At 38.0% G+C, this 72,089-nt stretch overlaps 1 long non-coding RNA gene across 1 annotated transcript; it reads left to right on the plus strand.

Annotated features, from left to right (window-relative positions):
• The first annotated feature begins 33,788 nt into the window (after window positions 1-33,788).
• LOC104665130 lies at window positions 33,789-48,433 on the plus strand. The gene is made up of 5 exons (XR_748373.1): window positions 33,789-33,811; window positions 37,599-37,637; window positions 39,443-39,632; window positions 40,121-40,257; window positions 47,636-48,433. It is a non-coding gene; the product is annotated as an uncharacterized LOC104665130 (long non-coding RNA).
• Window positions 48,434-72,089: the final 23,656 nt, after the last annotated feature.

The raw sequence follows: 72,089 nt of genomic DNA on the forward strand, positions 1-72,089 counted from the left end.
TTATCATGTGGTGTGCAGGGCCCTGTATATATGTGCAAACACTGTGGGAGTCCTCAGCTTTGTGACATATACAAGCTCTACAAGGAGCAAATGAGGGCCCCTGGAAGTGTGTGGAGAAGAAAGGAAAGGCTAAGATGTGGAAGATGGAGAGGGGAAGATGACGGACAGTTCTTCATTCATTCAATTTGAATATATTAAGTACCAGGTTCTGTTCTAGATCTGAAGAGACAAATAAAACAGTCTGGATCCCAAAAGAGATTATAGAATATTAAACTTTGGAGAGTTGTTGAAGGATTAAAAACAAAATCTCCCAATATGTTATAGCTGTTAAGTGCAAAAAAGATTGCCATGGAAACTTTAGTTCATTTTGCTAGTTCAGACAAACTTATCCTAATGAATATGCATGAAAATAGTTCATGAAGCTCACAGAAATTTACATTCTTTATTATTCCATCTATTGTCAACCATTTATTGAGAACCTACTACTGCCAGAAATTATGTTAGCTATTGCTGGGCAGTGGATATCAAGGATCTTTTGCTGTATTGTCAGAATCTCTAAGTGCATTAGAAGCAGCTCCATAAGGATGTGGAGAACTACGTGAGCTGAGTAGATGACTTTGCTATGCAGAAAAGTAGTGTTTTCTCAAAAGTGAAAGATAATGAATTTCCTTTACTGAGACCCTATAAGTCATGCCAGGGAAGTCTCAAGGATAATGGAAGGAAATGTAGCAGAAAGACCACTGACCTTAATTGGGTTGGGTTTTAGTTGTAGTTCTGTCATGATTAAAATCCATTTAAGAACTAGTTCTTCTCATCAGGAAATTAGGTTTGATAACCTCTACTATCTCTTCCAAATTTGAAAGTTATAGTTTTGCAGTATGTTAGGGTTCTTAATTCCCAAATTTAAAAAAAAAAAGCTTTCATTCACTAGTGCAGGTAATGGAATAGCCACATGACACTTTAAATTTTTTTTTTTATTTTTCTATTTTTCCATAGGTTATTGAGGTGCGGGTGGTGTTTGGTTACATGAGTAAGCTCTTTATTGGTGATTTGTGAGATTTTGGTGCACCTACCACCTGAGCAGTGTACACTGCACCATATTTGTAGTATTTTATCCCTCGCCCTCCTCCCACAATTCCCCCCAAATTCCCAAAGTCCATTATATCATTTTAATGCCTTTGCATCCTCATATCTTAGCTCCCACATATCAATGAGAATATATGTTGTTTGGGTTTTCATTCCTGAGTTACTTCACTTAGAATAATCGTCTCCAATCTTATCCAGGTCACTGCAAATGCTATTAATTCATTCATTTTATTACTGAGAAACTGCAATATGTATATATAAATCTCACAGTTTCTTTATCCAGTCATTGATTGATGGGCATTTGGGTTGGTTCCACAATTTTGCGATTGCAAATTGTGCTGCTATAAACATGCGTGTCCAAGTATCCTTTTCATATGACTTCTTTTCTTCTGGGTAGATACCCAGTAGTGGGATTGCTGGATCAAATGGTAGTTCTACTTTTAGTTCTTCAAGGAATCTCTACACTGTTTTCCATAGTGGCTGTACTAGTTTACATTCCCACCAGCAGTGTAGAAGTGTTCCTGATCACCACATCCATGGCAACAGCTAGTTTTTGATTTTTTGATGACAGCCATTCTTGTAGGAGTAAAGTGGTATCACATTGAGGTTTTGATTTGCATTTCCCTGATCATTAGTGACATTGAGCATTTTTTCATATGTTTGTTGGCCATTTGTATATCTTCTTTTGAGAACTGTCTATTCATGTTCTTAGCCCACTTTTTGATGGGATTGTTTGCCTTTTTCTTACTGATTTGTTTGAGTTCATTATAGATTCTGAATATTAGTCCTTTGTCAGATGTATAGATTGTGAAGATTTTCTCCCATTCTGTGGGTTGTCTGTTTACTCTGCTGATGGTACCTTTTGCCATGCAAAAGCTCTTTAGTTTAACTAAGTCCCAGCCATTTATCTTTGTTTTTATTGCATTTGCTGTTGGGTTCTTGGTCATGAAATCCTTTCCTAAGCCAATGTCTAGAAGGGTTATCCCAATGCTATCTTCTAGATTTTTATAGTTTTAGGTCTTAGATTTAAGTGCTTAATCCATCTTGAGTTGATTTTTGTATAAGGTGAGAGGTGTGGATCCAGTTTCATTCTCCTACATGAATGGAGATAAGTGGCTAGCCAATTATCCCAGCACCATTTGTTGAAAAGGGTGGGGTGTCCTTTTCCCACTTTATGTTTTTGTTTGCTTTGTCAAAGATCAGTTGGCTGTAAGTATTTGGGTTTATTTCTGGGTTCTCTATTCTGTTTCATTGGTCTACATGCCTATTTTTATATCAGTACCATGCTGTTTTGGTGACTATGGCCTTATAATATAGTTTGAAATCAGGTAGTATGATGCCTCCAGATTTGTTCTTTTTGCTTAGTCTTGCTTTGGCTATGCGGGCTCTTTTTTGGTTCCATATAATTTTTAGAAATTTTTTTGCTAATTCTGTGGAGAATGATGATGGTATTTTGGTGGGATTGCATTGAATCTGCAGATTGCTTTTGGCAGTATGGCCATTTTCGCAATATTGATTCTACCCATCCATGAGCATGGGATGTGTTTCCATTTGTTTGTGTCGTCTATGATTTCTTTCAGCAGTGTTTTGTGGTTTGCCTGTAGAGGTCTTTCGCCTCCTTGGGTAGGTATATTCCTTTTGTTTTTTTGCAGCTAATGTAAAAAGGGTTGAGTTCTTTGATTCTTCTCTTACTCACTGTTGGTATATAAAAGAGCTACTGACTTGTGTACATTCATCTTGTATCTGGAAACTTTGCTGAATTCTCTTATCAGTTCTAGGAGCTTTCTGGAGGAGTCTTTAGGGTTTTCGAGGTAACCGAATTTCGAGGTAACAAATTTTGATTTGCATTTACCTGATCATTAGTGACATTGAGCATTTTTTCATATGATGTGTCATATCATCAGCAAACAGTGACAGTTTCACTTCCTGTTTACTGATCTAGATGCTCTTTATTTCTTTCTTTTCTCTGATTGCTCTGGCTAGGACTTCCAGTACTACGTTGAAGAGGAGTGGTGAGAGTGGGCATCCTTGTCTTGTTCTAGTTCTCAGAGTGAATGCTTTCAACTTTTCCCCATTCAGTATTATGTTGGCTCTGGGTTTGTCATAGATGTCTTTTGTTACATTGAGCTATGATGCTTGTATGCCGATTTTGCTGAGAGTTTTAATCATAAGGGGTTGCTGGATTTTGCTGAATGCTTTTTCTTCACCTATTGAGATGATCACATAATTTCTGTTTTTAATTCTGTTTATGTAGTGTATCACATTTATTGACTTACGTATGTTAAACCATCCCTACATCTCTGGTATAAAACCCACTTGATCATGGTGGATTATCTTTTTGATATGTTGTTGGATTCAGTTAGCCAGTATTCTGTTGAGCATTTTAGCGTCTATGTTCATCAGGGATATCAGTCTGTAGTTTTCTTTTTTGGTTATGTCCTTTCCTGGTTTTAGTATTAGGGTGATGCTGGCTTCATAGAATGAATTAGGGAGGATTCCCTCTTCCTCTATCTTGTGGAATAGTGTAAAAAGGATTGGTACAAATTCTTCTTTGAATGTCTGGTAGATTTCTGCTGTGAATCCATCTAGTCCCGGACTTTTTTTGTTGCTGATAATTTTTAAATTACCATTTCAATCTCGCTGCTTGTTATTGGTCTATCTGGGGTATCTAATTCTTCCTGATTTAAGCTAGGAGGGTGGTATGCTGGCTGCCTATACTGTAGCCCCCATCTCAGTCCGGACTCTCCACCTACTCCCCACACCTCATTTCCTAATATGTCTAGGTTCCATAGAGGAAACATCTCTTTCTCTTAGCTCATGTTCATGCTTAGAGAAGAAATAGAATGTGGAATAGTGGGGAAAGTTCTAGAAGGACTCTATCCTTCTTACTTTCTCTGTGGTTTTGAAAAAGTCAGTTTACTTCCATGAACCTCAGTTTCTTCATCTGTATTGGGAGGGGATTTGACAAGATGAGGGTTCAGTAGATTAAAAAGTCAAAGTCAGCCTGGTGCCTGCTTTAGTAACCCCGCAAGGTAAGAATGACTCTCACATTTTTAAATAGTTGAAAAAAATAAAAAGATTAATATTTCATGACATAGGAAAACTGTATAAAATTCAAATTTCAGTGTCCCTTAATAAAGTATTACGAAGACACAACCATACTTATTTATATATCATCCATGGTTGTTTTGTTTTAATTTTATTAAAATTAAAATTATCTGGATTTTAATTTTATTTTAAATAAATTGCATAAATCTTTAATAAATAAATTTTTAAATAAATTTTTAATAATATAAAATTATTATTTTAAATAACTACCAACTAAAACACTACAAATGTTTTAATGTTTGCATATCATTTCTGCAGGTAGGCATATTCAACCTTGAGCAGTGGAAGATACCAAGTGATACAGTTTGGATGACCCAGAAGGGCACTCTCCATTTTGTATCCCCCCTTAGCCCTCCACTACTCGTCATGATCAAGAAGTTGGCATTTGGAGTTACGGAATTGTCTCCAGTAGCCCCTATCAGAAAGAGATTCTCTTGCTGGAGAAAGTAAATACCCTACCAATGGTGTATCTTGAGGCATTGCTCACTGAATCTCCATCTGCTCCCCAACATCTCAGCCCTGGCCCCTGAGCAGGGTGATGTGAGCAGTTCTAGTCAATTAAAAGTTCAACTGCAAATCTCCAGTTCTTTCTCCCCCTGCCTTTGCTAGGTCTGCAGACACTTGCTGGAGGAAAGTGTTGTAAGATGATGGAGCCCCAGGTCATCTGCACACTTTCAGTGATTCCCTCCACCCCTCATCCAGTACAGGTACAGAATATGTGTTGGAAACACATACACCGTGAACAAGATATAAATCCTCCAGATTTGAAGATTATTTGCCACAAATGCCTAGTCTATCTTGACAAATACAGTGTGCATAAACATTGCTTGGAGAGTTTGTTCAAATGCATTTCTCAGTTTCCACATTAGCTAAATCAGACTTTCAGGTGCAAGGGAAAAGGCATCACATTAAAAAAAAAAAAATCACTCAGTAAATTTGATGCACACCAGTGATTAAAAACCACAGTGGATAGCCATTTGCATTCCTTGATCATATTGACATATTACCACGGTCTTTGAAATCTTTTCACACATAGCACTCAGAAAATGATTTTCGTTATATGACTTACCAGGTCCAGTTGACCAAGCCATGTGTGCCTAGAAGCTGAATGGGATGGAGATGTAGGAAAGAGTGGCTTTCATGTCCCAGGCCCTGCCTGTCCCTAAAGCTGAGAGATGACCATTTCAGATCACCCTTCATGTTTGTAATGCTGTGCAGAGGCACGTGTGTTGAAAAGCTCTGATGTCAGCCTGGCGGTCTAGCTAGAGAAGGATGCAGAGGACGTGAGACATGGGAAAATGCAACGAGTATCACCCAGGGAGGGCTCTGGGAGACAGCAGTCTGGAGGCCAAAGTGGTGGATTCTGCCACGTGAGAGAACTGCATCAAGTCCTAGAGAGTTGGATGAGGAGTTAGATGAAAACAAAGTAGGCTGGGCAGAGTCTAGGGGTTAGTAAGAACAATTCTAAAGGGTTTGTGAAACTTATAATCCTGCTTAATTCTGGCCCCAGCTACAGGCTCATTATAAATGAGAATTCAATGCCAGAGAGCTGAAAGGCTTCTTTACCCAACCTGCAAACACCTATTCTGTGCCAGGAACCGTGTTTAGAAACAAAGCAAGATGTATATGCAGGGCAGGGACATATTCCCAGGTGCCTCCCCCGGTTGTGTGGGGTTTTCTGCAAGCCTTATCTTGGCCCAAGGGCCAGCTTTTGATCAAGGGCTACTTCCTTCTTCCCCATATCACATCACATTATCTGCTTTTCCAAGCCTTAGTTGGGCAAATTCACCTAAAGCAGTAGGACCTAGAGGACAGCCCCATGAGTCAGCTCCTCCCCTGCAGTTCACACAGATTCCAGGAGGGCTTTTTATCTGTCTCCCAGAAACCGCTGAACACAAAGCACCTGAGTGTATGAAAAATATTATGTTTGGGTACATCTGTGCCCTTCTAGGCAAGGCACAGATTTGGAATACTTTATGCTAGGAGATGTTCTGGTCTAAGAAATGATATGTTAGTGCATCGGTAATAAAACACAGCATCTGTCTGCACTGAAGAGCTCTTGTAAACCTTAATTATTATCATTAAACACAAGTGTAAGTGCTCTGGAATTTCATACCAGGGCAGGGCTCTGTGAAGTAGCACTTGAGTTTCCCCAAAGGGCTGGCTGAGAGCAGGGAGCAGGCCCACAGAGATTTGGACATAACCACAACCACTCCTTTGAGTGGAATTATTTGGAATTATTTTAGTGGCAACTGGTTGGGTGTTGAAACGATGTGAATGCTGTGGTTGGAGGCATTGGTATTCTCCTGGCTACTTTGTTGCAGCTAGATGACTGGCTGACCCACGTTACCATAGTTATCTTTCCAAAACCAGTGAAGGGAATTCCCAAAATGTTCCTACCCTACTGAGCATCCTCACAGGCATAGAATAAAACCTTTTGAAACAGATTCCTCAACTTGCTGTGCAAATGCTTCACTCATGCAATGAACCAAAGCTGGGGCAACTTACATTGCATATAGCATCTTTCTGCTTCAAGTTCATATTTGTGTCAAATTCAGTGCTACTATGGGGCTCCTGCAGTATAGCTAAGTCTGTCTTAGGTGCTGTGGGCGTTTCAGAAAAATTATAAGGGAGTCCCATTGTGGAGGAGCTTATAATCTGAGAATAAAGCAAGTATCGTCTGAAGCAGCAAACTCATGTCAGACGATTTTGGGTTCAAATAGTATGTATTTATCCACTTTCTGGCTTCTGAACTTGGGCCCCAGATTTTATCTTCTGCGTCTACATTTCATCCTCTGCAAGTTAAAGATAATGATAACTACCCTGAGAGGCATTTATGAGAATTAAGTCGGATAATCCTTATCAGGCACTGAGTGCAGAAACTGATCTATCGTGAGGGCTCAGTAAATGAGAGCAATGATGGTGACAATGATGATGAGACAATAGTAAGCAATAGAATGGAGTACCTAATTGAAAGCAAAATCATAAAATATGTACCATGCATCTGATAGGAGTTTGGAAAAGGGAGAACCTCTTGGGGTTAAAATACTAAAAAAGATTTTATGATAAAAAGGGGCCTGTGTTGAGCCTGGAAGGATACATAGAATTCCAATGGGGGAGGTTAAAAGAGTTGACATTCCAATTGGGCAAAATAACTACAGTTGGTGAAAACATTCAAAGTTGGCAGCAAGACCTGCTGTGATACTCCATTCAATGGATCTCATTTCAATGTATTACTTCATTGTGTGATTAATGAAATCCAAGGAGCTCCACAGGAGAGGCATCCACTGAAGACGCATCCAGGCTTAGTCTCCTAATGACCACTCCTAATTGTTTGGCTTCTATTATATTTCTAGAGGCAACACCCTCCAATATTGCTAGTAGTATGCTTTAAAATGGAAGATTATGGATGGAATTAAATTTGCTAATCCACTGACCTTAAAATAGAAGGATTATACTGGATTACTTAGGTGGGCCCAAGAGCATTACAAGTGTTTTTCAGTGTGGAAGAGGGAGACAGAATAGGGAGAACAAGAGCAATGACAACCTGAGGAGACTGGCTGACTTTGAAGGTGGAGGAAAGGGGTCATGAGCCATAGGATGATCTCTAGAAGCTTGATAAGGCAAGGAAACTGATTCTCCCCCATAGCCTCCAGAAATTACTGACGACATCTTGATTTTAGCCTAGTGAGACTCCTGTTGGACAGCTGACCTTCAGAACTGTAAAATAATATGTCTGGGTTGGTTTAACCCACCAAATTTTGGTAATTTGTTATAGCAGTGATAGAAAACTTACACAACAGCAGAAGCTTTTGATGCAGATAGTCCAGATATTTATTATATGTTTATATCTCAGCTTTCAGGTTAAAATTTTCAAGAACTCTTTCTCATACAAAGAAGTTTTTTTGTCTCAAATCATACTAGTCTTGTTTAGTGTATAAAATAAGCATCAGATGGCAATGGCATACTATCTTTTATTTGCTTTGAAGAAAATAAATCTCATCCTAGGATTCAACATTGAGGGTGGAAGAAAGAGGGAAGGAAGAGGGAAGGAAGAAAGAAACAAAAGTAAAGACCAGTTGTTTGTGAAAATGCCCCTCAATTTGGATCTTTCTGATGTTTTACAAGGAGTCCTAATTGTATCACATTATGAGGTGTACAATATCAGATTGTTCCATTACTGGTGATGTTGGCTATGGTGGCGTCCTTCAAGCTTTAATATGATAAAGTTACTATCTTTAACTCTTTGTAATTGATAAGTAATTTATGAGACAGTAAAGATTTTCCTTTCTATTCATCCACTGATGATTCTTGCCTGAATCAGTTATTACTATATTGGTTGCAAAGTGGGGTTTTTTTTTAACTGTATCATTCTTTCTTCCTACATTATTAGTTGGCATTTTATGTAACACAGAGCTTTTCCATCTCTCCTACTTATTTACTCATTTATTTATTTTTATTTTTGACTAATCTATTCTTATTTTATACCAGTTACACCATATTGCTATGATTATTTGTTGGCCAGTGGGATAGAAAATCTATTGTAAATCTCAGTCACCCAGTTTTGATATTGTGCGTATCAAGCACTTAAAGGGAGAATGGCCTACTTGTATTTGTTGCTATAGGGAAAATATTAAAATATCAAAGTAGCCAAGCATTTTCTTCTAAACACCTTTTATTATTTTCCCCCCAAATAAGGTAACTTTCAAAAGCAATTGCACAAGCAAAATATGCATCACAGTAGCCCCAGTCTCTGACCAGGTCTCAAATTTCTATAGGTACTTCTTCCTATTACCACCTCATCCTCCAGCTCTTATTCTTTAGAAAAGAGGTTCTAATATAAAATCCTTTAAACCCCTGGATGAAGTTGGGCAGGAAAAAAGTACGTATTTATTTTTGTTGAACTCTAAGAACAAAATTAGCATTACTTCCATATATGAAGGTAGGCACCATGTCACATGGTTACTAGCAGTACATGTAACTTTCTCACCAAGAGAAATCACATATTTTTTTCATATCTCATTACAGTTATTGCAGATCTTTCAATACATTTCGCATTCACCCCTACTTCAAATGCAAGCAGTTATTATACCCGCCACAGATCTCGTTACTTAACACATTAATAGAAAAGGGCATATATCACTGTACTACATTTAAAAAAAAATCTTGATGACTAAATTCCAATACAATTGGTTTCCTTAGGAATTCTATGTATATTATTTTATGCATTTATAAACATCATTCGGAGAAGAGTTCCAAAGCTTCTTCAGACTACAGAGGGATTCATGACACAAAAGGTTATGGAACACTCACATTAAGGCCTGTCACTAGCCTCTTTTATTCAAGGCTGTTATATCAGAAATGGGAATTCTTTCTCCTTGCCTTATGTTTTAGTAATACATAGTAAAGGATTTGGTGGCTTAAATCCACATTCACAAAGACTGACTACCAAGAGAAATTAAAAACAAAAAGTTTTCTATGATCAGGTTGCAGTGTCTACTATTAGTTGTTCATTATTTATTGTACATTTTAAGTCAAAACATGCTCATATTCTGTACCCTAAGCACGACTAGTCTAATGCGTGGTTCTTTTTTGTCAAGTGGAAAAAAATTATAGCCACGTTGTGTCAGGAAAGTCACAGCACATGGTTTAAAACCTAGTTTGTTTTCTCATTTAAGATTATATTCTTACATATAAAGTTTTAAGAAGCCCCCTTTACTCATTGTAAGTGATTTAGAATATGGGCTTTGGGTTTGACAGATAAAGATTTGAATTGTGATCTCACTACCTGCTCGTTCTGGAGAGCTGGAAAATTATTTTTTAATCTCTATTAACTTTAAGTTTTCTCATTTTTAAAATAATGATAATATGTCACAATATTGTTGGGTAAATTAAAGGAGAATATATATGTAAAACAACGAGCACACTACTTGACCCATATTTGATGACTATTTAGTGTATTCACGCAAAATTTGCATTCACTCTATGTAGACAAGCAACAAATTAGTCAAACGTCTCTGGAAGGGGCCTAACACTTTAAAGAATAATGACTAAATAGTATTGTGATATTATCCACCCAGTGTTCACATTTTTTTTTTTTTAATTCCTCCTGTGGGATTCAAGCCCTACTCACAGACTGAAATGTGAACATTTTGCTTCTGTTTCTGATGTGTTTCATCACTTTGAGTGATGAAGATTATTTATCCAGTCAATAGGAATAAAGTTGTCGATGTGTTTCTGCCTTACTACCTCACCACTCCTGTCACTTTGATAGACTGCTGAAAACTTCTTCTGAAATTATTTACTTGGTTTTAGGCAGATGAATAGATGCTGGCAGCATACTCATTTCCATTTCAAGTTCAGAGAAATTTTTGTTTCTACTTTGATCCTTTTTTGATTTCATAGATTCAGACAGCTTCTATGCCAACCTTTTCACTGTACAGATGAAGGGGATAGGATCATGTTAAGCACAGCTTAATTAACTTTACATTTGGTGTCAGACATTATACTCAATTTAGTAAGACATAAAACCTGGTGGTCTGCTTTAAAAAAAGAAAAGCTCCTTTTAGATCTACCTTCCATGAAATAAGTACAAAGGAGTAATTTAAAGAGGCATCCCCAAGTAGCTGATGCCCATTAGTTTGATAGAAACAGTACCATCTGCCAGTAACGGGCATCAAAAGTCTTAATATTGGAGAAACCCAGAACAGTCTAGAACAGCTACAACTGCTCCAACTAAAAATAATAATAAAGGTCCAGGGGTAGTGGCTCACACCTGTAATCCCAACACTTTGGGAGGCTGAGGCAGGTGGATTGCTTGAGGCTTTGCCTGGCCAACATGGCAAAGCCTCATCTCTACTAAAAATACAAAAATTAGCTGCGTGTAGTGGCGTATGCCTATAATCCCAGCTACTTGGGAGGCTGAGGCAGGAGAATTGCTTGAACCTGGGAGGCAGAGGTTGCAGCGAGCTGAGATCACACCACTACACTCCAGCCTGAGCAACAGAGTAAGACTCCATCTCAAAATAAATAAATAAACAAATAATAATAATAACGAAGAACAGAATGTTCATCTGATCAATGAATGAAGAAAAAAACTAAAGAAAGAAGAAAAGAAGAAAATAACTAAATAAATAAACCAAATAAAGAAGAAAAGAAGAAAATAATGAAATAAACAAGAAAAAACGAAATGTTCCTCCTACTTCACATTTTCTCCAAAGTAATTTTCCAATTGGTGTCAAGCCCTGCAGACAGTGTAGTATTAAATTTCTGCTCCAGGAAAATAACAGATGCTATCATCTTCTGATAAGTCCACAGTGACAAAACTAAACATACTGAGATTCTGGTTTTTTATAGGTTGGAGTAAAAAGTTGGAGCAGAAAGTAGAAAGTTTCTCACTAAAGTTTGAGAACCACTTTTACGATATGCAGGATGATGTGACAAGGGGCAATGAACCCTTCCTAGTGGATGAGGTAGGCTTTACGGACCAGTGTTTACTATTTAAAGTATATTTAAAATAGTGACTGATATTTCTTAATGAAAAGTGACAGTAATCCCTGTAATAAATACTGACATAGATAAATGAAAGAGGTTGTGGAATTATTTTAAGGGAGACAAATGCTTAAGACAAGGAGATGCGCAAGTCGAACCTTCAAGGTCCTTTTTGTTTTGAACACCTATGATTTAGTAAATAAATACCAGAGAAAAAGTGCAGCAGTTGTTATCAGCATTTTACTTAGGCTTTCTCCTGTCATCTGACACACTTTGTAAAAGCCAGAAAAAATACTATCTTGTAGTCATAGTAGCAAGAATAAACAAGTTTCTTGGGTGGTCATGTCATAGTCTTCATAAAGGTGTTGTATCACCACTGCACCATCTCTCAGCCACGTTTCCAAATTATTTCTATATGATTTATGGATGTCATGCGTGCATGCAATCCGAAGCAATGTGAGCTTTTTGCTATTGAAGTGTTTTCTTGGCAGAAGAGAGAAAGCCTCTGATAATGGCTTTCTAGACAGCTATTCAGTGCCTGAATGAGCAGAAAAAAAATCAGGTTGAAGAGGTAAGACCAATGACTTCAAGTGGGGAAATTGAAAGGAGTTCAGCAGAGGGAGAAGGAGCTAAATCTAGGCAGCTGTGAAAGTCTGTAGGCTGCATATGATTCTTAGTAGACACGACCAGTGATTTTGAAGACTATGGGAGAGTGACCTATTACAAGTGACCCTAGTAAATGATTTCTCATTTCTTTAATTCCCAATCTCTCCCAAAACTGAGTTCTGACTCTTAAAAACTAAGAAAATTCCTAATCATAGACAACACAAAAGGAGATACATTGAAGATAAAATATAGCTTTATGGCAAGTGCTGATAACAATAAATAGAAAAAGGCAAATAGAGAATGTCATGCTTTAGAGAAATTAGTTCCCCACTAAGCTCCTTTATTGATGTTTTCTATAAGTCTTCCTCACCATAATGACATCATGCTAATAACAGGAGTCTTCATTTTACTCCATGCTGTAGAGCCCATGCTTGGAGGCAGACTGCTTGACTTTAATCCCAGCAATTCCAGTGTGAACTTGAATAAGTTGTTTAACTTCTCAAAACTTCAGTTTTCTGACATGTGAAATCAGAAACCTAAGGTACTATATATTTCACAAGCTAACCCCTTTGGACATGCTTAGCAGTGTCGTGTAATTTATAAACACGCTGTATATATTTACTGTCGTTATAAGGGCTGCTTCAGTGGTGATTATGCCATGCAAATGAACAGTAAAAATCAATAACTGTCACTAATCTTTTAGCATCTATTATGTTTCAGACAGTGAGCTAAGAATTTTACATGTATTGTTGTTACCCTCCCCAGAACTAAAGGCAGGATGGAGAAAAAGCTGTGCTGAGGTTCCATGTTCTGGGGAAAGTTAATGTCCAGCAATTCGTTAGTAAGATGGACACAATTAGTATCTAGTCAAACGAGGAAAACGTACCCATTTGAGAATGATGCAGCATCCTACAAAAGGAAAGCTACTGGAGATGAGATGTGACTCTTCCCACCAGGAACCTAGAATGGAACAGGAATATCAAAAAAAGGTACAGTTTTATTTGGAGTTTCAACAAACTACAGCACTTTTTCTCAATATAAAAGATCATGTTAAGGCATTTCAGATGAGAGGAAAGCCAATTCAGCAAACTGGACTTTGTCAGCATACCTTGGATTTCTAAAGAATTGCTAGACCAAACGTTAAAACTGTCAGTGATGATCAGTTTTCAAACATCTGGGTGGTCATAGAGGACAAGAAAACAGTGACATGGAACTCAACTTAATTTCATTTTTCCCTGCTGGAGTCATCACGGCAATATTGAAGCTCTCAGTCAAATGCTGCCTGTATAGTTAGCATGCTAGGTTGTGGGTCTTTCAGAAGCCCATTAGAATAGTGTTGACAATTTTTTTCTGTTGTTGTTATGATTAAAAGGGGGAAAAATAAGAAACATATTGTTTGACAAGATTTGGCCAGACAACCCATTAATTAGAGATTGTACTGGGGGGTAACACACTCCTTTATTAATGCAAATGTCACTGGTGATGTGTCGGTTTTCACATCTTATTGGTATTTCAATTAGATAAGATTTTAATATAATAGTAAGAACAGACAGAACTAGTTAAAAGGGAATGTTGACTGGGAAAGTTGAAATCTTCAGGTAAAGCAGAACTGGGTTGAAGTCATCTGTGGGTTGTGAGGAGTTACAATATTATAGGTTTCAGAAATTGTAAAGAAAGAACATTATGGATGAAGAAAGTTTCCAAAAAAAAAAAAAAAAAGAGAGAGAGAGAGAGAGAAAGAATGAAAAAACAAAAAAATAGAAGAAGCTGAAAAGAGCCAAAGATAAATTTGCCAACTTTCAAATTCCACGTGACTGTAATGCCAGTAAACAGAAAATTCCCTTGCAAAACTATCTTGCTACTTAGGGCAAGCAAATTTCTGATGACTTTTCTGTATTTTATGTGTAATAAAGTGATTCGAGATTAAACTATAGCCTATGCAGTGTCTGACCACTTCTTCATCCACACCGGCCTTACCCAGGGAGCAGGGCTGCAGGAAATTTAGCTGGCTTAATGCAGTGATTAACAATCAGGATTCTCAAGCGTGGTCCAGGGATTCATACAGACAATTGTGAGGTGTTCCTAGTTGTGAGTTGTCATTGGTTCTATATTTAATAAATTAAACATAGTTAATAAATAAATTTATTATGGTTGTAAAAGATTCAAATAATACAAACATATGTATGTATGGAATATGCATATGTAATCTCCCACCCTAATCTTATTCCCTTTTCTTAACATAAGCATATGCTCACTGCTTCATGTTTTTCTTTTTGATACTTGAGATTTATGTCTACCCCCCAAAAACCAATAATAAAGAAAAATTCTCGTGTTGTCTTCTAATACTTTTATAGTTTTATTTGTAAAAGTAGTTTTTGTTTCCTACGTAATATAAAACATTTATATATGGCATGAAGTGAATTTTTTTTTTTTTTAACAATAGATCGCTCATTGCCCCAACATGATTTACAGGTGGTTCTTTCCTCTACTGGGGAGGAATGCTTCTTTGCTCATATAAGTCATAACCATGCTTGGGCCTGTCATTGGACTCCATTCCATTGATCTGATTATCTATTTGTGTGTCATTATCACTCTCATAATTTCTACAATTTTATCTATATTTTGTCCTCTGTAGGGAAAGTTCTCTTCTGTGTTCCTTTGGGGAAAGAACAGTCAGCTAGTCTTGCACCTATCTATCAGATAAACTCAAGAACAACCTTCTCAGGTTTCAGTATTTTAAATCTTCATGGAATTTTTGTGAATTTTTAAGATTAATCCTGGAAAAACGAACATTTGTGTGATTGCTTATTCTCGTGTAGTAATATGTTTTTTTCCTAATGTATTCAAATCTACTTTCATGCTAAGTACTGTGGTTCTTATTATATGTCTATCTACTTTTTGTAAAATCCTCTTTAAGTTATTTTGAAATTGTATAGCTATTGTAATGAAAATACTTTTATTGAATTTTTTCATGTAAGCATCATGATCAAGGAATTATCTTACTAATAATTTACTAGTTTTCTATAACATATGTTGTAAAACAAGAAGAAAAACAAAAACAAAGATCAAACTTAATAGAATAAAAAGCAACAATCACCTGCTCTCATTGGGTACTCAGTTATCCTAGTGCTCGTTACCACAAGTTTCAATAATATGCTTTTGGCTCTGGTTTTGGTTTATCAGTTTTGGATACTATCCATTATCTCCTGCTTTAACAATGATATAATCCTGCCACCTATTTCATGTTGGTATCTAAGAAACTCTGTTCGTCCAACAGTGAATGCCAGCTGATTGCAGACCTTGCCTCTGGTCATTGTGGATGGCCTTGCTGATCCTGTTGGGATATTCTGAGGACTCATCTTCAGGCCGTGGTAGCGTCATTTCTTACTGGGATCACTGGCTATCTATAGCACTGCTCTATTTTCTGTGCTCATGGTCACCATTTCAATACAGGAAAAAATTCTACTGCTTCTGTGAGGACTCACACAGATGCTGACCCTTTTCTAGTGCCCCTGAAAAACCCTCCTGCTCTTTATACTGGTTGATTTTCAATTCTGATCACTCCCCAAAGCAGTTTGCCAGTCGTCTCCTGTGTGCGTTTTGGGCGATGATGCCCTCTAGTCCTGTGTCTCTGTCATTCCAATTCTATTTAACTTCTATACTTCAGGAACTTCTCAAGGCTTCCAGTTTGCTAGGAAGATTCCCTTTTCAACAGTTCGTTTCCTTTTAAAAATATAGATAACATTTCTCATTTCAAGGCATCCGAGGAGGAGGGGTCATAGATACATGTACACCCAGATAGCTCTCTTAATCCAATCTTAAAGTAACTAAAGTTATTTTAATATGTATTTTCTTTAACACAGAACAACATGAGAGCCTTCTGGAAGCTACTAAATAGGGTAAGATGGAGGAGAGTTCTGGTGATTGTAACCTTGACTCAGCTGAACACCTTTTTTTCCATCTCCAATCACACAGGTTTCAATGATCTTGCTTTATAGTCACCAATTGTTTAATTTAAACTTTTAACTGACCATTGCTGAAAGACAGGAAGCACAAGGAACATTGACCTTGGAATATGAATGTTAAGGGCAAACATAGAAGCGATAACAATTCTGCAAATTTGCCTCAGTGATCTTTGCCTTATCTATAGGTTGTATTCCTTTAGTAAAAAATCTTTTGCATAATGATAAGATGGTTTTACAACTTCCAAAAAATAACCACTTTTTGAGGCAAAATACAGTATTATATCCAATCTGGTTTTCATTTATTGGCAATAAAGAGTAGCTACATCAAAGTGGGAGAGGGGTAAAGAAATGTTTGCATTCTCTCACACGTGATATTTTAGAAAATATAAGACATCAATATAAGCCTCCAAAATTAAAAAACATCAGAATTTATATTAAGGAGTTTAGCATAATTTTGATTGCTAAAACATGTTAACATTTAACCTACATTTTAATATAAACTGTCACTGAACCAACATACTTGGTCATTAAAAGTTTGTCTGAAATTTACCTTTTATGAAATAATTTCAAAATAATTAAATTATGTGTCTTTATAGGATCAATGTGGAAAGTTGCAATTTTCTTTTATATAATATGAATGTTACTGAAAAGGAAATTGAAGTAAAATTCAATTTTTACTTCAAATAATATTTTTTAGTTTAAAAATTAAAATAATTTTTAGTTTTATACCTGAAGTAAAAGATTTTTATGAAACAATGTTTTATTCATGCAAAATGATGAAAAGACCAAAAAGTGCCGAGTATTCAGAACATTGCATGTTACTGTGAATGTGAGTCTTTAGTCAAAAGATGTTGCAAAATGATTGTTTAAAATAACTCTAAGAAACACTTACAGCACTGGATGAGAGTAATTAAGCTGTATTAGACACTGTCGTTTGGAGAGAGCCTCTTTGAAATCCTTTTGCTTAGTTTTCTAACATTTACATAAATGTCACTAGTAAGTACCTTTGAAGATCAGATAAGTTCCTAAATATTTAGCTATGATTAATTTCAGTAATTATCAGTGATTCAACATTAACCTGGAGAAAATATAAAATTGTATGTTCATTTATTATTTTTATGAAAATGATATCTATAGAATTTGGAAATACAAAAATAAATGGTGGTGTCTGACCACCAGCTTTATGATTCTGAATGAGTTTATTAATTTAGTAAAAATAAATCTAATATCATTATGTAGTAATGGTTAGGATAAGTGTCTCCTTTTTTGACTATTGCATCCTAGTAAAAATCAAGTAGATATAGCTGTGTTGGTGCAAATTCCATAATGATAGTATGGAAGACAGAAATAATGTCCTGACTAACATACAAATCATGTAGAAAATAGAATTACAGGTGAGGCAGCTTCTTTCAAAATGGGTCTATTGTGAGAGCGGTTAGAGTTTAATAGTTGGTCTTATGGAGAGGAGTTGCAAATATTTTTCCCAGCCCCACAGTACAGATGGCAATCACATGTGCTAAACATTTCACTAAGCCTAACCAGGGTGTTTTGTCCCAAGCACGTTAGCTATCTTTCCATTTTATGAATTTCAAGGAAACATATCAAAATTTAAATGAATGAGAGTCATGCATTTTATTACAGAGAGAATCTTAACCAATTCCTATACATAAGACAAAAAATTCTTAAAAGATATGTTCTTACTGTAACTATTAATAGTTAGAACAATGATGTATAATAAACCTCCCACACTGCTCTCATACACCAGTCTGTTGAGATGTCATAATTAAGAACCATCACCTTAGGATACCACAAAAGTATGCGGTAAAGATTTTTAATTTGTTTGATACATTAGTTTGCTGGGTCTGTTGTAACAAAGTATCACAAACGGGGTGACTTAAACAACAGAAATTAATTGTCTCACAGTCCTGGAGATGAGAAGTCCAAAATCAAGTTGCTGGTGGGATTGGTTACTTTCGAGGGTTCTGAGGGAAGAATCTGGTCCAGAACTCTCTCTTTGACTTACAGACAGCCATCTTCTCTTTGTCTGTGTTTCTTCATTGTCCCTCTGTATGTCTGTCTCTGTGTTCAAACGTCCCCTTTTTATAAATACAGTAGTCATGTTGGATTACAGTCCATTCTAAAGACCTCATTTTAAATTGATTACCTCTGTAAAGACCATATCTGCAAATAAGGCTACATTCTGAGGTACTGAGGTTTAGGATTCCAACATATCTATTTTTTCATTTTTGCCAGAGACGGGGTCTTGCTAGATGCCCAGGCTGGAGCACAGTGGCTATTCACAGACCCCATCACAGCACACTGCAGCCTTGAACTTCCGGGCTCAGCCTCCTGAGTAGCCGGAACTACAGCACATGTCTAGCCCAACATATCTAATTTTTGAAGGGCAGGACACAATTCAACTCATCCCACTTGATTTGAAACTAAAAAATGCTTGGAATATTAAAATTAATCTCTGAGAAGGTGAGTACACAGCTGCTTAAGTCCAGACTACCAGTAAAGGCCAAGTGAGTAAGGGAATGCAAACATTTCCATGATGAACAATTCTCATAGTGAGAAATTAAAATATGAAAGACCAAGAAATAAACATGGGAATTGGGAGCAAGAAAACTGGTTTGTGGACAGATGTTGAGGTAAAGCGTTACATGATTTAGGTGATAAATGTAAGGAAATCTTTAAATTACTGATGCTCTTCTTGCTTCAGGCCAGGACCTGTGAGTATTCCTGAGGGAATATAAGGATGTTCCTCCTCCAGGTGCCCTAAGAGCTGAAAATTCTAGATGTATTCCTATTCACTTATTTCTATCTGCATTTCAAAATTATTGATAATAAAAAATAGTTGGTTTTTCATTTACACATTTTTCTCATGTATTTTCTCTTTACCCAATAAAAATTAGATGAAGAGAAAATATTTTGATTAAGAATGATATGAAGTATTTCCAAGAAGAAGCAGGTACATTGAGAAGGTTATAATTTCTAAATATAAACATCCTTTTTAGAAATGATTCTAACACTGTTTTCGAAGATTGCAGAGCACACACACACACACATTCACACAGTTTTTGTTAAATGAGTCTATAGAGGCTGTAGCCTAGGGCTTGGCTTGATGTCCAGGACCAGCTGCACAATCTGTGATGCCCAGTCCAAGTGAAAATGCAGGGCACCTGGTTCATGAATTATTAAGAATGGAAAGAGTGAGACAACAGAACATCAAAGCAAGTGTGGGCCCTCCCAAGCATGGGGTCCTGGATGGCTATGAGTCGTGAGACCATGAAGTTGACCCTGAGAGGTATACAGCTCTTCTGTAAGCTCTTACATCTCAGAGAACAATATTCACTCTGCCAGACTTTTCTCATTATATAAGAAGAAGAATATATTAAAATACAAGAGTTAGACTAACAAATCATTTGAAGACTTAATAAAATGTGAAGCCTAAAGGAAAGGCAAGATGTTACCTCATTTTGCATGCATATAAAAATTTTTACTCTCTTATTATTTGCTTATTGTTGACTCTTTCCTCTTCTCCTTTGTGTCCTCATCTCCCCCTTCCCCACGTCTAATCACAATACGGAGTGGAAGCGTGACCTCATGTGCTTGTGTACTTAGGAAAGCATTGGTTATGTTTTCTGTTTTATTTTTAAAGGAGTTAAATCAAGAAAAATAATAAACTTTGTATAGCACTTTACAGAAATGGATTTGCATGCATTACTCATCTTTGCTTTAGTCACCATCAAGAATTTAGATGAAAACGATGTTTAGTGAATAATAATTGTGCCTTTAGAAAGGTTAAATGGGACCTTCTCCTGGGTTAGAGGTAGAAGGCCAGATGGTCTGGGGGAGTTTTTGTTTAACTCTCTACTTGTCATTAAAGACATGATGTTGTGTCAAATTAAGGCACGATGATTTGACCTCATGAATTCCTGAGAACATGTTCATTTGGGGAGAAACCTCTTGGGTCTCATTCAGCCCTTGAGTCACCATGCATCTGTTTGCCCTGGGATCTCCCCTAAGTTGCTGCTCTTATTGGCAGCTGTTCCTTGGGCTTTGGAAAGAACTCTGTCCTTTCTGTGATGGTGCATCACTTTCCCAGGACTTGTGCCTATTCAGCAGACACAGGGAAGTCCCTGGAAGAAGAGATGAAGAGCCAGGCTCACAAGTCTTCCTCAGCCCCCACCAAGGGTCATGGGGAAAAAAAGGACTGATGTGCTTTATGGTCAGTAAATTTTAATAAGACCATTTAATAGGAGATATTTCTGTTTGTATAATATAAGATTAGTAGCATTTATGACTTCAGAAAAGCAGGCTAATCTAGTTTCTTATATTTCATGTGGAATGATATGAAAGATAATTTCTCTCAAATGTTTACTCTGTAGGATTGCATTTCTAGAAAGATCGTGTCTTGGGGAGGAAAACAGAGGAGACTGCTCCCCTTATAAAAAGGATGTTTGGATCCCTTTACTTTCTCCCTCAAACCACTGATAATTGACAAGTGACTGACAGGCATTATTTTGAAGAGCAGAAATGTGTGACTTCTTTGACCTGTTGCTTGCTGTAGGTGGCATCATTTTCTAGCAATGTTCTCTGGGCTTTATTTAATTTTGTCATTGAACATATAAAATTAATATTATTTGTTCTACATGGATCAAATTATAGAATGTATATGAAAATAACAAACCCTAATCTCTATTATAAGATCATTGTATTTTGATGCATATACCTAAATATTGTCAACAACATATAATACCCATCTCAATGCAAAGAGAAATATTAAAATATTTTCTATTCTATGCTGACTTTGGCCCAGAACTTCTAGCACTTATTCCTCCACCAGGCTGCCTTTAACAGCTGAAGATTCTAGAAGCATCACTGATCACACATTTGTAACAGCCATTCCTGTTATCTTCAGAATGTGAAACAGAGTTACACCTGGCAAGACTCAAAGTCCTGACTAAACAACTTCCACCTCCCAAATTCACTCTAGAGCACAATATTTTATCATAAAAACAAATCAACTTTTAGGCCAGGTGCAGTGTCTCACGCCTGTAATTCCAGCCCTTTGAGAGGCTGAGGGGGGCCAATGACTTGAGCCCAGGAGTTCACGATCAGCCCCGGCAACATGGTAAAACCTTGCCTCTACAACAAAACAAAACAAAATCAAAAATTAGCCCGGCATGGTGGCATGCGCCTGTAGTCCCAGCTGCTCCAGAGGTTGAGGTAGGAGAATTGCTAGAAAGCTGGAGATCAAGGCTGCAGCAAGCCAGGATCACACCACCGCACTTCAGCCTGGGAAACAGAGTGAGACCCTGTCAAAAAAAAAAAAATCTACTTTTAAGATGATTTTTCCTAAGCTGCAAAACAATGTGGCTACGTCACACAAATAGCAAAGCCTATTGTAAAAATAATCATTAATCCACAAGTCTAAAGTTATATAGAAATTAAACCCTAACATGTTCTGGACATTGACTTAAAAGTATCTTCACAGAGATGGTTTAAATTTTACGAATTGCAAATGTAATATTGGCTTAGCTCCCAGGATTTAGATTTGTCACTCATGTCTGCAGAACACATGCTCTGAGAAATAAAAGAAGGTTGGGTAACTTGAGTTCAGTTAAATTAAACTTCCTTTGAAATTTTCAAAAAGGGCAATTATCTGAAGTAACGATGTTGAAATATTTGCACCCTAGTGCTTTATGACAATTTCTAAAGTATGTTTCTTTACAATGCTATTTAAAAGTTCTTTATTGTTAACACTGAGTGTTGCAACTCTTTACATTTCCTCTAATTCAATCTGTCATATTTAGACATGTGGCAATATTTAAGATTTCAACTCCCTGGTAACAAGCTTATGAGCATTATTGCAAAAAATAAAATCCACAAAAGCCTGAGAAAAGACACATACATGATGTATTCAGGCAATATAAAAATGCAATTACCCTTTGAAAACTGGTGAGTGATTGAAAACATACTTGTGATGATACGAGATGCTAAGTAAAACACGGCTCATGCTTGGAGTTTTCTGAATCTTTGGAAGCAGATCAGGATTGTTGGAATATAAGGCAGCTGTCATCTGTCTGCCTGCCTTGGTCAGTGGCTTCTCTTAAGATCTCACAGCAAAGCAAGAAGGACTTATTTTCAACCTCTCACTTCATGGATTCTTCTTTTACCAAAACAGAACCAGAAAACCGGAGAGTGACATATCTGTCGAGAATAGCTAACAGGTCACATACATGTGCTTTTTAGGATGATCACTAGCTGCTAGCTATGTCAACTTAAAATAAATGGTTAACGTGCATATGGGCATATGCAGTAAAAGTAGAAGGAACAACATGAACAGAATAGTCTTTGGTGGGTAAATTGCCTTGCTGGCTATTTTTAAAAATGGAAAAAAATGGTACTCGTTGTCAGCTTTTTACACACATGTTTTGAAGTTTAACACCATCGGAGGATGAGAGATCCCCTTTGTTGGTGGAACACCCATTGGATTTAGCTCCTTGAGAACTTCAGAATTCAAAGCCTGGTTTGCCACCAACACGGCCTGACAGTATCAGAGGCAGTCACAATATGTGGCACAGATAGTGGCTGTTTTCTCAAAATGTGACTCGGTGAGCCTTGCTTTCAGTTGAAATATTCTCAACCCTCTGATATGTGCTTTGAGTTTTTTGTAATCAAAATTATTTTTAAAAGCCTCTTTGTCTCTATTTTGGGGCATTGATGAGATATCCACCCCAAATTAATTTGATTGGAGTCATAGGTATATCATCACATGACTACAAATAAGTAATTAGACTAATTAGGAACTTTTGGCCGGGTGCTGTGGCTCATGCCTGCAATCCTAGCACTTTGGGAGGCTGAGTTGGGTGGATCACAAGGTCAGGAGTTCAAGACCAGCCTGACCAACATGGTGAAACCCTGCCTCTACTAAAAATACAAAATCAGCCAGGTGTGTTGGTGTGTGCCTGTAATCCCAGCTACTCAGGAGGCTGAGGCAGGAGAATCGCTTGAACCTAGGAGGCGGAGATTGCAGTGAGCCAAGATTGCACCACTGCACTCCAGCCTGGGTGACAAAGAAAAAAAGAAAAGAAAAAGAAAAATGTTCTCCAAGATTCAGGGCTAAAATAGAAATTTGGTTTAACATTCAATGACTTAAACAATTGCATCACACTCTACTTAGGGAAAGACAGTAAACAGCTACCTAGTTTATTGAGTGTTTGGTCAACACTGGGTTTACATGTATCATTGCACTTAATTCTTCCAACATCCCTGATGGGAAATTATTATCATACCTATTTTATAGATGAGAAATGGAGGATCTGAATGATTATGTAACTCTCCTAAGTTAATTTTTATAAGTGATAGATCCAAAATTTTGATTCATGACTGGCTGATGTCAAAGAACAGGGGTCACCAAAAATGGTGTCTGTCTGTATCAGAATCCCCTAAACAAGAAGATTTCTGGGTTACTTCCATTCTAATTCAGTTGATCTTGGGTTAGAGAGGGGATGAAAGAGTAAGGAATTTGTATCTCCTCAAAGCTCAACAAGATACTCTACTACTTATTTAGGCTTGGAAACCACTGACCTATATGTGGAAAAGAGAAGCTATGCCTATTCCAGCACACTATTTAGATGAGTAGTACCCTGTCAAGCCAGCAAGAGGACTACCTTTCCAATAGATATGACCATTATGAAGATGTAAAATTATGAAACCCTGAGATGATTTAACATGCTTACTTTATAATGAATTTCTTTTCTTCTGGTTCTAGTTCACCATGCCTATGAAAATGTATCTGCCCAGGTAGCTCATCTACTGGGAAAGAATATATTGACCTGCTAATTTAGATACTTCAGCCCTTTTGTTGAGGATTAACACAGTGCTCTCTGTGAGTGGTGGTTATTGCGAATCCCCAGCTTCCAGACAATGTTTCTGGACTTCAAGTTTGAAGGCTGGACCCTGGACCTTAAGGCATCCAAACAAGCAAATGTCATCCTGAATGAGTGTTTAGCAGCAGCCTTCTCTGGGTGATGTACACACCCTGCTCTCAGAAGGCATAGCCAGGCTTCCCCTCCTCCCTGCAGCTGCTTGGTGTTAGAATTTGGTGGGGAGAAGGATCATTCACCTAGTGCCAACAAATGAAAATGAAATAAATTTTTTACAGATTGGTAGATGATCAATAAATTGGGTAGTCTTCCCTCAAATATAGTAAATTACAATTTATTAACTTTCTGCTTACTAAAATCCAATTTCATTTTAGCCTGAGATATTCCCAGAGGATTCTGACAGAAGTCTTGAATGCAGAGACATAGGTTTAGAGACAAGTTCTAAGTTGTTTGTGACGGTCGGTCAATCATACAAAGTATATGTGCTTTGCTAGTTAAACTCTGAGATGATATTATTTTCTATACTGGGCAGGGATTTTCTCGCCCAAGGCCTCCTACACTTAAAAAAAAGGGTGGGTTATATTAATGATTTGAGAATATTTGCCCTAACACTAAGACAAAAAGTTTTACCAAAGTTAAGTTTGTAGGAATTTTTACAACATTAAATTTTAGTTGAACAACAAACTAGGAAGATAATATTAGAAACTGTACTTTATAATAGTATTTATTAGGGTGATAATGTGAACTGTGTTATCGCTTATCTTCCGTAAAATCACATAGGTATGCTTTGGTGTTGGTGATAATAAGATAATCTCAAAACCAGGTTAAACATTCTCAAGTATAGAAATCCATGAAATCCTTACAGCAAGGCAAATGTTTGAAGAGTAAAATAGAAACCATTCGCATATTATTTTCAACTGATGGCTTCCACTGCAGGGAGTTGGGATGAGCAGGAGATTCGCAGGAAGCTATTTCCCTTCCTGAAACACCTGCTCAGGAACTTACCTGGGACCAGAACATGGAACAAGGCCAGGTGTTGGGCCCAGCGCCCTCTTGCCTGTGATTCTTCCTTGCATTCTTCCTTTTTAGCAACACCTTTGATTTTGGAGCTGGTGAGGATGAAGGAGCAGGGCTGCAGGAGTGAGAAGTTGAAACTTAACAACTTTCATCAGGAGCTGGACTGAATGCCAATCACCAAATCACCTCCGATGTTCCTATTTGAATGAAGACTTTTTTGGATGGGAAGTATTTTTACTCTGAGCCTACCTTCTGCCTATTTTTTAAAAGTAAATCTATGTAGTTTATAGACTTTTGAAGTCTATATACAGGAAAAGCATGGTGGCTCAGGCTTGTAATCCCAGCACTTTGGGAAGCCGAAGCAGGCAGATCATTTGAGGTCAGGAGTTTGAGACCAACATGGCCAACATAGTGAGACCCCATGTCTACTAAAAATAAAAAATTAGCAGAGCATGCTGGTGCATGCCTGTAATCCCAGCTACTCGGGAGGCTGGGGCAGGAGAATCACTTGAACCCCTGGAGGTGAGGTTGCAGTGAGTGGGGATCACGCCACTGAACTCTGCCCTGGGTGACAGAGCAAGACTCTGTCTCGAATAGGGCAGGGAAGAGGAGGGGAGGGGAGGGGAGGGAAGGGAAGGGAAGGGAAGGGAAGGGAAGGGAAGGGAAGGGAAGGGAAGGGAAGGGAAGGGAAGGGAAGGGAAGGGAAGGGAAGGGGAGTGAAGGGAAGGGAAGGGAAGGGAAGGGAAGGGAAGGGAAGGGAAATGTTGGAAGAGTAAAATAGAAACCAATTACATATTATTTTAAATTGATTTGCCTTTATTTAACAATAAAATGTCGTATCTAGACTCACATTGTATGGTTCATGTCCCTCAGCACTATAGGTTCTGCATATTATTAGACTAAGCTTTTTAAATTTAATTTGCTGATGAACTGTATTCTTTTAACATCCCCAAATCCAGGAAGCACAGTATTTTTTTAAAATGGTTGGTAAACTATGACTAAGGGAGCCAAATCCCTGCTGTGGCCTATTTTTGCAAATAAAGTTTTATTAGAACATAGCTACACCCATTTATACAGTATTGCTTCTGGTGACTTTTTTTTTTTTTTTTTTTTTTTTGCCCTCATGAAGCTTACAATTTATTTTTTATTTTTATTATTTATTTATTTTTATTTCAATAGCTTTTGGAGTACAGTGGTTTTTTGTTGTTATCTGGATGACTTATATAGTGATGAATTTTGAGATTCTGGTGCACCCATCACCTGAGTAGCATATATTGTACCTAATGCATAGTTTTTTATCCTTAGCTTCCCTCCCACCTTCCCCCTCTAAGTATCTAAAGTCCATTATATCACTCTGTGTGCCTCTACATACTCACAGCTTAACTCCCAGTTATAAGTGAGAATATACAACTTTTGGTTTTCTACTCCTGTGTTATTTCACTTAGAAAAATGGCCTCCAACTCGATCCAAGTTGCTGCAAAAGACATTATTTCATTGGTTTCAGTGGCTGAGTAGTATTCCATGGTGTATATGTAGGTTATCGTGACTTTTATGCTACAATGGCAGAGTTGTGAGGATTTGGCAGAGACCATATGACCCACAAAGCTAGTTTCTATTTGGCTCTTTTCAGAAAACATTTGGTGACTCCTAATATAAAGCAATGCTCCAGAAACTGAAGTACAAAAAGATTTCTTTTCCATTAAATTTTCCACATTCTTTCTTATCCCCTTTAACATAAGCTGAAAATAGTACAGCAAGAAACTATTGAGGGCTCTGAAACCCAAGGGGTTCAAAAAAACAAAACCGCCAAACAGCATTTTATTATTTATTTATTTGTATTTGTATTTTTTGAGACGGAGTCTCACTCTGTTGCCCAGGCTGGAGTGGATCTTGGCTCACTGCAAGCTCTGCCTCCTGGATTCAAGTGATTCTCCTGCCTCAGCCTCCTGGATAGCTGGGACTACAGGTGCCTGCCACCATGCCCGGCTTTTCTTTTTGTTTGTTTTTTGTAATTTTAGTAGAAACGGGGTTTCACCATGTTAGCCAGGATGGTCTCAATCTCCTGACCTCATGATCTGCCGGCCTTGGCCTCTCAAAGTGCTGGGATTACAGGTGTGAGTCACCATGCCTGGCCACCAACCAAATGCCATATTAATGAAAGGAATAATTTTAAGAATGTGATGAACAACCTGGTTTTACAATTTATCTATTTTATGATAATTTACAATGCTGACGGATTTAAAAGTGCTTCATACTAGCTTTAAAAAACACATTTTGAGCTCTCAGCTTTAAACATCTGGTGTCTATTATTTCTAAGAAAGTGTTAAGGAAATTCTAAAAAGAAAACATTTAGGGAATAAAGAAGAAACTGGTTAGAAATTATTCCACTGGTTTTGAAGAAATAAGGTTGTAACTCTTATTCCAACGCAGAGTAAGAATTAAAACACAGTTCCAGAAAGGAGAAATTAGGATGTACATATTTACGGAGCAATAAAATATATCTAGACTCACATTGTGTGACTGACTGACCATTTCTCTTTGTACAGGAGTTCAGTGGTGGAATGAATCTTCATTTTCAGAAGAATTTTTAAAAAAGAGCAGTTTTTGTTTTGTTTTGTTTTGTTTTACTTAATTAATTTGAACCCTTTTATTCCTAATTTTGACTTCAGGTGACACCACTGAAGTAACAAGAGAAAAGATTATTTTAATCATGGGCAGAGTTTCAGCCATTCAGTAAAGACACAGTGAGCATCAGCAATGAAGGAAGCCCTAAACCAGGCACTTGAGTTAACACTAGACTGTGAAAAGCAGAAATGAACCCATCCCATCTGAACAGCATATGGCCAGGTACCTGCCGTGACATCCAGAGGGAAAGCCTGTAAACACACTTTCCCACTTAGGCACTAAGTCATCTACCACCCTGAAAGATTTTTCAGGGGATTTGTGAGTTAATGTTTACCAACTGCTTTAATATTCTGGGATTAAAAATGGAACACCAGAACGAAGAGGCTGTGCTGGAATTTGGAGGCCATTCAAAAATCCAGCCCAGCAAGTCTAATGGTTTGTTTTCAACATTTATTTAACGTTCTTCTGCTATCAAGAAACCTGAGAGCCCTCTGAGGAAGTTTATACTGAAGGAAATGGAGAAAGTGTACATTGTTTTTGAGTTGTTTTGTTAAAGCTCCTAGATGGCAAGAGTGTGTGTTTGATAATTAGGAACGTTTGCCCAGCTTGTTGAGAGGTTATGGGCTTAAATCTTTGAACCAACCAAGATTGGGTATCCTGCCGTGCCACCTTAGAAAAGCAAATGTTGTTAGAGCCCTTGAAATGATTTTAAATTCTGTCCTTGAAATAGCTATAAATGAACTTGGCCTCTGTTCAACGTAGGCCAGTGAAGAGAACACGCCGGGGGAAATGTTTTTGTCCACCCTGGAATGGCCAGCTGTCGCTGCGTGCCAGCAAACGGAGGGCACAGAATGGCCGGATCTGTGGGAATAAGCAAACAGTTCTGTTTTCTCCACAGAAACTCATTTCCCTGGGCTTCATATGGACAATTGTGAACTATATTTACAAAGGGGTTTGTATGCAAAAGAAGCATCCACTAGTGTAGTGGCAAATATTTATCCTAGCCGATCTGGGAGTTACCTCACCCAGCTTGCTTTTTATAGAACCAGGTGATAATACATTTCAAAGAGCTGATTTGAGAGGCAAGTGTTTACTAGCATAAAAATGTTCTTTAATTAGTATTTATCTCAGAGCCAGGGTGACATAAGTTGCTACTTATGCTGATACAAGAACAGATAGAGATATTCTTGTATGGAGGGAGAAAGGGGTAGTAGACATGCCTTTTGGATTTGGGGTATATGTTTATATTAGCTTGATTTGACCCTAAATTAGTTTGGATCCAGTCTGGTCTTTGGTTAACCTGTATTTAAAATATCCTTCATGGTATCTAAAGACACTGTGCCAGCTTTGGTCTTGGACACTAAGAATATCAAGTTGTACACTGCATAGGCAATTGAATATACCATCTCAGTGCTTCATAAAAGTTACTTTTCATCCCAATGCTGATGAGTGGGAACTTTATACATCTCCCAGGAGCTGATTATCTTAATAACTGCCAAAAATAAGTCATTTTTTACACAAAAATTTCAATGGAGAAATATCATTTATATCCCTCTGAGCAGTAATAATAAACTATTTTATTAAAAATCTTGTTTCCATATAAAGTGATTTAAAATATGTGTGTTGCTTATAATAGCTTGTCACATAGTGCAGACTCAATTATCTGTCTATTTATTTTTTCAAATATTTGCAAGGATGATTATTTATAGCATGGTTTTTAAAAAGGAGAGTATATACTACATTTTCTATTTTTCTCATGGCCAATAATAATACTTAATGCTTGCATAGCATTTTTATGTGCTAGTCTCTGTTCTTAACACTTGCCATATAATAATTTATTTCATTCTTAGGCAACCGTATGAGATCTGTATTATTAACTATGCCTTTTCTGTCTGATGGGGGCACTGAGGCACAGTGTTCAATCATTTGTCAGGGCTCATATAACTAGTAGGTGGCACAGCTGAGACACCAACCCAGAGTGTCGGAGCATAGAGTTTGTGTATTTGGTCATTGTCCCATCCTGCCAGGCAAGAGGTCAAACGTATTCACATGCTAAGAAATGCCCCATAAATTCTGTCTTCTCCAGCACTCTGTTCAACTTGCTTCTTATTTATTGGTGCTTCAGCAGCATTTTGATAGGTGTTCATTGTGGTGAACCCACACCAAGATCCTGGATTCCATTTGAATCAATAACAGATTGCATAATACTTCTGTGATGTTTAGAGTTGAGAAGGTAATCGATAGAGAGCGCAATAGAATTAACTTATGAAAATATGTCATTAACCAGGACTTGCGTTTACTCCTTTCAGCAGGCCAGATCACAAATTGTTCTTACAGTATTTGGGAAGATCGCTTTCAGATGATGACTTTTAACCTCATAAGGAGATCAGAGTTAATGACTCTGCTTATGGGAAATCTTGCCAGTCTCAGCAACACTGCATGTTTATTTTCAAAACTGTGTAGTTTAATCATTGCTATGTTTCTGGTGACTTCTCATAAAAGCAAAAATACCTTTTCTACTCATTTCTAATATAGCCTATTAAGAGTACTTTTTATTTTTGATTTCTAGCAATTCATGACTCTAACCTCTAAGATGCCAATTTATGATTTTGAAGTACTTTAAGGATTTTTGTCCATCACGCTTGTCCTTTATTTCCTTCTCTACCAAATTTAGAACAGAGTGTATGCCTAAAAATATCCATCCAGTCATTTTTTTGGTATGGAAATACAACTATTGTTTAACTAAAAAACTCTCACGTTATTTGGTTATTTCTATCTATCGCCTATTTCAACAATAAACTTTACTTACAAAGCACCTCAGAGTCAAGTCTATTTAAACACAAAATGGGATTTGTGTTAGCCCTATAACACCAGCATAACAGTGGTGTAATTTGTCGTCTCTATTATGCTGCTAGTAGATTCACATGCTCCAGGAAGAGCAATGAAATGCTATATAAGCTTTGGGCAAGACAAATTTTAGGTTTCTTAATTACCAGTAGTTGGAATCGTGACTGGAATTTTCTGAGGTTAAGGTCGATATCTAATCTACATTGTCTCATTCACATGCTCACAAACTCAGATTTATAAGAACTATGAGTTCTTTTGTTTCCAACAACCCAACTTAATTTATATTTTAAGCCACAATCCTACTGGACTGGCAGGATTTTTAAACCAAAGTCTTTTGAAAAATATCCTTGTCTTCATTCCTTCCCTCCCATCAACCTGGGCACATCAGACAACCATTTCAGACTCGGGGTCTTCTCTGTTGCCAGGAGCTGGGGGAGAACCAGCAGCCCTCACCTCAACCTTCTTGCTTCTCCCCATGACTGCAGGGGGAAGAATCACTTTGAAATTCAGGAGCTGTAGTGCTACTCTCATTTCTAATGACCAAGCCATTTCTACCCCTCCCCATTCCATTTTGCAGTCCTCTTTTTTTAAAAAAATAATTATTATAACCTTTGCAAAACTTTATACATTTCCATAAAGGCCTGGGCTTTTGGAATGCAAAGGTATTTTTCCCAGCCTGAACTGCTTATGATAACAGTGAGACAAAATTTAGAAATGGAATAAAGGAAATCCAAGAAGAACAACATTAGATTATATTTCAAAATATTGCCCTTTTCTATAGAAATTATTGTAACCTAGACTATTGACATCATCCTCACCTTATGACTGAGGAAACTGAGACTCAAAGAGATTCAGTCATATACTCAAGGTAACTCAGTTAATAAGCATGGAGTTGAAAGTCAAACCAGGCAGCCTGACTTCAGAGACTATCCTCTTAACCACCACACTCCACTGCCTGTCAAAAGGGCAATATTTTGAAATATAATCCTATGTTGTTCTTGGACTTCCTTTTTCTATTCTAAATTTCATTTTATATATGAGTTTACAGATTTATAGCACTGAGAACAGTGCCTGGTACAAAGTCTGTGCTATTCCACCATTAACTGCTATTATGATTATTAGAACAAAAGTCTTGTTTTTTACGTGCTCCTCGTGGCTGAGACAAAGGGAAATCTCAACTTGGAAAGCTTGAACCATGACTTTCATTCATGTTACGTTTTGTAGCAGTATGTGTACAAAATACTTAAAACCAGGTATGTGTATGGAATACGTTTAGTTCTTAGACTCCAGGAAGAATTATGTAAGGTTTAAGAAATAAGAAGAACTCTCAGTTGAATGCTCAAAGCTTTCACGTTGACAAATATTTAATTCTTCTCACTGCGGAACAGAAAACAGTCTTCTTATCAACTCTCATGGAAAAATGTAGCAGTATATTGGAGGGAAAGCTCTGAGAAACAAAAATGCCCTCCATAATAACATTACACTATATTGTTTAAGAAATAATGAAAAGAAAATAATAACAAAATAACATTACAGTTACATACTGAGTACATACATGGGCAGATACAATGGCACACCAGCTTGTCTGCCATGTGTTATTATAATAGCTTCCTAACTTGTCACCAGCAGCCAAAAGAGTCCTAATAAAATACAATCAACTCATGGTAATTTCCACTGACTTTTCATTTCAGTGATAGTAAGGTCCAAAGCCCTTGCTGTATCCCTCAAGGCTCTAAGTGATACACATATCCCTTTACAATGTCTCTGACATGCCACTGATCAGACACTCTTCTCATAGAAACATGGCCCTGCTTCCGTGGAAGGACTTGTCCCATACCGAGATCTCCCCATGGGCTGCTCCTTCCCGACATATTTACATGGCTCACTCTCTCGCTTGCTGGGTATTTACTCAACAGTCATCTTCTCAATGAGGTCTTCTGTAGTTATGTGTCCCCCTTTCCGGCAAGTCTTCCATGCTTCAGTGTTTCCCTTAGCACTTAACACAATCTAACATATTTTGTGTTTTCCGGGAACCTCTTCAAGGTCAGGGATATTTCTTGGTATTGTTCACTGCTGTCTCCCCAGCACCAGGCACACAGTAGGCACTCAGTAGATAGCTGTCCAGTGAATGGATGTGTACTGGATGTTTGGGACTATGCTGACTCCCTTACAGAGGATATCTCATTTGACCTTACTACAATTCTAAGAAGCTGAAGTCACAGGATAAATAAAATGAACTGACTTGTGTTTTATTAGAATTACTCTGGCTGTGGTGACAAGTTGGGAAGCTATTGCAATAATCCAGGGCAAAGAGGCTGGTGTTTTGAAGCAGGGCAGCTGCAGTAGAGTTGGTGAGAAGCAGTCAGATGTTTAGTAAATCTCTCAGTAAATGAGGACACTGAATTAGAGAAATTAAATGTCCTGTTCAAGGTTACCTAGCTATTGAATGGCAGACTCTGTGTTTAGATGAGACAAACTGAATCTTATCTACTAGTCTCTGCTGTTGTTTACACTACAAACTTCAGAAAACAGCAAGGCTTCGAGAGAGCTCCTGCCCATAGCTAACCATTTAGCTTAAAAACTGGTTCTCAGAAAAATATGGTTAATATCTACATGGCCAGATTTTTTTGACTACTAAATAAGATACATGTAGCATCTGTCACATAGTCAGAGAGGATTCCTTAATAAAATGTAGGTACCTAGCGATCAACCACTTTGTGTAGTTATAACCTAAGTTTTAATAAGTATATATTAAAATAACTTATTATATCGCAATTTTATTTCATCTTTCTTTTGCTGGAAGCATAGCTGAGAATACTAAGGAATATTTACCAGTTTCTGCCTGAGAGATATTTTAAGAGAAAGAAAAGAGGGACTGGGGAATGATAAAGAGAATCACAGGCAAATAACAGCTGCCATCTTGAGACCAGCATGAATCCCCATAAATAATTTATTTAAGTTAAGGCTCATAATATTCTAAAGAATCTGACGTTTTTAGATTTGGTTTGTAATTAATTTGATAACCTGAGCCAATCCTTTGAGTTGCCCTGGCAACCAATTTTAGTAACATAAAGAAGTGCTAGATGTTAATTGGTATTCAGAGTTAGTAGCTGGTGTCTGCTTCTGTCTCCATGGTAACCTAACTGTCATGTTTTCATCTCTAGCATGGTGGTGAGATTTCATATGTGTGTGCCTTAATGCACAGGTCCATAGTCTCTGGCACAGTGTTTTAATTTAGTATCTCTAAATGTGATCATTTTTGAGGTATTAGGGTTATTGCTGAAAAACTATTGCTCCAGAGAAGCCAATTTCATCTTCTCTCTTCATCTTCCACACGTTGCTAGCTTCCATTTTGGGTGATGTGTGCATTAGGGTTTGTATGAATACCTGCATGGGAATAAGTCGGCATAACTCTGTATGTATGTGTGGAATATAGATGTTTTAAATATGCAAAATAGGGCCAAATTGTATAAATAAAAAATGATTTTTCAAAAGTGTTTATCTGAGGTTAGAGGTAATGAATATTGTATTTGAGAGATAAATGTCAAACTAAAGAAATGAGATTCAGTGTTTTCCATATTGAAAAAAAATATTCTCACACTGCTGGATAATGCAGAGATCTTTCATATATCTAATTTCTAACAATTTCCTATTTAACAGAATGTAGTTCTCTCCTATGTTATCTTCTCTCTCTTCATTTTTCTACTTGATATTAAATGAAGTTAGCTCTTTTAATTTTTGATTTTTACTAGTCTTTTTTCCTGTCTCCGAACTGAAATAGAATTCTTTCCCAACCATAAATGGTCAGCCAATTAGCTGTAGTTAGTCCTCATTGTTATCATAAACACAGCAATATCATGATGGAGCCAAGGAAGATAATTTGCAATGTATAGTAATTAATCCTCTTAGAGAGGCAGCATGCATACTAAAAACAAAGCTAGCTTGAGATGCATTCAACACTGGGTTCAAACTCTGGCCTTTCCACTTACTACCCCTTGGAGGAAGAAAAAATATCAAGACAATTTTTAGAACAAATTAAAAAACCTCTCATTCTCCAATTTTCCTTATCTGGAAATTAGGGCCAATTATACAATGGAAATTGGTAAATTCTGTGAATCAGTGATCCCCCTTAGTATATGATATTCCCACCATGGTTGACTTTAAACCTCCAATATGGTGTTATTAAGCATGGAACTTTATAGAGATGCTAGTAGTTGTCTCTCACAAGCCAGTGTGAACCAGCTCCAGCATACCACTACTTTGTGTTTGTTTTGAGGTTTAAATAAACTATGCTAGGTAAAATGCTCGGTACGTAACAGGCTCCAAAGATCTTAATTGTCTCTCCTCTTAACAAAATGCACTCTCCATTTCTTTCTATTAAAAATATTAACAGTCTTATTGAGAAATAATTCACACACCATGCAATTTATCCATTTAACTTTCCATTTCTATTAATACATCTGTTGATGAGCATCATATGCATCTAACATTTATTTGTAGAAGACAAATTTGCAAGTGTGGTATCTTTAAAATATGCCCCAAACTATTTGATACTCCTTCCTTCAAAATGTGGAGCCTAAGTCACCTCCGTTTGAGTATGGCTTGTACTTAATGACTTGCTTCCAACAAATAAAATATCGTGAAAGTGACAGTGTATTGCTTTCTAGACTAAGTCATAAAAAGCACTGTGGTTTTCTCCTTTCTCTCCCTTTTGAAATTCTTATTTTGGGAGAAGGTTGCTATCAAAGGACTCAGCTGCCCGGTGCCCTATACCCTATGGAGAGATTCTCGTGGCTAGGATCTGAGTCCTCCAACGAACAGCCATGTTAGTGAGCCATCTTTGAAGTTGATTCTGCAGCCCAAGGTCAGTCTCCAGATAACTGAAGTTCTCACAGACATCCTGACAACAAACACCAATCGTGGGCCAAAATTACCCAACCAAGCTGTTCTCTAATTCCTGATCGACAGAAACTGAGATAAGAAATGCTTATTGTTTTAAGCATTAACTTTTTGAGTAATTTATTACACAGCAATAGATAACTAATACAGGATAATTTATAGTTTTCCAAAAGCCTAAGATTTGTGTACAATAGCATTACATTTTAATTATAGAGTACAAAGAACATGCAAATGAACAATTTAATATTCCCAAGGATTGATAAAGAGCTTAGAACGCTGTCAAGAGGGGAGTTGCTATCTATATTTACTATTAATAACCAATTCACCGGGTCTTAGTGGCTCACCACTGTCAAGGAATTTCTGTGTTGTGTCTGTAGGTATTTAAAGCAGTTTTCTAGATCGGTTGTGATCTGGGACATCTCTGGGAAGATGTGCTTATGTATAACATGAAGGTCGACTTGACTGGATTCCCAGAAGCATGTGAGGTTAATTAACTGGTAGCATCAATCCAAATTCTTGGAAGCTCAGACACCAAACTTAAAGTCTGTTACAGAGGCCATTATGATGGTCAGCGATGCAAGAAAGAGATCATACATATTTCTTTTAAGGCAGAAGTTCCTTTTACGCTTTTCAGTCATATTTAAATGGATATATCCTTGATATGCTTTGTTTTACTTAAAGCTTTAAATAGATTTTTCCTTTTATAGTAATACTTATTAAAGAGGTAGGCAAAATACTTTTAAAATAATAAAATATATATGACCTATATTTTACCTTGAGTTTCACACTTTAGAGAGTAGATTATTTGGTCCATTTATATTTTACTTTCAAACAGTGCAAGGCTGATGGCAAGTTCTCACATAGTAACCCCATGGAAAAACTACCTCTTAAGGTATGCATATTTTAACTTGAAATCACTGAAGTGGCACAGCAGTGACCCTAATGACCCCAAAGCCTAACATATTGGAAGAAAAATCCCAAGTGAGTCTTAATTAAGTGGACCACTAAGTAGAGTATGCTAAAACAATACTAATTGCACTGATAAACATAAACAGTGTGAACAGGAAGTACACAGATACACTTGCTAGGTGTTTATTCATATTTGAAAAAAAAAAGAAAGAAAAAAAACTTTACATTTTTTTGTGAGGTCATCTTCAGTGGTTTATTTCAAAGATGCTGCGCAAATTCCAAATAAAGATAAGATGAACTGAGATGGAATAAAAGTAAACACTTTCTCAGCATATTAGGTTATTTTTAAACTCTTCAGAGTGCACTTTATTTTATTTTAATCCCACTTTCCCAGAAATAACTGCTTAACTGAACAAAACAAACCACAAGAGGACTATCTGGTTGTGCGATTACCCATATTTAAGGTTGACCTTTTTGAAGTCTAAAGTCAAGTCACTTTTTTCTCCCATACCTTCTGCTTTGCTGTTGCTTATTTTTAAAAGTACTGTACTGCTAAAGTCAACAGCTGGTCCTCTTCTCATACACTTTTTAAAAACTGAAAATATATGAGAAAGAGTAATTTCAATTTATTTTATTGAGGTCTATGTAGAAGCCTGTTGAAAAATTATGCCTCTAATAATAAGTAACCCTTTAATTCCTATTATTGTGATTTTTAAATAAATTAGCCAGTTGGAAGAATTAGGTGATGGACATATAAAGCAAAAACTTGCTGGTGAGAATGGCATCCTGACTTCTACACTGTCAAGCTACTTAACTGTGAAAAGACCAGCCTCTATGCTGGCATCGGGATATTAAGATGTGATCATTATTTTCCAGTAACTCTTAGTCTTGAAGGGAAGACAGACATGACTTTAAAAATTACAGTAAATGCTAATAATGTTATGAAAGACAGACATAAAGCACAGTGAGATAAAGAAAAAGGAGCTGCTAGTTTTTCCTTTAGGACTTGGCAGAACGTTTCCCAAAAGAGGTGAATCACCATAAGAAAGCACACGAGAGATATGGAGGGCTTCTGGGAGAGATGATATTTGAGCTAAGACTTGAAGGATGAACAACAATTTGTCAAAACCTGCTCTTCCCTCTCTTTCAGGTTAGTCACAACTGAATCTTTCAGGAGAGGGAAAAGCGGGTATGCAAATTCAAGCAGTTAGGATGCGTTCAGTGTGTTTAAAGAGTAGATGTTCAACATGACTAGACTGTACATTTGTGTCTGTGGGTCATTTAGAAGATGTGATGGCAGAAGCAACAGGACTGGTGGGATATGGGGCTTAAAAGATTTGCGGAAATTAGGCTGTGAACACATGAGTAAGCCATACTGTGGGTTTGGATTTGATTTCATATATGACAGCTGTTTGAGATTTTCAGCAGTGAGGTGATATGATCATATTTGTTTTTATAAAAAGTACCACATTTAGGTAGTAGGTGAGCAGTGTGGTGGATGAGACCATAGTTTCTGGAAAATCACTTAGGATATTACCACAATTGTCTACACATATTGATTCTCCAGTACAGGTGGTGGAAAGCACGGTCACCAAATTGGCATATTACAGATACATACAGGTAAATATTTCCCAGTATGAATTCCAATACTTTAGAAGAGACTTTGATTCTCTGATTGGCCCAGTTTGGGTCTAGTGTCCACCCATGTAACAATCAGTTGTGACCAGGAAGCAGGGTCATATGGTGGGAGAAAGGCTTATCAGAATTCTACTTCTGCAGCTCAGCAATGGGGGCCTCAGAGGAAGGGACTTTGTTGTGATCTGGGAAGACAACTTAGTAGGTTTCCACTGGGGAGTAGAGATAATATGTTTTGTTTGGGGCACATTATTCAAGCTCTTAATGGTTGTAATTTAACCCGGGCTTGGCGTCAGATGCAATCAGAACAGACAGATACAGACTGTCTTCAAATATTTGAAGATGCAGTAACCTTGGTGATAATGTTTAGTTCTCCACTGAAGGTGAAAGATAACATCTTTTAGAAATCTGGAAATAGATGGCTTCCAGGAAGTTTCAGTATTATGTTTCAAAAAAGCAATCCATCTTCCTCCTCTGCTTTTCTCTAAGAGTGAAGAGGTATTCTACCTTCCTGTGTGTTTAAAAATCTGTAGCTTGGAATAGCCACTGGGAAATAAATTTAAGAAACTTACTTTATAAACTACTTGTTTTTGCTGCAGTTTTTAAATGTCTACACGGTCAAGAGTTTATGCAGGTATCAAAAGTTTGACTAGAGTTGGGTTTGCTTGAAATTCTGCAGGCTTAGGTTCCTAGGACCAAAATGAATTTATCTTAACTGGGTGCATTATTTCTTTTACCCTCTGATCCTGCTTAAGATTTTCAGTAATGTGTGAGTTTCCCACACAGTGGATTATTTAGCTTGGGGACTGTTTAATATTTTTTAAATCCTAGGTTTACTTCTCTCATCCTCTCAGACAAATTTTAGGTTGCAACCATCCGGCCCCTTCATCCACACCTGTGGGATATATTTGGGAAAAGAAAAAATGGGCTAAATAAGGACAAGTAAAAAGATAAATATCCATCCCACTCTACCCTTCCAAAGCTTTACCTAATCTATTCCAAAGAAAAAATGTGAAAAGTGGGTTATTTTGGAATAACCACCTTGGAAAAATATTTTTAGCTTTCAAAATTCAGTTTCTTACTATGAAAATTCATATATAAAACAAAAAACTCCAATAATTTTCAAGACAAGTGCAATCTTAGACATTTTAGATAATAGCGTTATTTTCTGTGCATAAATAGCATGTGTGGGTAACCCTCATTGTATGTGGGTTGAAGGAATCAAAGGAATCAAATCAAATAGTCTCATCTTATGCTATTGGTGCCTGGTATACTGGAGATCTGCACAAATGAAGCCTCAGTATATACCCTAACCATAAGCAAGTCTTCCCCACAAAAGATTTTAAACCTTCTTTCCAGACACTAGGCACAGAACAAAGAGCACATGAAACAGGAACTGTGGAATAACATTGCGTTCCCAAAGAAAACATAACTGTGATAGATGACAGAATGAAAACCCCAGAGCACACAGCAGAGAAGTACAGCAACTGGAGTCAACATTTACAGAAAACCCTGTAGGAAGACTATGGCACTACCAACTGATCAACATGTATGTACTTTAAAACTACTTTTAAACAAGGAAATCATTGTTTCTTGAGTTATGCGACCTCGGAATCAGAATCCTGAGGCAGGAAGCAAGTACCTTAGTATACATAACATATTCCAACTAAAACATGGAATTCAGGCTGGATTATGATGGATTAGCAGACATAAACAGTGCCTTATTAGAATCATAACCTACTGTAAATCTTCTGTATTCCATTGACTATAACATATAGAATCACCTTACAGGGATTCAATTACAGGGTCCAAGCTGTCCTTCTCCACAAACTTAATTGCCTTCTTCAAAAATTCACAGGTTAATTCTTAAAGAGTTATGAAAGTTGATTGAGTGAAGAGACCCTGACTTACTCCTTGCCTGTATTCTTGCATGTGGTATAGACAGAAACAACCTTAGAGCTGAACAGAGTGCCTAGCACCTGTTTGGTGCTCAAGTGAATAGATGAACTTAATCTCCCTGGATAACTTTGTTCTTAGGTTACAAAACTCATTTTGTATTGCAGCCAGGCTGAGAAGGGCCCATCACCTGCACATAAATATTTGGAGAGTGGTGACAACCTGAAGACAGCTAGCTGCAAGGTGATATTCCAGAATAAGTTTTGAAGCTCCAGATGGTGAGAGATTATTGTGTTTACAAGTATAATTGGGGGATAAAAGAAAGTTATCAAATTGTAGAGGCAATCTCTAGGTGCTGAAGGATTATAGACTCCCCCATGAATTGAAGGTTAGTTCAGGAAAGTTCTTTATTCTAAGTCTGGAGATGCCTTCAAATCAGAGCAGCATAGAAAAGAAGGGTAGGTCTGGAGTTGGTGGGGTAGTGTGGTGCACAGACAGTGAGAAAGGACATGGCTTTCTTGGAGATCATGTGAGTTGATAGAATAGCTCTTACAGTGAACACAGTAAGTACCAATAAGATTGAACAAACTAGGAAAACCCAGTGAACAAAAATGGTCCTCTGATGGGAAGAGTTGGTGGACAACTGGAGGAGAGGAGGGGCAGAAACAAAGAGGGCCTGGAGAGAGTAAGCAACACCTTAAAGATCAATCAAATTACATTAAATGATGAATGTGAATGATAAGACGAAGAGTGTGCTGTAAATAGAGCGCCAGGAACTAACATTAACTGAGAGTTAATAGTAGGCACATGAAAAGCACGTTATATATTCATCTCACTTGATTATCACCACAGCTGGAAAAATAGAACAGATTAAGCAACTTACAGGCATCAAGTCCCTAATAGGTGCAATGTGGCAAGAATAACCCAAAAGAAGTAGACAAATTATAGATGCTTGAGTCACATTTATAAGGGTATCAATCAGAGTTCTGCCAGAAAACAGATGACACCTTCAAATGGGGAATGTATGTAGATAATTTAACAAAGAGACTATTCACAGAGATGTGGGCAGACTTCAAAAAACAGTAGAGAATACTGCAGTACTCCAAAACTAGTAACAGAAAGGAACATTTTTCACCCAGAACCTAAATGACACTTAAAGAGGGTATGGATCCTGGAATATGGAGATGTTCTGATGCTGAGAGGGCCGCTTTGTCAGGTGTCATGACCTTTGGGAGCATGAGGCAGCCAATCTGCAATGACTGTATAAGAAAGAGCCAGAGATATACAGACAGTGTCCTCACTTCTCTCCTTTGATCTCTTGTTAATGCCTCTCCCCACCCCTCCCATTGCCTAAACTCACCTGGAAACAGAAGGACAAGGAGCTTGCTGAAGGAATTCATGCATTCTCCCTAATGGGGCAGAGGACAGAGAGGAGACAGCTACACAGGAAATCTGGAGAAGAATATTGGAGCTTCCCAGCCCAGGGAGTCAATCACTTCTGACCACATAAGTCAGTGGTTCCCAGGCTTTTTGGGGCAGAATAATAATCTGAGTTTTTAAAAGACCCATATGCTTGGGTCAGTTTCCCACACATTCCAGAGATTCTGATTCATTAGGCCTGGAATAGGACTCATGAATCTCCTTCTTCCACAGTGCCAGTTATTAAGCAGGTATTCATTGGATCACACTATGAGAAATGCCTTCTTGAGTAGAGAAAGAGAGTCTTCTCTTTGTAGCCAAGTTGGCCTTTGGGAGCCAGTTTTCACATCTTGGTGCTCCTTTTAGGGAATTTCTGGCAGGGGGAGGGGTCCTAGCATCATGTAGTATCATGATTATCTATCTATCTATCTATCTATCTATCTATCTATCTATCTATCTATCATCTATCATCTATGTACCTGTCTATCTATCATGTATCTGTCAATACAGGCTTTGACGTTAGTCACAAATGAACCTTAATTCCACTTAAAATATGTGATCTTAATCTCTCTAAACCTCAGTTTCCTTCTCTCAAAATAGAGTGATGAGACCTAATTCATAGGGCTGCATTGAGGACTGTATGTGATTAAATGTAAAAAAAAAAATAAAAAATAACTAACATAATCTTTGGCACAGAGGAAATCTACAGTTACTGATATCTATGGCATTATCATTTTGGCTGTCATCACTTTGCATTGCTTTTTTGCAATCTGTGTTCTACGTTAGCATTAAATGTGGTATTCAGAGTCAAAACTGCTATAGGAATCAAAACTCAATAGAGAAGACTATGTGCACTTTACTCATTTTTAATAATGCAAATAATGATTTAGTCTTTGTACCTAGAAGCTTTTGATGCAAACACGGGAGAAATGGCAAGATAAACAAGAGGGAAGAGACCTAGTTTACTTTCCTTTGCCCATTATCAATTCAAAGACGATGAAAACAATAGACAGAGCAACCTTCTAGTAAGCTGGGGAATTAAAAAATCTTTTCAGAAAAAAAGTTGTAAAATGTGTTCATGAGAGCATTTTTATGATAATTGACTTGTTTAGCTTAAGGGATGTTTAGAACCAGGGCCCTGCCAGAGTTTGTGTGCCGAAAACTATCGAAAACGTTTCTTGTATAGTTAGTATACAATAAGTCCTATTGTTTTGTTGGAGTTCAGGTGGTCCCAATTTTGAGGGTGGGGTCTCTAAATCTCTTCCTAGCTCCTTCCTATCCCTGCTATGCTTAGTTTCAGAAATTGTTGGAGCATCCCCTCCAAGCAGCCTTTGAAGCCCTTCCAGCAGAGGAACTGCAGAACTCAAAAATCCTAGCTGCAGGTTGGGTCCACATTACTACGAAGACCACCAGCCAAGAAAGCAGCTTGGTGATAAGACGGAAGAATGAAGGAGCTCCAGTTTTGAAGCAGGGTTTTTTTTTGTTTTTGTTTTCCTCCCGTTAGAGCAGAGGGAGTAGGGCTGAGCAGCTTGGACAATGGACCAGATAAAAAGGTGAGTTTTTTTTTGTTTGTGTGTTTTTTTTGTTTGTTTGTTTTGTTTTGTTTTGTTTTTGAGACAGTCTCAGCCCTGTCGCCCAGGATGGAGTGCAGTGGCACAATCTTAGCTCACTGCAACCTCTACCTCCCAGGTTCAAGCTATTCTTCTGCCTCAGCCTCCCCAGTAGCTGGGACTATAGGCGTGCACCACCCTGCCCAGCTAATTTTTGTATTTTTAATAGAGGCGGAGTTTCACCATGTTGGCCAGGATGAGGTGGGCATTTTTATAGGATTCATTCCCCAGCAGTATAAAACTTAAAGACAGTAAAAACACAAAGTTGTCAAGGATTTGTCATATTTTCAAGTATTAAAGGAAAAGAATGAAGTGTTTAGAAAAAACTTGAAGCAGAAAAGAATAAATGGGATTTACGATGAATTGTTTAGCCTGTCTGTTATAATTTAAAGCAGTTTTTTTCAAGTGGGGATGATTTTGTCCCTGAGGGGACCTTTGACCATGTCTAGAGACATTTTTAGTTGTCTCAACTTGGGGAAGGAGGTGTACTATCGTCTCTGTTCTGTACAGGCCAGGGATGCTACTAAACCTCTTCTAGTGACGCACAACAAAGAATCCTCAAGTTCAAAATTCCTATAGGGTCAAGTCTTTCCATGCATTCTAACTTGCTATTTCAAGTCTTAGCAAACCTCTGAATTTCACCAAATTATTTGGGTCTCTAGATAGACTCTGATTAACATTCACAGTTACATGTACTGGGAAGAGTTTTATCATGGCCCTGTGACACCGAATGTTGAGAATTATTTAAGCCATCGTTTACCTAATGCCACCTTATCTTGAGGTACACTGATAGTTAATGGCCAAGTCCATTCGCAGAATAATAAAATTTCCAGAACAAACAGAAGAAGTTTCACTAGGCAAGACTAAAGCAGTTTTTTTGTCTAAGATTTCTTAGACCCAAGTCAATGGTGTTAGAGCATTAATGTGTGTGGAAGGAAGGAAGATCTGTGGTTTGATACTGTAGCAAAAACAGGAGAAATTATTTATTTTTTAAAATTAATTATATTTTAAGCACCATACAAGGTCATTTAGAGTAACTAGATAAATATTTAATCAGCTTCTATTTTTCTCTTTTGTCACACACATAAGCTAGGGTATTGAAAGTATCTTCTGGATTGCCAATTTGCTGTGAGGGTAAGAAAGGCTTCCTTTATATTTTGGCCCCTCTCCTTCAAAGTGTTCTGTTAATAGATTTTTCTTGTGCCTTTGGGGAAACTTTCCACTTTAGGAAACACTTTTTGATATGACCTTGGTTGAAATTTACCTTGGCCACTACTCCTTCCTTGTGGCATAGTAACAACTTTTACATTTTAATATTTGAACTTGGACATTCAAACTGGTAGGAAAAACCCTACCCAGCCTCTCCATGCCTTTGAAGGATATTAGTATATGTTTCACACAATGGGCTTCACCTTTTATTGAAGCTTTTGGATCCAAGAGAGGAAGGGCATGGTAAGAAAATTAGAACTTGTCACTGTCAGAGAGATCATTGAATTGGTAAAGATTCATGAAATTAGCTAGGTAAAATGTAAAGCCTTAGCCTCAGTTCTGTTTGTATTGCAGTTTTTCGTAAATTGCAATTTTTGAGAGACAAGAAAAAAAGAAGAAAAACTATAATAGAGGATACAGCTTAATTATGAATGACTTCAATTGAGTTGTCTCTACTTGAATATAGTGTTAAAAAAATTAAAATCTATTGAAAACCATGAACTTGAAATTATTCACAATGCTTTTGCTTTACTTGGTTAAGATTTTCTCTTAGAAAACTCTCATCGAGGTAATGTGTTCTCTATGACCCTATTTAGGAAAAAAATTATCTCTCTCTCTCTATATGTAATACACACATGTATATATATATCATACATACATATTAAAATTTATGCATATCTTTTTATATCAAAATGCTATCTTATTTTAAAGTAAATTAGTTGACTGGCTAATTTTCAGCTATTTGGAAAGTGACAAATTGATCATAAGAAAGCTAAAATGACAAATCCAAAATGGCTAAATTCATATAGTTATTGAGCTTTCAACTGACGTCTACTAGTCCTAACTTTTTAAAAAGAGGGACAAGACTGACAGTGACCATGTTGACCCTCAGTGGTCTCTAGCTATGACATCTGGGTAGTGAGGAATTCTTTAGGGTTGTAATTTTTTCTTCTAGTTTTCCAAACCTACCCATTGCCCTTGCATTTCAGGCTTGAAAGACCAAGGCTGTTTTCATGGTAGATTTCAAGTCCTGCCTCCCTGGGATTCATTTCCTGGCCAATATGATTGAGGACGCCATTTCCAACCCTGCTCGGTGCTTTTTATTCTTTTCATTGACCTTTAAAAAAATAATCATAAACTCAACATTCACTGGGAGGCTCAGGCCACACCATGGTTTGCTCTTTTATTTAATAAAGATGTGCAGAAAGTCTACTCTTGGCAAAAGACTTAACACTCACTTGTGAAAGACTTTCTGGGGCTTTTTGTAATTATCTGAGAGGAACAGTCAATAGTGTAGATTCAAGAATATGTGAGAGAAATAGACTCTGGTCAAGTACATATGAGACTTTGGAACATCTCCAGACTAGAGTAGACAATCTAATAAAAATTGTTTTATTGTTTGGTGTATTTTTCACATATTCCATTTATAGAAGTAGAAATTAGGCTTAAAATAATGAGAAAAAATAAGCACAAAATACCGTGAACAAACAGGTTTTTTTTTTCCTTTTCCTTAGACATTTTGTTATTTTAAACTCAGCCTTCGCTAAATAAAGGTGAATTTTTAACTGTATACTACAACATGAAAAAGTTTAACTTGATTTTCTGTGGCAATAGGACAAGAGAAGGTGTTTATAGCTAAAATCAGTGCTCTCAATCACACCTTTTGCACATGATAGAAAAGCAACAATCTGGATCAGTAGATGATAATTCACTTTCCTTCCTCTCACTCATCCGTTTGTGGGGAGGCTCCAAAGAGATGAAAAAAAAAAAAAAAAATCGGGCAGATGAAAAAAAAGAGGAAGGAGAAGTAAAAGGAGGCCAGATGGTCTGTGGAATGAACTAACTCTACTTGTTGTTTCTGAAGAGCCGGCTGTGCTAATATGTGGATATCCACCAAAGGTGCTATGAAGGGCAGAGGGAATGTGTTCCCTTAAAAGCACAGTAGAGGCTGTGTAATCTGATAAGAGTGGTTCTCAAATGGAATTATTTTTAATGAGTAAGAAGGTGTTATTTGCTGGGAGATACTAAAATGTCAGGTGAGCATCATTACAGACAGAGGGAAAGTGAATCTTGCTATAAAGCTGCAAATCCCACAGCATAACCTCCAGCGTTTCCTCCTCTCCCCCACTTCTCTCCTTTCGCCAGCTCGCTTGCATGTCCTTTGATGTCAAACCCTGCACATAAAACCATAAACCTGTTCATCTGTGTTTCTCTCTTCCCTTTATGCTGATATTAGCTTTTTTACCCTAGGTTCTGAGTTTCATTTAAATTTCTTATTGCATAAAACATGAGCCAAGTAAAAACTGATCCACCTGTGGGTTATGTAGAAAAAGGCAGATTGGAAATCAATGAGCCAGAAACATTTCAAAATAAAATAATCTTACAGGCTAGCCTTTTAACATGCTATCCAGAAGCCCTGAATATATCATAAACTAACACAACACAGGTCAACTATACGTCCAGAAACCAGAATGCTTTTTTAGACTTTATAGATGATTTGGTGCACTTGTTACTAGCCTTTTGGGGTCACAGAACCCTTGGAGGACCTCAGAAAAGGCAAGGAAATTCCATTTTGAAGAAAACTTAGGCACTCCTGACACAACAATGTGCATATAATTTCAGAATATTACCAGAGGCCTTAAAGCTCATTCACAGATCTATGCTAAGGGCTCCAGAACTCCCTCAATCCCTTCAGTGTGTGTGAATGACTAAGTCAAATCCAAAAGCAGAGCACATTTGTAGCATAAACTGGCCTCCAGGTTCCCAGTCTCACTACCTTTGATCATGATGTCAGCTCTCTACAGAGCTCTGAGATAAAGGGATACTGATAATTCCTGAAGTGATGGTACTGATTGAATAGGATCTTCAAAATTTATTCTACTTGGAATCACAAAATGTTACCTTATTTGGAAAAAAGGTCTTTGCAGATGTAATTAGTTAAGTTAAGATGAGGTGATACTGGACCAGGGTAGGTCCTAAGTCCAATGGCTGGTGTCCTTTGAAGATGGTCACGTAGAGACACATGGGAAGAAGGCCATTTGATGACTGTCACTGTGAACTGGCATCATGTTTAGGGATCACGGTGAGGCAGAGATTGGAATAGTGCCAGGAATGTCAAGTCTCACTGGCAACTACCAGAAGTGAGAACAAGGGCACAGAACAGATTCTTCCCTGGAAACTTCAGAAGGAATAAACCCTGCTGACTCTGTGATTTTGGAATTCTAGTCTCCAGAACTGTGAGAGAATAAACTTCTGTTTTAGGCAACTCAGTTTGTAGTAATTTGCAATGACAGGCCTAAGAAACTAATACAGTGATTTACTGCTCTCTGTTTATGTTTTTATTAATAATGTTTTTAAAAACCTTCACATGTTGTTCCCATCACTGACCCACTTGGTCTCTTTCCATTTTTTTTTTTAGACTAGCTGACCTGAGTATTAATGCTGGATATAGCAATGTCCTTCTATGTCCTTCTAAATTTTCTTCATGAGTAGTGATAAGTTATGCTGAGAAAAATTATTGAACCTACAGTTATACAACATTGCAACATTGCTCTTGTTGCTTTTCAAAAATGGACAATGTCTCCCATATGGAATATCTACTGATGATATCACAAGAAGGTGAATAAAAAAATCCAATGAAGACATAAAAGGAAGTTTCATTTAAATTATCTGGTAAAATGGAAGTTTGCTTTACACACACTGTAAAGAAGCCTTGGGAGACAGTGTTGTTGACTTCCCATGGTCTGAAGTACTCTTTGACTCAGGAAGATAGCTCCGGCCCTACAAAGGAAGGGCTGTCTGAAATAACTGCTCACAGAGACCTCTCAGCAATTCCATAAGATAAGTGAATTGGCTTGAATCAAATGTTTTGCAATTCAATTTAGAGAGCATTTACCGGCCACCGTGTACTACTCAAGTTACTAGAACACTAAGTTGACTAATGCTTGGAAATACTGGTTTTATGTTACTATCAGTGTATTGTCGTAAATCCATCCACAATTACAAAGAGTCCTACTCTGCTGCTGTAGCTACCTTTAACTCCTTGCTCTCAGCAAATTGTATGCCTAGGGAGATGGACTACTTCAGCCTTGAGAAATTTCCAATTAGGTCATTTTGAGAAGCAGTCTGGATGTGTGGTCTGAAATAGGATTTCCAGTTGTGCCTATTTTTATTTTCAAGAACTGCTTGCAAGTAAATGCCACTGAGTTTGTTGGGAAGGGGTTACTTTTTACTACCTTTGGGAATTGTGCCTCACTCTTAGGTTGCATAGCTTCTATTTTTTTGAGCCCCTTCTGATTTTCTCATATGGTTGCTGAAATTTGCAAAATCATTGTAAGTTTCTGTTTTTTCACTAGCAAAATGAGAAATAGTAAAACATTTAGGGGTTGGGAGGATGAACTGAGGAAGGATAGCCATTGGATTGTTTTTATTAGGCCTCTACAAATTGATGGCAAAAAAAGACCTGGCCCTTTGAAAGAGCACCCCATCTCCTCAAATGTGTACTAGTGAGTTTACAAGAGGCTATAATGACAGCTGAAGTCATCTGTGTTCAAGTATAACTATGGACTTAGAAAAATAAGTCAGGAATCTATGGAACTGCATTGAATACTCAGCTGTGCATTGCTTAGTCATATAGGAAACATGGTAAGGAAATGCAGTATGATCAGAACAGCTTAACCCCTAGAGTGCAAGCTGCATACAGGAACAGGGCAGTAAAACCAGGAAAACTGAGGGGATGGTGGCCTTTTAGGAGAAAAATATAAGAGGAAAAACAAATCTAGGAAAGAAAAATATGAAGCAGAGAAAAGGCTGTGAAAAGAAAGAGAACAAATCAGTCCAAGAAGCCAAGATAGTTGAGTAGCAGGCAGTGTTTTGAATGTGCAATAATGATCAATAATCCCGAAGATGGATGTGTGTGAGAGCAGTGACAGTGAGAAGATGAGATGTCTCTAAGGCAGACCTTGGTTTAAATCTCAAGTCTGTGGCTTGCTAACTTTGCAGTGTCAAGCAACTTATTTCATTCTTCTGAGACTCATCTATAAAATATGGATAATTACTGTGTTTCTGCACTGTTGTGAATATTTTAGTTAATATATGCATTTTAGTCCCTAGCAAAATGCAATGAGTAACAGTTATTAGTTAGTCTAATGAGGAAACAAAGGGAGGGACAACTAAGAGTAAAGTTGTCCACTTTCTACTTCAGCTCTCCCCTCCAAGGGAAAAGGTGACATGCTGGTGCTAAATCTGACTGAAGGCATCTGGGTCACATGTATCTATGAGAGTCCCTGACTAGAATCTAGTTGTTTCCTGCAATAATCTCATATGTATTAGAGCAGGTTGTTCAACAGAGTAATACGTGTGGTTATTTAAATTTAAACTAAAACTTAAAATATGCTTTGTTTCAATAGCTACATTTCAAATAATCAATAGCCACATTGCTGGCAGGCAGTATACACACACACACACACACACACACACTTGTGCATATATGTGCATATCTTTGTGTACATATGTGTATTTCTGTCATCACAGAAAGTTCTATTGTCTGCCCTTGCTTGACTATGGTGGACTATGTGATCAAAAAAATGTAATCCCATAAGTCAGGAAAGTGGGCAAAGATTGAGGAAAGAAACTAAAATAGGAAGATAGGGCTTCTGCTGATGGAAGCCCCTCTCTTTTTAAAAAATACCTGAGGTGATGACAGAAGAAAGGAGTGCTGAAGATTAGAAAGGTGGCCGGGCGCGGTGGCTCAAGCCTGTAATCCCAGCACTTTGGGAGGCCGAGACGGGTGGATCACGAGGTCAGGAGATCGAGACCATCCTGGCCTACATGGTGAAACCCCGTCTCTACTAAAAAATACAAAAAACTAGCCGGGCAACATGGCGGGCGCCTGTAGTCCCAGCTACTCGGGAGGCTGAGGCAGGAGAATGACGTAAACCCGGGAGGTGGAGCTTGCAGTGAGCCGAGATTGCGCCACTGCACTCCAGCCTGGGCGACAGAGCGAGACTCCGTCTCAAAAAAAAAAAAAAAAAAAAAAAAAAAAGATTAGAAAGGTGAGTTAACCGTAAACTGTAATGTCTATGGCCTGGGGCAAGGATGAAAGGATTGCAGCCACACTTGAAATTTGCTCTAGGAGTGGTATTGTGGTCCCAGAAAACCTATTACATGGTGACTAACATGGAGATCTGCTTACTTAGAGTGGTGGTAATGTGGTGACATCGAGAACTATGTAAAAGTAAAACAGATGCACTCCTAGGAAGTAGACCTTCCCAAATGCATCATACAATGCATGGAAAAACAGAAATCGAAAGAACATTGGGACCCAAAGTGAGGTTTTGCTATGAGTCTTTTAAATCAAAGTCCCAAGAGAACAAGAAGGAGAATTCCCTATGCTTAATCCACCTAGTATCTAACATGCAGTGAATATATATAAGAATAGATGGGGAGAGCGTGGATCTCCCAGCACAGAGTTCGAGCTCTGATGAGGGACAGACTGCCTCCTCAAGTGGGTCCCTGACCCCTGTGTATTCTGACTGGGAGACACTTCCCAGTAGGGGCCGACTGACAGCCTCATACAGGAGAGCTCTGACTGGCATCTGGCAGGTGTCTCTCTGGGATGAAGTATCAAGAGGAAGGAATAGGCAGCAATCTTTGCTGTTCTGCAGTTTTGGCCGGTGACACCTATACAAACAGGGTCTGGAGTAGACCTCCAGCAAACTCCAGCAGACCTGTAGCAGAGGGGCCTGACTGTAAGAAGGAAAACTAACAAACAGGAAAGAATAGTATCAGCATCAATGAAAAGACATCCACTCAGAGACCCCATCCTAAGGTCACCGACTTCAAAGACGAAAAGTAGATAAATCCACGAAGATGGGGAGAGACCACAGCAAAAAGCCTGAAAATTCCAAAACCCTGAACGTATCTTCTCCTCCAAAGGATCACAACTTCTCACCAGCAAGGGAACAAAACTAGATGAAGTATGAGTTTGACTGGATGGAGAACGAGTTTGACAAATTGACAAAAGTAGGCTTCAGAAAGTGGGTAATAAAAAACTCCTCCGAGCTAAAGGAGAATGTTCTAACCCAATGCAAGGAAGCTAAGAACCTTGAAAAATGGTTAGATAAATTGCTAACTAGAATAACCAGCTTAGAGAAGAAAATAAATGACCTGATGGAGCTGAAATACACAGCACGAGAACTTCGTGAAGCATACACAAGTATCAATAGCCAAAACAATCAAGTGGAAGAAAGGATATCAGAGATTGAAGATCAATGAAATAAAGTGAAAAGACAAGATTAGAGAAAAAAAGAGTGAAAAGAAATAAACAAAGCCTCCAAGAGATATGGGACTATGTGAAAAGACCAAATCTAGGTTTGATTGGTGTACCTGAAAGTGATGGGAGAATGGAACCAAGTTGGAAAACACCCTTCAGGATATTATCTGGAAGAACTTCCCCAACCTAGCAAGGTAGGCCAGCATTCAAATTCGGGAAATACAGAGAACACCACAAAGATACTCCTCAAGAAGAGCAACCCCAAGACACATAACTGTCAGATTCACCAAGATTGAAATGAAGGAAAAAATGTTAAGGGCAGCCAGAGAGAAAGGTCTGGCTACCCACAAAGGGAAGCCCATCAGACTAACAGCGGATGTCTCTGCAGGAAACCTACAAGCCAGAAGAGAGTGGGGGCCAATACTCAACATTCTTAAAGAAAAGAATTTTCAACCCAGAATTTCATATCCAGCCAAACTAAGCATCATAAGTGAAGGAGAAATAAAATCCTTTACAGAGAAGCAAAGGCTGAAAGATTTTGTCACCAACAGGCCTGCCTTACAAGAGCTCCCGAAGGAAGCACTAAACATGGAAAGGAATAACTGGTAGCAGCTACAGAAAAAACATACCAAGTTGAAAAGACCATTGATGTTAGAAAGAAACTGCATCAACTAATGGGCAAAATAACCAGCTAGCATCATAATGACAGGATCAAATTCACACATAAAAATATTAACTTTAACTGTAAATGGGCTAAATGCCCCAATTAAAGGACACAGACTGGCAAATTGAATAAGGAGTCAAGAACTGGTGTGCTGTATTCTGGAGACCCATGTCATGTGCAAAGAAACACATAGGCTCAAAATAAAGGGAGGGAGGAATATTTAATAAGCAAATGGAAAGAAAGTAGGGGTTGCAATTCTAGTCTCTGAGAAAAACAGACTTTAAACCAACAAAGATCAAAAGAGACAAAGAAGGACATTATATAATGGTAAAGGGATCAGTGCAACAAGGAGAGTTAACTATTCCAAATGTATGTGCACCCAATACAGGAGCACCCAGATATATAAAGCAAGTTCTTAGAGACCTACATAGAGACTTAGACTCCCACACAATAATAGTGGGAGACTTTAACACCCCACTGTCAATATTAGACAGATGAGTGAGACAGAAAATTAAAAAGGATATTCAGGACTTAAACTCAGCTATGGACCCAGCAGCCCTAATAGACATCTACAGAACTCTCCAACCCAAATCAACAGAATATACATTCTTTTCAGCACCATATCACACCTTTTCTAAACCTGACCACATAACTGGAAGTAAAACACTCCTCAGCAAATGCAAAAGGATGGAAATAATAACAGTCTCTCAGACCACAGTGTAATCAAACTAGAAATCAGAGTTTAAAAATTCACTACAAATGGCACAACTACATGGAAAGTGAACAAACTGCTCCTGAATGACTACTGGGTATATAACAAAATGAAGGCAGAAATAAAAATGTTATTTGAAACCAATGAGAACAAATATACAACATACCAGAATCTCTAGGACACATTTAAAGAAGTGTGTCGAGGGAAATGTATAGCACTAATTGCCCACAAAAGAAAGCAGGAAATATATAAAATTGACATCCTAACATCACAATTAAAAGAACTAGAGAAACAAGAGCAAACAAATTCAAAAGCTAGCAGAAGACAATAAATAACTAAGATCAGAGCAGAACTGAAGGAGATAGAGACACACACAAAAAACCTTCAAAAAGTCGATGAATCCAGGTGCTGGTTTTTTGAAAAGATCAACAAAACAGATAGACCACTAGCAAGACTAATAAAGAGGAAAAGAGAGAAGAATCAAATAGACACAATAAAAAATGATAAAGAAGATATTACCACCGACCCCACAGAAATACAAACTACCATCAGAGAATACTATAAACACCACTATGCAAATAAACTAGAAAATCTAGAAGAAATGGATAAGCTCCTGGACACATACACCCTACCAAGGCTAAACCAGGAAGAAGTCAAATCCCTGAACAGACCAATAACAAGTTCTGAAATTGAGGCAGTAATTAATAGCCTACCAACCAAAAAAAGTGCAGGACCAGACAGATTCACAGCCGAATTCTACCAGAGGTACAAGGAGGAGCTGGTACCATTCCTTCTGAAACTATTCCAATCAATAGAAAAACAGGGAATCCTCCCTAATTCATTTTATGAGTCCAGCATCATCCTGACACCAAAACCTAGCAGAGACACAACAAAAACAAAGAAAATTTCAGGTCAGTATCCCTGATGAACATCAATGCAAAAATCCTCTATCAAATACTGGCAAACCGAATCCAGCAGCACATGAAAAAGCTTATCCACTAAGAACAAGTTGGCTTCATACCTGGGATGCAAGGCTGGTCCAACATATGCAAATCAATAAACGTAATCCATCACGAAAACAGAACCAATGACAAAAACCACAGGATTATCTCAATAGGTGCAGAAAAGGCCTTCGACAAAATTCAACATCCCTTCATGTTAAAAACTCTTAGTAAACTGGGTATCAGTGGAATGTATCTCAAAATAATTAGAGCTATTTATGACAAACCCACAGCCAATATCATACTGAGGGGTCAAAAACTGGAAGCATTCCCTTTGAAAATCGGCCCAAGACAAAGATGCTCTCTCTCACTGCTCCTATTCCACATAGTATTGGAAGTTCTGGCCAGGGCAATCAGACAAGAGAAAGAAATAAAAGGTATTCAAATTGGAAGAGAGGATGTCATATTGTTTCTGTTTGCAGATGACATGATTGTATATTTAGAAAACCCCATCGTCTCAACCCAAAATCTCCTTAAGCTGATAAGCAACTTTAGCAAATTCTCAGGATACAAAATCAATGTACAAAAATCACAAGCATTCCTATACACCAATAACAGACAGCCAAATCATGAGTGAACACCCATTCACAACTGCTACAAAGAGAATAAAATACCTAGGAATACAACTCACAAGGGATGTGAAGGACCTCTTCAAGGAGAACTAAAACCACTGCTGAAGGAAATAAGAGAGGACACAAACAAATGGAAAAACATTCCATGCTCATTGATAGGAAGAATCAATATCATGAAAATGGCCATACTTCCTAAAGTAATTTATAGATCCAGTGCTATCCCCATCAAGCTAATATTGACTTTCTTCACATAATTGGAAAAAACTACTTTAAACTTCATATGGAACCAAAAAAGAGCCCGCATAGCCAAGACAATCCTAAGCAAAAAAACAAAACGGGAGACATCATGCTACCTGACTTCAAACTGTGCTACAAGGCTACAGCAACCAAAAGGGCATGGTACTGGTAACAAAACAGAGATATAGACCAATGGAACAGAACGGGGCCTCAGAAATAATGCCACACATCTACAACCATCTGATCTTTGGCAAACCTGAGAAAAACAAGCAATGGGGAAAGGATTCCCTGCTTAATAAATAGTGTTGGGAAAACTGGCTGGCCGTATGCAAAAACCTGAAACTGGATCCCTTTCTTACACCCTACATAAAAATTAACCCGAGATGGATTAAAAACTTAAACATAAGACCTAAAACCATAAAAACCCTAGAAGAAAACCTAGGCAATGCCATTCAGGGCATAGGCATGGGCAAAGTCTTCATGACTAAAACACCAAAAGCAATGGCAACAAAAGACAAAATTACAAATAGGATCTAATTAAACTAAAGAGTTTCTACACAGCAAAAGAAACTTTCATCAGAATGAACAGGAAACCTACAGAATGGGAGAAAACTTTTGCAATCTATCCATATGACAAAGGGCTAATATCCCGAATCTACAAGGAATTTCAATTTACAAGAAAAAAACAAAAAATCCCGTCAAAAAGTGGGCAAAGGATATGAACACACACTTCTCAAAAGAAGACACTTATGCAGCCAACAAACATGAAAAAAAAAAAACTCATCTCACTGGTCATTAGAGAAATGCAAATCAAAACCACAGTGAGATACCCTCTCACTCCAGTTAGAATGGTCATCATTAAAAAGTCAGGAAACTGCAGATCCTGGAGAGGATGTGGAGAAATAGGAATGCTTTTACACTGTTGGTGAGAGTGTAAATTAATTTATTGTGGAAGACAGTGTGGAGATTCCTCAAGGATCTAGAACCAGAAATACCATCTGACTCAGCAATCCCATTACTAGGTATATACCCAAAGGGTTATAAATCATTCTACTATAAAGACACATGCACACATATGCTTGTTGCAGCACTGTTCACAATAGTAAAGACTTGGAACCAACCCAAATGCCCATCAGTGACAGACTGGATAAAGAAAATGTGGCATATATACATGCTGGAATACTATGCAGCCATAAAAAAGGATGAGTTCATGTCCTTTGCAGGGACATGGATGAAGCTGGAAACCATCATTCTCAGCAAACTATCACAAGAACAGAAAACCAAACACCACACGTTCTCACTCCTAAGTGGGAGTTGAACAATGAGAACATGTGGACACAGGGAGGGGAAATCACCCACACTGGGGCCTGTCAGGGGTTGGGGGGCTAGGGAAGGGGTAGCATTAGGACAAATAACTAATGTAGATAGTGGGTTGATGGGTGCAGCAAACCACCATGGCATGTGTTTACCTTTGTGACAAACCTGCACGTTTTTCACATGTACCCCAGAACTTAAGGTATGTAAAAAAATAGAAGAATAGATGAATAAATGTAAAAAACAATCTCGGAAACCTGATGATGGAGCAACGACGGTAGCACTGTCACACCTCAAAGAGGAAGACAATGTGCAGTGTCTTTGTGCAGGTAGCTCTTGAGATCTGAGGCTAACCAGGATCATAGCGAATGTCTGTGAGCACTGAGCAGGCCCTGGGCTAGGGGCTCAAATGCGTTCTACCACAGTGAATCTTTACAATATCCAAGTGTCATTATCCCCATTTTATAGATCACAAAACAGGATTTTAGAAAAGTCAAGACCTCTGTTGGGTTATAATGCGAGTTGAGTTATAATCCAAATTAAAGTTCCTACTATTGTCTTTGTAGATGTCAAATGCCCACTTAAAATAACAAAGCAAAAATAAAAAAAGAAAGAGAAGACAAACGTATTTTAAATGGCATGACTGTATATTCCTGCTATCTTCTCTGCTTTACCCATTTATGCAACAAACTACAACTAAAAAAGTAGTAATGAAGGATGAAGAGGAAGAGGGCATGAGACCTTTACTTTTGTTGTTTGTGGTTGATCCTTGAAGTTTCTCTGACAGTGCTAACCATTTCCAAGGCTCTTGAAGTCATATAAGCTGAAAGAAGGAGTGTGCCAGATGGGATCCTGAAGTGGAAGGGTTCCTGAAGCCATTCCTTTCTGCAGTGGTTTATTTGAGGATTTTATTCCTCCATGTGTGAGTTCTGAGGCCTTGGCAGATGGTTTTTACTGAGTATTACAGAAGATTCCTTTCTCTAAGCAAAATCCTAGTCCCCAACTTATATTTAACATTTTAGCAAACCACCATCTTCTGGAGTATACAGAATTAAACATATGTAGTTAGTTCCACATGTTCTGCCTCATAAAATAACTTTCTACTGCTTTAATTTTCATGTACAATTATATATGCTTATAAACAATATTTTGATAGCACTTCTGAAGTGGAAATTGAATCTTGACAAAGTATTGTCACTGGAAGAGCAGGGAGAGGGATGAGAAAAAATTAAAGATTTCGTACTAAATTTCCCTTTACAGGCATTTATGTGGCACTGACAAAGGCCTATGAAAAATCGTAGAGGTCACAGGGGTCAAGGTCATAAAACTTGTAGAACATAGTAAGATTCTATGATCATAATCCTAGTCAATATTGGATGTGAGAGCCTTAGTTGGTCTGATGCGGAGCTCATTCTGTTACCCACTTCCTTATGCCCTGAAACATGTGAAGAAGAAAATGCCCACTGAATGGACCCATGCAAAAGAAGAGGCTTAAACAAATGGAAACCTCCTTAAAGGAAACTTAAAACAAAAAGCACAATATAACATATTTTGAGATTTAAGTGTTACAGTAGTTTCAATGACTAGAAATAAGAAAAACCTAAACAATGTAATATAGAAATGATATGACACTTTTTTCTTCACCCTCAGTAAGATGGTTTAACTTTGCCGTAAATTTTCTCCAGGTATATTAGTTTGCTAGGGCTGCCATAACAGAATCCCACAAACTAGGTGGCTTAAACAACACAAATTTATTTTATCACAGTTCTGGAAGCTGGAAGTCTAAGATGAAATTCTTGGCAGGTTCAGTTTCTTCTGAGGCTTCTCTTTTTAGCTTGCAGACGGGCACCTTCTCGCTGTGTCCCCACGTGACCTTTTCCTCTGTGCACACATCCCTGGTGTCGCTCTTCTTATAAGAACACAGCCATATTAAATCAGGGCCCACCCATATAACCTCATTTAACCCTAATTATCTCTTTGAAGATCTTGTCTCCAAATAGAATCACATTATGTGGTATACCAGGTGTAAGAATTTCAACATATGAATTTTGTGGGGACACGATTCTTTTCCTAACACTAGGATAGACATGTTCTCAGAAACTCACATCCACCTCAGAAACAACTTCTTCCTCCAACCCCTCATCTACTTATTAATGAACAAACTCCTGCTTAGTGTACATCCAGTCAGGTTTAAGACGTAGGAGAGCTTAGACCTCAATAAAATCAGTGGGAAAAATGACTATGCATATGGCTGACTGCATTGCAGCAAGGTTTCAATCTTGAGTTCCAGTATCAGCATTCAACCTGGAGTAGTGGGGCACCAATTTGCCAACTGGGCACTATGCTTGGTTTATCATGGAATTGGTTTATAAATCCAGAAACATGTAATTATAGCACAAAAAACATTGGGCCTACATTTTCCATGTCAAGGACACATTTTTCTAAGCTCTCAACCAAACAGAGCTGCTGGTGATAGACTTTCCCAGCAGAGATCTCATGTGACAAAATTTTGAGTTTTATGCATAAGATTGAACTATTTGAATTGGGTCAATATTATGGGCACCATTAAGTCTAAGAGATACAGTAAAAGAGGACACAATCTGGCTATAGCAATTAAAATTCATGCGGATAGGACGCTCAAGTATGAGATTGCTGTGACACACCATGCCTGGCTTCACTGGCCACTATGAAGGCACAATCAAAATACTTAGGGTGATAGCAACTAAAGAAAAAAATTAGAGAAAAGATGACATTTTAGATGTCTAGTTTCCTGATACTTTGGGAAAACTATGGATTTTTTTGGACACAAATTAATGTTATCACCCATGGATGCGGGCCTTGGGAAATTCATGAGACGACAATTTTCCTCAGTATGGTATATTTTTTTATGAATTTTCTTATCCATACAAAGTTAGCAACTGCCCTACTCCCATACAAATATACTCCTCCTCCCCCTCCAAACATACATTGCCCCCTCTTCTCCCAGTACATGCTCCACCCATTTTTCCTTCAAAATAACACATCAGGAAATACTTCAACTTAAATAGCTGCAGTAGCACCATTTGCAGGGATCTGAAAATTATTTCTATCTATGAAACGGAAGTTACTTTTAAAAATCATAGCAAACAGACTTTAATATTTCACTGCTCTGAGGAGTTTCATTTATCACATAATAATTCCCTAATTGGTTATCCACTTCCCATTATTTAAAAACAGTCCCATAAATGTGAATCAGAGAGAAATCCAGTGACAGTGGTTGTACCAGAACAGCGATCCATGAATAACAATAAAAAGCTGACAAAACCTGAGAGTCCTGTGCTTGGATGTACTGTCTGAGTAAGGCATGATAGCTCCAGAGTTTTGATCTTCGTACATGTTCACATGTAAGAAGGGAAGAAAAGGGAAAGAATAAAGCATGCAAGAAATGAAAACTATGATTAAGTATTCATGGCAAGTCATTTAAGGGGGTAATGATAAAAACTTAGAGCCAAATTTCAGTGAATAATGGAAATAAAACTTGTGCAACCTGTGGTTGACTGCAGCCTGAATATCCATCACGAAGAAGGGGAAAACATCTTCTCCAATGAATTCTTACCCCTGTCTTAGCCCACTTACCATCAAAATCAATCCTCTGAATTTCCCACCCTTGCCTAGACAATATAATGAGAAGAGCAAGCATTTACTACTAAATTACTGTAGGATAGACACTATGCTAAGAATTTTACTTGAACAATCTCACATAATTCTTACAACTCTCTGAGGTGGATAACTGGACTGTCTACGTTTCACAGACCAGAAGACTGAGGTTCAGAAAAGGGAAGTAACTTGCCTGAGTTCATACAGCTAGCAGCAAAGTCAGTACCAGAATCCAGATCTGTCATGATCCTGCAATGCCTAGGAAATAGCATTTTATTGCAAAGATTAAAAGTAAGGACATATATGCAATTCTTATTATACTTTTTTACTTAATATCTTGTTGGCATGATACCTTTCCTTTTTTATAGACAACGTTGTTAGTTACTTCCTAAGTCAACTTTTCACAGGTTGCATTTAGAACCCTGCAGCTGAAGCCTGCTTATGTTCATAATAATAATTGAAATAGAAACAGATGCATCCAGAATCTGTTCTGAAAATTATCCTTCATGCATTTGTCATCCTTACTTGTGTCTTTACTTTTTCAGTTTTTTATTTGGGACCTACCAAGATGAGAACAGTGTTCTTAGTGTCTGAAATATTCTCTGGGAGTTTCTCTGTCTCCTGTTGAAGGAAAAAACTAGGAACTGGGCGGGGCTATGCTCTATCTCCTGGGCATCATACCACGTCTCTGGGGCAAAGAAATTGGTTGGTAAATTGCTGCTATATGTTCTCTTTTGAAAGGATGGAAGAATGGGGGATTTGAGGAGAGCATTGGAAACTCATGAGGACAGAAACCGTTTGGCGCTTCTGGCATAGCGGCTGGTACAGAGGAGATGTTGCTTAAGGATGCTCATTTCCTGCCTGATAGTCCCTGCCCTGGGCTCTAAAGGCACCACACAGTCTCTGCCCTCAAGAGCTGATGGGGGCACAGATAAATAAACAGGGAATTATGTCAAGTTGTCATGGCCTAAAGGCATTGTGTAAGCACTCAAGTGAGCACCTGGGTCAGTAAAGCCTTCTCAGAAAGTTCCATCTAGGTGAGGTCTAAAGAATAAATAAAAGGCACCCAGAGATTGTAGGAGAGAACCCTTGAGGCCAGTGCTTTGTAAAATTGGAAGCACCTAGAGAACTTTTAAAAAAGTACTGATGCTTGAGTCCCATGCTCAGAGATTCTGATGTAATGGGTTTGAATGTAGGCGAGCATTGGGATTTTCAATGTTTCCAGGTGAATTTAATGTGCAGCCAAGGGTGAGAACCTGAGCTGGTGGCTCTCAATACAAGCTGGGTTTTAAACCTAGGAAGCTTTCAAAGTCTACCGCAGAGATTCATAAGCAGTTTGTCGGGGACACTGGTATCTCAAATGATTCTCCGTGGTTGAGAATCACTGCCTTAGGTGTTAGTAGTAGTATGTGCAAGGGTTAGAAACAGAAAATGTGACCAATTCTGTGGTTGGGATGTAAGAAGCAAAAGTAGGCTATAAAAGGGGGGGGGGGACCTAGATTATGAGGAAGCTGTTAGCCAAATTATTATATTTGACCTTAATTTGAGGGATGATACATAATGAGTGAAATGCTTAAGAAAAGGAGTGGCAATGTAACATTTGCTTCCAAGACTGGATGCAGGAAGGAAGGCCAGGAGTGCCTTTGCTTGGAAGAAATTCATGAGCAGAACGATGCAGATTTGGGATGTTGGACTGAGGACCCAGATATTTTCGGTTCCTATCTCTTTACTTTCAGAGGGAGATTGGGAAAATTGGCTTAGTTTTTCTGTTCGTAGGTAAGTGCCTTACAGTAAAGAAAAGCATCATTTGTCATCCTCCACAGGACCTCCTACAGGATGGTAGCGGGTGAGGAAGAGGCTGTCTGGAAAGTTCCTGAAGAGGAGGAGCCCATGGCCTCCAAGGGAGAGTGGGCAATCAGACAGACTGAGATGTTACAGAACTGACATTCAAGAATTGCATTAAACATTTTCCTGGTGAGCACTTAGTTGTAAAGAGTATCTTTGTCCTCCTTGTATTTACTCTTGTAAACTTGGCTCCCAGGGTTTCTCCTTGGGATTGTTCAGAAAAAAAAGAGGACATGGGAAAGGATGCTCATGGCACTCTGTCTTTCCTTGGCCGTTGCTCAAGCTGAGAAAATAGCCCTGAGCCTTTTATGATTCAGAAGTTTGAGGAAAGAGAAGGTGGCCGCTCATGGGAAAATGATGACTTGTCATCACTCAGCAAAACATGTCATAAGAATAGAGTGTGAGGAACACCTGCACACATCCTGTACACATCCTTCCTGTGGGCGCTGCCACTGGTGAGCCTGCTGAAATCAGCATAAGCCAGCTCAAGAGGCATTGTGAGTCTTTGCCTTTCCTTAATTTACAGCTGAGAAATGTCACAGTGACTTGGCATGCAAGGTGAATGATGCTGCTGAAATAAGCCTGTGGGCTCTTTTAAAGCCCTCTTCCCATGACATTAATATTAAGTAATTAAATATTAAAGGATTTCAATAACTTTTCTGAAAATTGAGAAACTTGCATCAGTATGAAGTGCATCTGCTGAGAAAAGAGTCCTTGTTGTCCTCAGGTGCAGGATTCATTGTGTTCTAAGGGAGGCCGATAGAGTCAGGAAGGACCTCCAGTGCCAGGGCTATGGAAGCCTGGTCCAGGATTTTCCAGATGGATAAGACCACTAGCCCTTTGCATTAAGGTTTTAGCATAGCTCTTGGCTTTTCACACTTATGTAAAACTTCTATTGTGTCAAAAGACAAAGTGCCTTGCCCTTTTAGTGACTCAGTTAACCATAACTGATGCCATTTATTGATCTTCGTGGCATGTGCTTTGAAAACATTACTTCACCAATCTTTCCAACAATCCTGCAAGTTACTATTATTATTTCCAGTCTTTTTTTTGCTGAGACTGAGACGGGGACAGGTTGAGTGACTTTCCCAAGTCAGTGTACCCAGTTAGTGGCAAACTGAGTTGTGAAGCACATCTACCTGGCTTTCATCTACCATCAATTAGTTTTCCTACAGCTATCTCTTTTCTCCTGGAAACCAAGTTCCCAGAACCCAAGGCTAGAATAGAATTTAAGTAACAATGTACTGTTCACAGAATCAACCCCTTTCCCAGGACCCAGATTTACCTAAAAGAGCCCCCCGACATTTAGTCATCCCTTCATTGATTCACAGGTGATGTAATGACCAACATCTTTGATTCAGACAATGGGATGCAGTGATGAACATGGTTGTGTCCCTGCTCCCACAAAGTTTGTGGTCTGGTTGGGTAAGACAGTAAAAAAAAAAAAAGTTAAATAAATATTTGAGACACATTTGGAGTGATAAATGCTGTGAAGGCAAACAGAAAAAGGAAATGATTGAAAGTGATTTTGGTGAGGAAGAAGGATAAACTGGGTGGTGAAGAAAGGCTTCCTTGATGAATGCCATTTGAGCTAGGGAAGGACTGATGAGAAGGAGCCAGCACATGAATGACCTGGGAGACAGCATTCTAAAGAAAGGAAACGGTGTGTGCAAAGGCATGGAGGCGGGAAGGAGTTAATGATGGTGCACCTGCTGCTTTCTCCCCTCTGAGTGGTTTATTCCTCATTATGATAAATCAGTTCCCAGATCATCAAGGGTGAAAACTGTTTCCCTGTACCTTGGGGGTCTTAGCTATAAAATGTGGAGGTGTGCATGTCAACCTAGAGTTATCCTTTAATGCTACTTTCTTAGGCCTCTGTGGACCTTCCTGTAAATGAAGCCCTAACCAGCCACCTCCACCCCCACCCTCACCCCCACTTGCTGGCCAGTCAGGGCGTGCCTGCTCATGCTTTAGTTCTCAAAGGGAATATGCAACGCACTCTGTGAGCCTGTCTATAAACAAAAATAACTAATTTCACTTTGAGTTGTTTAAGGAGTGAAAGGAAATGACCTACCTAACTTCGTATAATTTTGCCATGACAAATGATTTTAATCATGTCATAAGGTAGAATGCTTTGAGTTCTACTTGAGTTTTGATTACATTTAGGTAAAAGTTGGAGGAAAAATAGATAGCTAGGTAGCTGGATAGATTGGATGGATGGATGGATGGATGGATGGATGGATGGATGGATGGATGGATGGATGGATGGACAGAGAGACACATAGATGAACAGATAGATAGATAGATAGATAGATAGATAGATAGATAGATAGATAGATAGATAGATAGATAGAGAAATAGAGAGATAGAGAGATAGATAGATAGAAATGTTGAAACAATGATTCCAGGTCTTCTCTGTGACACTGAATTTTCAGTCTGAAAAGTACTGTCATGCATATTATCTCATATGTGCATCACGACAAGCTCTGGGCCAAGGCAGGTGGATACTGTGTGTTGTGCTATCCATGTTCCCCTCTTCCCTCTTGAGGAAACTGAGGCTTAGACACAGATAGTGCCCTTTCAGGTTTCACAGCTAGTAGGGGCCGAAACTGTGATTACAACCCAGGGCTTCACAGTTTCTTAAACTATAATAGTTAACTCTGCTTTCTAAGTTTGCTGTCAATAATGCCTCTGCTGGGCAGCATGGAAAGTCACCTACATGGCACAGGTCTTCTCACACAGCCAGGACTGCTCTGTCCCTCTGCAGGCCTTCGCATTTTTCCCTCCCCTCTGCAGGAAAACTTTTCTCCACCCTTGACACAAAGCTGGCACCTTCCCCTCTCCCAGGTTTCCAGCTCAAGATTACCTTTCTAGAGAAGACTTTTGGGACTTTCCTTCTCCAAAGTGGCCTCCCATCACCTCACCCCACCTAGTCATGTTTTGTTACGTTGCCCTATTTATTTCCTGTGTGGTACTTACTGTATTTATGGAGTTGCCTCGCATGTGTGTTTGCTAACTTACTTCTTGTCTGCCTCCTCCACAACATAGCAGGCTCCATAAGGGAAGGAGCTCTCTACCCTCAGCATTTGCAGCAGTGTCTGGCACACAACAGGTGTGCAATAAAGACTAGCCAGGGAAATAGGGCAAGCACTATTATTTTAGGTCACTCTAAGGCTTATGAAGAGGGAAGAAGGGAACTGCACGTCCCGGGTTACCCTCGTCTTACTCTCCATGTGATCTTGAAACATTTTAATCTGTTATGAACTGAACTGCACCACAATCCCCAACCAAAAAAAAAAAAAAAAAAAAAAAAAGAAAAAAATCATATGTTGAAGTCCTAATCCCCAAAACCTTAGAAAATGACTGTATTTGGAGAGAGGGCCTTAAAAGAGATGGCTCAGGTTAAATGAGGTAACTAGGGTAGATCTACTCCATTATGACTGGGGTCCTTGTAGAAAGAGGAAACTTGGACACAGACACACAGGGAAAACTATGTGAAGACACAGTGGAAGATGGCCCCTAACAGGTCAAAGAGAGAGTCCTCAGAAGAAGCCAACTGTGCCAACGCCTGATATGGGGCTTCCAGCCTCTAGAACTTTGAGAAAATAAATTTCTGTTATTTAAGCCACCCAGTTAATGGTATTTTATTATGGCAGCTCTAACAAAGTGAAACAACCTCTATAAGCTTCTTTTCTTCATCTCTAAAATAAGGATAGTAGTAGTTACCACTACTGAATGAGGATTAAAGGAAGATTAAAGGAGATCATAGGCAGTCATGTCACTTGACGATGGAGAAATGTTCTGAGAAATGTGCCATTAGGCGATTTCATCATTGTGCAGACATCATAGAGTGTACTTACACAAACCTAGATGGCACAGCCTACTACACACCTAGGCTGTATGGTATAGCCTATTACTCCTGGGTTACAACCCTGCACAGCATGTTATGTACTGAATACTGTAGGCACTTATGACACAATGGTAAGTATTTGTATATCTAAACATATTTAAACATAGGAAAAGTACAGTAAAAATATGGTTAAAAAAAAGATCAAAAGTGGTATGCTTACATAGGGCATTGACCATGAATGGAGCTTGCAAGCCTGGAAGTTGCTCTGGGTGAGTCAGTGAGTGAGTGGTAAGTGAATGTGAAGGCCTAGAACATTACTGTATACTACTATAGACCTTATAAACACTGTATACTTATACCTTATAAACACTTAGGCCACATTTAATTTATTAAAAAATATTTTTTCTTTCCTCAGTAATAAATTAATCTTAGCTTACTGTAATTTTTACTTTCTGAACTTTTCAATTCTTTAACTTTTTGACATTTTTCTAATATCACTTAGCTTAAAACACAAACACAAAAATACATTCTTTCTTTGTATATTTATTTTATAAGCTTTTTAGATTTTAAATTTCTTTTTTTTTTTAATTGTTAAACTTTGTGTTAAAAACTGAGACACAAACACACATTAGCCCAGGCCTACACAGGGTCAGGATCATCAATATCCCTGTCTTCCACCTCCACATCTTGTCCCACTGGAAGGTCCTCAGGGGCAATAACACGCATGGAGCTGTCATCTCCTATGAGAACAATGCCCTCTTCTAGATACCTCCTGAAGAACCCGCCTGAGGCTGTTTTACAGTTAACGTTTATTTTTCTGTAAGTAGAAGGAGTATAGAGGGAATATGGTTATAAAATAACAATAACAATATGACATAGCAAATATGTAAACCAGCAATGTAGTTGTTTATCATTATCAAGTATTACGTACTGCACATAATTGTACGTGCTCTACATTTATGTGACTGACAGTGCAATAACTTTGTTTACACCAACATCACTGTAGCCAAGTGAGTAATGCGTTGTGCTACGACATTACAAGGGCTATGGCTGCCCTCAAATTTTTAAACTCCATTTAAATTTTGTGGGACCACAGTCATATATGCAGTCCATCATTGACCAAAGTGTCATTATGTAGCACATGACTGTATATAAAGGTACATAATATATTAATGGCAATACAAAAATTACTGGAAAATATTAGTGACAAATGTTCTTTATTCCTAAAATCTAATTCCTTCATATGTCACAGTGTCGTAATCTTAGCAAATTTCAAATAGAAAATGGTTCAGAATTATTCATACTTATATGTAATTTTGAAGTAACACACTGACCATTTTATACTAAGTATTACATACATGTTTCTTCTATGAATAAATGAATAAATTTGTAAATATAATAGGTATACTGATCTCTAGTCTCTTGGTAATTCTTTTGAAGCTCTATAACCCACAGAAGCCCCTATCTAAACCTGAGAGGAAACTCCCAAAACAATAAAAACAGCAGATCCAACTTCATCACCTTATCTATGGTGTACATTTCACTGTGAGCCAAATCATTCCTCCCTGGGAAGAAAATAATTTCTAATTCCTTTCTGAAGCAAGAGCATACCACAAATCAATCCTTGCTTTGTCTAAAGCCTACTTCCTCCTTCAAGAGAAAACTCCAGCCCTTAGACATCTAGAGACAGCCCTTTACAAACAAAACAGCGAAGACACAGGCATTTCCCAGCCTCCTGCTTCCTGGAAGAGTTTCCTGCTTCTCAAAGGTTTGTTCTGTCCAATGCCAGCACCACCCACTCTGGACACTCACACCTTGCATTTCCTGTTGTTAATATCTACCAGAGTGTCTGGTCACATGGACGAGAGGAACAACACACACTCACACACACAAATGCATATGTGTCAGAGGAAGAGAACTGGGGGGTTTGAAAGACTCCTCCATCTATGGTAAATACACATTGTTATCATTAACTTATCTTCATCATCCTTTGAGAATATTTCCGTAGGGCAGTTTCCGCCTTTGAGGTTACGAACACCTGGGAACCTACATGACCTTCTGGACACACCTCTAGATTTACAAGCTCTGTTTGCTAGTTCGTTATCTGTGTATCGCCAAAGAGAATCTATATTTTCCAAATCTCACTTTAATTAGAAGTGCCTGCAAGGAAAGGTGATCAGATATAAGCCATGTGCCCTTAGAATTCTTGCCAACACAGCATCTTCTTTTGTCCCCTCATAAAAAGAGGAAGAATGGCTAAAAGAGAAAAAGTACTTTTTTTTCTTGTTAATTGACAGCATGTAGGTTTACACACTGTACCCTGACAAGTTGTATTTCTTTTCAGTAAATGCTGAAGCTAGATTCAATGTACTGAAGAAATATAGGAACCATATATATATATATATGCACATATATACACACACACATATATATTATATATATTATTCCCTTGTCTTATGTGGTAGCTTTCACAGAACTCCTGCAAAGTCCTAAATATAAACAGTGGGCAAGTCATTATCAATTCCAAAGAATAAGCAAAAAGCTGATTTCACTTGTCTGTTTTGTTTGGTTTGTCAAGTTAACTTTAGATTATTAAAGATACATTTTTCTTATGTTCTTTGTAATTTATTATAACACCAATTACTGTCGTTAGCTTTATTGCCACTCTTTATCATATCTTACTTTTAAATACTATCTTTTGTTCTGAAATATCTCAAAGTTGTTTACAGCCTAGTAAAGAAATTAGACATGCACCTCACTTTAGTCCTCCCCCTAAATGTAACCACTTCCTGCAGTGGAAACCAGCAGCTGTAAAACTATATGCCTAACCCAGTCTGAGATGGCTTTAAGGACACAGGGGGCTGGATAATGCATGCTCAAGCCATCCAGTCACTAGTCAGACATGGTACTAAAAGACCCTGAGAAACGAGTAGAACCAAGGTTGTTTTTGAATTATGGGCCTTGATCAAAACCCTTGATAAGGGGAGAGATGATTTGTCTTCTCTTCTGAAACCAGTTCTAAATAACTGGAAAGTGCAAGTCTATAAATATGTTATTTCTCCTAATGTTAAAAATAAAACTAAAATTCTTGAAGTTTTACAAGAAAATCGGCATCGTTAAGTTAGGGAGTTAACACTATTGAGGCATTTAACCTTTGAGAGTGATTTGAAGTGCATCTGAGTTCCTGATTTTTAAGTACATCCTTTATTATTCACCTCCTATCATGAGAATATTGAGACCTGTTTGAAACTTGCTTAACTTTTTGTGTTGTTTTTTGTTCTACCAGAGTATTTATATGACCACCATTAACCTTGTTTGGCTTTCTATATCAACCACAATGCCTTTTTCTGCAAGGCTACACACAAAAAGCATGTTAAACTTTGAAAAATTTTAGTGGAAAGCATGCACACTAATCATCTCCATCTCCAAAATTTCTCTATTCTTCTTATTTGGGAGAAAAGTGGGCTTCTTTGTCACAGATATATTTTTGAGAGTCTGGATAGACAGCAATAATATTCCAGCTCTTCTCCACTGTCCTCACTCATATATCATAACCACCCATCTGTGAACACTCTGAATTCCCCTTCTGTGAAAGGCCCTAGCAGCCCTGACCCAGCCCCATTCAATCATTACACATGAAAGACTCAGAGAACAAATTCCCTGGGCTCCAAGTAAAATTTACTGAACTCACTCCCTCCATATCCAACCTATTCCTCCTGCTACTACTCAATTCTCTGTCATACAAAGAGGTCTCTGGAAAAGAGAACCTTAACTGGAACTCAATTTCCTCATCAAGTCTAGGACAAGTTTCTTTGGGCTGCCTTGATCATATAGGTTGATTAGAATACCATGTATTATGGACCTGAGCTTTAGAAAATGAAGCAAACATGATTTATTCTTACAGATTTTTGACAATAATTTTCAATGAAGTCTTAAATCCATTTAGTTATTCTTTTGTTAAAAGTGTTAAAAATTATAAAAATATCGACACAAGAATTTGTTTATTAGGATATTTGTCTTTGAGTTGGAGGAAGAGAAAGTCTAATAAAGAACTGATTTATAGCTGAGAAAGATACTTTGCCCATACTTATGCTCATGGAACCTGGAAGATTCCAGTTAGTCTGATTTTTCTACATGCAAATTAATAATCAGTTATTATAAAGGTGAGGTTACTACACCATACACCAAAACTCAAATTTCTTTTTATGTCATAAAATCATGTTATAATCTTTTGTAATGTGCAAATAGTTTAAAGGATTATGTCTATACACAAGTATATGGAAAACTTGTAAATCTGGGGGATGTCACTATCAGTGCAGTTCAATATAGCTTCAACTGACCTGATTATAGGTTGCCATAGGCTGTATTAACCAGACATTATGGTTATCCAAATGTCTCGAGAATCCCACATCTTTAGGGCTAGAATACCAGATAATTTCTATTTATGAGTCGGATTTGATGAGGTGGAAAGACCTGTGTTTCCATTAGTTATCGTATTTTGCCTGAAAGAAGGAAGACAATGAAACATTTAAAAATAATGGCTGCTGATTCTCAAGTTCCCCAAATTCCTTCAGATTGCTGAGCCCATGAATTAGCATTGCTGGATTTTCCAGATTCAGAAGTTTGACAGATTAGAAAGAAGTCTGGACATCACCCTTTTGTATTTGACTTCAAGGTGCCTCCATGATTAGCTGAAGCACCCATAAAACTTGCCTACACAATGAAACATATTCCAAGATTTCAGTTCTTTCTCAGATGTTGGAGTGAATACATGGAGTTGTTCATTTGTGAGATAAGAGTATCTTCACGAATTCACTTTATCATAGAACTGCCTGAACTCACAGCTAGAGTAGCATCAAATCTGCCCATTTGCATGAGGGGAAGAGTGTGTAGGCGAAGACAGCTGGCCCACAGTTGGCACAGCTTCCCGTGCTGTTGACTGAATGCCGCAGACATGCTATGATTCATTTCACCTTTCACCTGGACATGCACTGTATTAGAAAGGCCCATGAAGTTGGATAGCAAGGATTTTCCCTGAGGAAAGTTTTCTCAGACAAAAGTCTAGCATCCATAACATCAATGTAGAAACCTAAGGTAAAAGCATTAGTGACACTAGAGAGATAAAAAGCATTTTAGAGCAAAATAGTGATATTTTTATTTTCCCAGAATATTATACATCCTCCTTTCATTTTTAAATTATAAATAAACATGTATCATTGAAAATTAACAGAGAAAATGAGTTTCAATAAAACAAATTAGGTTTGGGGAAAATCTTTTTTTTTTTTTTTTTCTGTCTTAAATAGGGGACAAAATGGAGCTGCTCTTGCCCGTGCTGAAAGGAGGAAGATTGAAAATATCATCTTGGAAAACGGGTCGAGTCCCTCCTTTGAGTGTCTCTATATGTCATTCATATACAAAACAAGGACTGCTGGGTGGCAGAGGCCTTCAGTAAAAAGCAGATCAATCCGTGCAGAAAGGGAGACAATTCTTCCAAGGTCTTATGCAAGCTGAGGTCTGAGCCTTGAAGCAATTAAGTTATTTTCTGCTAGAAAGCAGACGTGTAAATAAATACCTGGTATTGGCCTCAGGAAGGATAGGAGGAATATGTAGCACTTATACCAAAAAGAAAATGTCTGTAGTCCCAGCTACTCGGGAGGCTGAGACAGGAGAATCGCTTGAACCCTTGAACCCAGGAGGTGGAGGTTGCAGTGAGCTGAGATCGTGCCACTGCACTCCAGTCTGGGCAACAGAGTGAGACTCCTTCTCAAAAAAAAAAAAAAAAAAAAAAAAAAAAAAGGCAAGGTCAGATAGTCGAGAAGGTTCAAAGCCAGAATATGGAAGAAATAATACTGTGAGAAAGAATGAGCAGGAGGGCTTCCTGGCTGGCTTCTGGCATTGGAAGTAGCACTTTGCTTTAGCTGCCAGTAGAACAATGAGGCAGAGGGAATGTGTGCCTAAGAATCTGCAGCTTTAAGAAGTAAGAATTGATGTTATGGAAACCCAGGAACGTCTCCCAAGCTACCTTATTTGTTTTTTCAAATGACTTTAATCTCTGAAATTTGAAGAAGAGTTACAGTAAGTGGTGACAGCTCTGAGACTTTGATGGGAACATAAAGTGAACATGTCTGTGAAGAATATTGCCCAACTGAATGCTGTTATTCTATAAAGTGAAAGGTTCAGTACACACAGCTAATTATAATAAACAAAAGTACATTGGACTGTTCAAATTTATCTTCTCATAACTTCCTACTTTTCACAGTTATTTTCTCTAAAGGCCATTTTTGTAGTAGAGAGAATTTGCTAGAATTTTCTGGGAACATTAGCCAATATTTCTATTGTTCTGACAGAGAAAGAAGGGAGGCAAAGACATCATATGTTCCTGTGAACCCATAGAGAAAGCGTACTTTTTCTGTACTTGCGCTGTATTAGATGCATGTACATCTAATACAGTGAGGTGAGCCACCTGCCACACCTCAGTAACACCATTCTTCTCCATGGAAGATTTCCTGATTCTGTCTCAATTTTGAGAGTCCTCCTTGCTTTGAGATATGTGGCAATGAACATCCAAGGAAAATGAAAGCTGCATAAAGAACTTAGAATCTTAAATGTTGAATTTGCTATGTGTATATTTCTTATTCTACAGAGAAACACATTATTTGACCTTACTAATAATTCTTTGGTTGCTTACTATACCCAAAAGGCATTAAATGTACAAAGATCACTTTTATATCTAACAGTCATAAAATTCTGTTTCTTATATAGTCAAGT

The sequence above is a fragment of the Rhinopithecus roxellana genome, chromosome 3, assembly GCF_007565055.1.
Source record: "Rhinopithecus roxellana isolate Shanxi Qingling chromosome 3, ASM756505v1, whole genome shotgun sequence".
Classification (NCBI taxonomy): Eukaryota; Metazoa; Chordata; class Mammalia; order Primates; family Cercopithecidae; genus Rhinopithecus; species Rhinopithecus roxellana.